Genomic DNA, 72,089 nt, shown 5'->3' with positions numbered 1-72,089 from the left:
ACAGACAATGTGATTTTCTGGATTTTTTTTTCTCAGTTTGTCTCCCATAGTTGAGGTCTACCTATGATGTAAATTACAGACGCCTCTCATCTTTTTAAGTGGTGGAACTTGCACTATTGCTGACTGACTAAATACTTTTTTGCCCCACTGTATATATATATATATATATATATATTTTTTCCCTTAAGCACTTCTTCTGAGGTCTTACAATTGTCTATTTCTAATTGCTATTTTCTCGCTATAATCCAGCTACATAAAGAGCACTTATAAGAGGTTTTTTTTTGTTTTTTTTACCACCTAATTTAGATTTTCCTCTTCTTTATGAGTGTTCCAAGCGCACACTAATATTATGAGTTATGTTACCTTATTTCTTTGACACCCTTGTGACAGGTGTCTTAGTGTTTGCTGCTGGAATTACACTCATATACAAGTGCCACTGAATCTCCATTTGTATTACATATAAAAAACTAATTGAAATGAAATGGTTTACTGTATGTAAACCATGTGTCATTTCATGTCAGGTTTTGTAATGATTTTACAGAAGCCGACAATTGATTTAGCGGCTATTATGCTATGTAGAACTCTATGAACTATAAATATATATATATATATGTGTGTGTGTCTCTCAATGACATGTATATATATATACAGTATATAAATATATATATACATATATATTCTATGTGTCTATATCTATTCTTTCCATTCTTTATTAAACATGTCAGTGGGATTTTACTGTATCGCAAAATGAATTGCTGACTTTTGTTAAAGGACACCGGTGCGTATTTCTCGCAAGTCACACGTCTGGTCCGTGTATAATCCGTATTTTTCTCGCCCCCATAGACTTGCATTGGCATATTTTTGGAGGAATGCGCTGACAATCGCAGCATGCTGCAATTTTCTCAGCCCGTAAAATACGGCCGAGAAATATACGGCTGATGGGAGCTGCCCCATAGAAAAACATTGGTCCGAGTGCAATGTGTTGTTTTTGCTCCTCTCACTCGGCCGTATTTCTCTCTAGTGTGACGCCGTCCTAAGAGAATCTTCCTGATTGACCCATCAAGGATGGATAACGACAGGAACAAGATGGCAGAGATGATATTACAACTCACCCTAGAGATCCTCTTCCGGCTTACTGGAGAGGTGAGAGATTCTGATGACGTCACATTACATCATTCTTATCTATGGGAATAACAGATGGACAGAACTGGAGAGGTGAGGACTCTGGAAATGTCTGTAGTGAGGTTTATTAATGTGTCTCCATAACCAGGATTACACAGTAGTGAAGAAGACCTCTAGTGAGCGCTGTCAGGACCCTGTGTCTGAGGGGTGGGGAAGACCCCTGACCCCAATCACAGGGACTCTGTCACTCCCCTGATACATGAGGACATCAATGACAAAAAGATCTTGGAAATCGTCTACAAGATGATTGAGCTGCTGACTGGAGAGGTGACACTGCTGGGAATGCTGGGACATTATACAGTAACGCTATAAAGGGATTGAGGGGATGATGGTATCATTGTATGTGTCAGGTTCCTATCCAATGTCAGGATGTCCCTGTCTATTTCTCCATGGAGGAGTGGGAGTATTTAGAAGGACACAAAGATCTGTACAAAGATGTGATGATGCAGGTTCCCCAGCCCCTCACATCACCAGGTAATAGGATCAATGTTGATTGACAGTCATTTTGTATTTCTTCCATTTTCTTACTATTGCACCAACAGTTATCTCCTCATATCACCAGGTAATAGGACTAAATACACACAGCCTACAATTGTCTGTATGTAAAAAATTAATTAAGTCCTAGTATGAGCTTCCTCCAGTTGTATGCAGTAAGAGGACAACACCAGAGAGATGTCCCCATCCTCTTCTTCAGTGGGACTGTAAAAAAGAATATCCCAATGTTCCTCTGGATCATCAGAAAGATTTTTTCTTAACATTTTGAATAGATTCTCTTTGATGTTTGATCTTCTTCCCATTCGGGTCCCTGCAATACCAGATCCTCTCAGTGGAGAGGATGAATGGGAGCTGAATGGGAGGAGACACAGATTAGATATTAGAAAAAACTTTTTGACAGTTAGAGTGATCAATGAGTGGAACAGGCTGCCACGAGAAGTGGTGAGTTCTCCTTCAATGGAAGTCTTCAAACAGAGGCTGGACAGACATCTAACAGGGATGATTTAGCGAATCCTGCTTTGAGCAGGGGGTTGGACCAGATGGCCCAGGAGGTCCCTTCCAACTCTACGATTCTATGATTCTATGATTCTACTACATTTTGAATGGACACCCTATTAACAAGATGAAGCGGTATTTTGTCTGTGACAATATTGTAGCACTATTGGCACCTTATTAGAGGCTCAATTTGTTTCATGAACATTTGAATTATACCTCCAGCACGGTGGCTCAGTGGTTAGCACTGCAGCACTGGAGTCCTGGGTTGGAATCCCACCAAGGACAACATCTGCAAGGAGTTTGTATGTTCTCCCCGTGTTTGCGTGGGTTTCCTCCAGGCACTCTGGTTTCCTCCCACATTCCAAAGACATACTGATAGGGAATTTAGATTGTGAGCCTCAGCGGGGACAGTGATGATAATGTGTGCAAACTGTAAAGCGCTGCGGAATATGTTAGTGCTATATAAAAATAAAGATTATTATTATTACCTCTGTAAACATAGGAGCTTTATATAGTATAAGCCATGTTTGAACTTCATACATGGTCACTTTACTTGTCTGTGACACTATTGGCACCTTATTAGAGACATGGACACTATCGCTTAGTGTCATGAATATTTGAATTATACCTCTGCAAATATTGAAGGAGCCTCTTATGTAGTATGAGCTATATTGTTGGTTCATACATTGTCACTTTATTTCCAGAAATGTCATCTGAGGACTTTTGCTAAAACCATGTCTGGCTTATTTTTTTCCTCCTGTGAGGGGTTCCAGTACCTATGATCACCAGGGCATAATCAGAGTAAGACGACAGTAAGTGGGAGTGCTACAAGTCGCACGCTTAACCCCTTAACGACCAGGGGTATTTTTGGTTTTACATTTTCATTTTTCCCTCCCCTTCTTTCCAGAGCCATAACTTTTTTATTCTTCCGTTTATATGGCCATGTGAGGGCTTATTTTTTGCGGGACGAGTTGTACTTTTAAATAACATCATTGGTTTTACCATATCGTGTACTCGAAAACGGGAAAAAAATTCCAAGTGCGGTGAAATTGCAAAAAAAGTGCAATCCCACACTTGTTTTTTGCTAGGTTCACTAGATGCTAAATCTGACCTGCCATTATGATTCTCCAGGTCATTATGAGTTCATAGACACCAAACATGTCTATGTCCTCTTTTCTCTAAGTGGTGAAAAAAAATTCCAAAGTTTGCTAAAAAAAAAAAAAAAAAATTTGCGCAACTTTCCGAGACCCGTAGCGTCTCCATTTTTCATGATCTGGGGTCGGGTGAGGGCTTATTTTTTCCGTGCGGGACTGACGTTTTTAATGATACCACTTTTGTGCAGATACGTTCTTTTGATCGCCCGTTATTGCATTTTAATGCAATGTCTTGGTGACCAAAAAAACGTAATTCTGGCGTTTTTAATTTTTTTCTCGCTACGCCGTTTAGCGATCGGGTTAATGTTTTATTTTCTATTGATAGATCGGGTGATTCTGAACGCGGCGATACCTAATATGTGTATGTGGGGTTTTTTTTTTTACTGTTTTATTTTGATTGGGGCGAAAGGGGGGTGATTTGAACTTTTCGTTTTTTTTTAATTTTTTTTATTTTTAAACATTTTTTTTTTTTTTACTTTTGGCATGCTTCAATAGCCTCCATAGGAGGCTAGAAGCTTGCGCAACCCGATTGGCTCTGCTACATATGGGCGATGAGCAGATCGCCCATATGTAGCAGATTTACTGCTGTGCTTTCAGTGCCGACCACCGGGTGGCGCTGAAAGCCATATGCCTGGAACAACCATAGAGGTCTCATAGAGACCTCTGGTTGTCCAGGCAACATGACGCCGACCCCCGATCACGTGTCGGGGGTCGGCGATGAGGTCATTTCCGGCCCGGCGGCCGGAAATGCTATTTAAATGCCCGCTGTCAGCTTTGACAGCGGCATTTAACTAGTTAATAGGCGCGGGCGGACGGCGATTCCGCTCGCGCCTATTGCGGGCACATGTCAGCGGTTCATAACAGCTGACATGTCCCGGCTTTGATGCGGGCTCAGCGCCGGAGCCCTCATCAAAGCAGGGGAAATGTCTGATGACGGACTGTGTCCGTCATTGGACATTAAGGGGTTGAAGAAGTTGTCCACTACTTGTACACTGATGTCCTGTGCTCCTTGTTGTGTCCACAGCGGGGCGCCACTCATCCGCCCCCTATTGAATTGAATAGGAGGTGGATGTGCAGTAATAAGCCCCAACCACTACAAAACCAGCAGGTCAAACTTACACACATGGTATATCGTATAATACATCTACCATAAGGAATGTGGATTGTAGCTGCCTATCACCAGCAACATATAAACCATACCAAAAAAATGGTGATTACAAGGCCAAAGGTTGTTCAGAATAAATGTATAATTTTATTTACAGAGAAAATCTGTAAAATCTAATCGACAGGTTGATTAGGGGAAAGTCATAGAAAAAACACACAGATATGGTGGTACACAAGCACATACAAAAGGGATGTACTCATCCAAGTTGATATAAAATTTTATGTGCTTGTGTACCACCATATCTGTGTGTTTTTTCTATGACTTTCCCCTAATCAACCTGTCAATTGGATTTTACAAATTTTCTCTGTAAATAAAATTATACATTTATTCTAAACAACCTTTGGCCTTGTAAACACCCTTTTTTTGGTATGGTCCCAACCACTACAAGTAGACGCCAGCTCAATAAGCAAGGACTCCTGGTCGCCGTCGCCACCAACGTTAACATCTGATCGGCAGGGTGCCAGACAACGGCCAATCAGACATTGATTCCCTAACTTAAGGATAGTGCATCAATGTAAAACTGAACAACCTCTTTAATTTAGAGTGCCAAGCTCCATGGCAAGGAAGGGTAAATACTAAGAAATATTTAATAGGGAAAAGATTGAGGCTCCATCTCCTCCTCCCCCTACCTGCCTTTAACCCTGATTTAATTTATATTGCCTAGGAATTTTATACATTTTTTTTTCATCTTTATAGTACCAATTTGCAAAATTCGTCTGATCGGGAACATATATAGTAGTTCCTTCTTAATAAGGTATAAATAAAGTATACATTTTAATGGATGAGATTTTTCTTCGTGAGACACATTTTCATACACACAGCTCTGCTACATATGCACATTTACATACACAGCTCTGCTACATACTCACACTGACATACACACATTTCTGCTACATACTCACACTTACATACACACAGCTCTGCTACACATAGCTCTGCTACTTATTCACATTTACATGCACACAGCTCTGCTACCTGTTCATATTTACATACGCAGCTCTATTACATACACAGCTCTACTACTACTATATATAGCTCTGGCAAAAACTAAGAGACCACCACCTCAAACCCCTGTCATGGGCAGCCCATTCTCCAGACCTAAACCCCATTGAAAACCTCTGGAATGTAATCAAGAGGATGATGGATAGTCACAAGCCAGCAAACAAAGAAGACCTGCTTACATTTTTGCACCAGAGACAGTGTGAAAGACTGGTGGAAAGCATGCCGAGACCCATGAAAGCTGTTTTTAAAAAAAAATCATGGTTATTCCATAAAATATTGATTTCTGAACTCTTCCTGAGTTAAAACATTAGTATTGTTGTATCTAAATGATTATGAACTTGTTTTCTTTGCATTATTTGAGGTCTGAAAACACTGTTTTCTTTTTAATTTTGACTATTTCTCCTTTTCAGAAAAAAATTATTGCTTTGAAATTCGGAGACATGTTGTCAGAAGTTTGTAGACTAAAAGAACAATTTACATTTTACGCAAAAATATACCTATAAAGAGAAAAAGCAGACGAAATGAACATTTGGAAATGGTCTCTTAATTTTTGTCAGAGCTGTGTGCACATTAGCTTACACAGTGTACACCGTATATACATTGCCTTATTTTGCAGGTCCTTTCAGCTCATGTGATTGATTACATGATCTAAAAGATCCTTGAGCTAGTCGGGTGCAAGGTTCTTCAGCTGCTCACTCAGGACATGCAGCATCTGTGCAGGTCCCGGTAAATTCCTCTCCTGCTCTGCACCAATCACTTAGATAAGTGTGGGGCTGGAGGAGAGAGAGCAGTTCTCTTGATGATCAGGAAGGACACTGCCTCATTGTTCTCTGACACAGGAAGCTGACTTGAAGAGTCTTGAGGAGATCATTTGCATATTCCCAGTGCCTTCTGGGATAAGTGAAGAGTCTCCGCGAGCTCAACGATCACTGGGTTTTGGCCGTTGCAGCTGAAAAGAGGAAATCGGAAAAAACGAAGGAATTTTGGCTTATCTTTCATCGTTTTTAAGAAATCTCAAGATGGAAGAGGCCAGGAGCCATTTGGTGAGCTGCATTTCTTGCTACATGTTCACAGACTTACCAGTGGAAAAGCCAAACTTCACATGCCACAAATGCAAGCTTGTGTCCCTGTTGGAGGAAAAGTTGCAAAATCTCGAAGAGAGGTTAGCTACGTTGAAGATCATTAAGGAAGGTGAAGAGTTCTTGGACAGAGCAGAATTATCTCTTCATGTTACAGAAAGAGAAGAAATTCGAAGTGCACCTGAAGAAACAGAGGAATGGAGACATGTGACCCAGAGAAGCAGGAGGACCAGGAGGCAGTCAGCACCCATACTTCTCAGAAACCAGTACCAGGCTCTCACGCAGGAGAACGATGAAGAAATACATCAGGATAAGACTTTGCCAACAAACAGCAACCTTGTACGCCTTCAGAGTCCTCCTGGATGGAGAAAGAAAAATGTTGTGAAGAAGAAACGGAGAGTGGTGGTCATGGGGGATTCCCTGTTGAGAGGAACAGAGGCCGCTATCTGCAGACCGGATATAACTTCAAGAGAAATGTGCTGTCTTCCAGGTGCAAAAATTAAAGATGTGTCTGACAGGATATCAGGACTCTTCAGACCTACAGATGACTACCCATTCCTGCTACTACATGTGGGGACAAATGACACCGCAAGAAACGACCTGGAAACCATCTGCAGAGACTTTGAAGACTTAGGCAAGAAAGTGAAAGAACTGGGAGCGCAGGTGGTCTTCTCTTCCATCCTCCCAGTGGATGGCCATGGAACAAGGAGGTGGAATAAGATTCTGCAGGTGAACAACTGGCTACGTCGATGGTGCCGTCAGCAACGATTTGGATTTCTGGATCATGGAGTGAACTACTTATACGATGGACTACTTGCTAGAGATGGGGTGCACCTTACGAAAACTGGAAAGCATGTATTTGGAAGTCGCCTTGCTACACTTGTAAGGAGAGCTTTAAACTAGAACAACATGGGAAGGGAAGCAAAAGACCAGAAAAAGCCATACACCTGACAAATGCTATTGAGAACTCTGCTATTAGAAGTGGAAAGGAAGAACAAAGACAAAAGAATCTAATTAATAAAAATATTGGAGAAAGAGAAACCAATCACAAACTAAAGTGTTTCTATACTAATGCACAAAGCATGGGCAACAAACAAGGAGAATTGGAACTACTAACACAGGAAAAGAAATATGATGTCATTGGAATCACTGAAACTTGGTGGGACAATACACATGATTGGAATACAAGACTAGAAGGATACAACTTATTTGCAAGAAACAGACTTGATAAACGAGGAGGGGGTGTCGCATTGTATGTTAGAAACGCGTATATCTGCACAGAGATTGAAGCTTCAGAGACTGGGAGTTCTGTGGAAACTGTTTGGGTAAGAATACAAGGACAGAACAATGGAAAGGACACCATTGTAGGCATTTACTACAGGCCGCCTGTGCAAGCTGAAGATATGGATGAACTCTTTATGCATCAAATGGCCAAGTTCTCCAAAAAATATGACATAGTTGTCATGGGAGATTTCAACTATCCAGACATTTGTTGGGAATCTCTCTCAGGCAAAACTTACAGGTCAAGGAAATTCTTATCCTCTCTTGCTGACAACTTTATCTTCCAAAAGGTAAGGGAGAAAACAAGGGGAACTGCTACCTTGGATCTAATCCTTATAAACAGGGAGGAAATGGTTGAGGAGGTAAAAGTGGCTGGGACCCTAGGAGGTAGCGACCATGCTATTTTAGAATTTTGGATAACTAGAGGCGGAAGACCTGTGAAGACTCAGACGTCAAGGTTAGATTTCAGAAAGGCAGATTTTAAGGGATTCAGAAAGAGAATTGGAGGGATCCAATGGCTGGATATCCTTAAAGACAAAAATGTCCAGGAAGGATGGGAAATCTTGAAAAATGAAATTCTCAAAGCACAGTTGTTAACAATTCCGAAAAGAGGGAAGAATAGGAAGCATTTAAGGAAACCAGGATGGATGAACACAGAACTTAAGCACATGCTAAAAAGGAAGAAAAAAATGTTTATAAAATGGAAAGAGGGAGGCATATCTAAAGAAGAATATAACGCTGTCTGCAGAACCTGCAGGGCACAAATCAGATTAGCTAAAGCTGAAAATGAATTGAGACTTGCAAGAGATGTCAAAAGAAATTATAAAGGATTTTGGGGATATGTCAAAAGTAAAAGAAAAGTCAAAGATGCTATAGGATTTTTACAGGATGAAAATGATGAAATGGTAAGACAGGATGTTGAGAAAGCTGAACTTTTAAATTCCTATTTTGCATCTGTTTTCTCTCAGAAAGGAAATGTAACATCAACTGTTCTTCACTGTCCTATTAAGGGAATAGAAGAATCCAGGATATCTATAAACAGAAAGATAGTGAGGAAACACTTAGCTAACCTAAATGAATTCAAGTCTCCAGGTCCAGATGAATTACACCCCAGAGTACTGAAGGAGATAGCAGAAGAAATTTTTGAACCCCTCTCCATAATCTTTGAAAATTCTTGGAGAACAGGAGAAGTGCCAGAAGACTGGAGAAGAGCAAATGTTGTTCCTATCTTCAAAAAGGGGAAGAAGGTGGACCCAGGCAACTATAGGCCGGTGAGTCTGACTTCTATACCAGGAAAGATCTTTGAACAAATTATTAAACAACATGTATGTCAATACCTGGATAAGAATGAAGTGATTAAACAGAGTCAGCATGGGTTTGTAACTAATAAGTCATGTCAGACTAACTTAATTTCCTTCTATGATGGTATCACTGATTGGGTGGATCAAGGAAATGCTGTAGATATAGTATATCTTGACTTCAGCAAAGCATTTGACAAAGTCTCTCATACAATCCTTATTGAAAAAATGACTAAGTATGGAATGGACAAGGCAACTGTTAGGTGGATTCATAACTGGCTTAGTGATCGGACCCAAAGAGTGGTCGTAAATGGCTGCACATCCAGTTGGAAGAATGTCTCAAGTGGGGTACCACAGGGCTCTGTCCTGGGCCCTGTATTGTTCAACATCTTTATCAACGATTTAGATGAAGGAATTGAGGGTAAACTGATTAAATTTGCTGATGACACAAAGCTAGGAGGGATAGCTAATACTAGAGAAGAGAGAGAGAATTCAAAAAGATTTAAATAAACTGGAGAAGTGGGCAGCAACTAACAGAATGGTTTTTAACAGGGAGAAATGCAAAGTACTACATCTGGGCAATAAAAATGAAAAAACCATATATAGAATGGGAGGAATAGGGCTAAGTGACAGCACATGTGAAAAAGACTTGGGTATACTAATAGATCACAGACTGAATATGAGTCAACAGTGTGATGCAGCAGCAAAAAAGGCAAATGCAATTCTAGGATGTATTAACAGAAGCATACAGTCTAGATCACGTGAAGTCATTATTTCCCTCTACTCCTCTTTGGTCAGACCTCATCTGGAATATTGTGTCCAGTTTTGGGCACCACATTTTAAAAAAGACATCAACAAACTGGAGCAAGTTCAGAAAAGAGCGACCAGAATGGTGACCGGTCTGCAAACCCTGTCTTATGAGGAAAGGTTGCAGGATTTGGGAATGTTTAGTTTGCAAAAGAGAAGACTGAGAGGAGACTTAATAGCTGTCTACAAATATCTAAAGGGCTGTCACATTGTAGAAGGATCATCTTTATTCTCATTTGCACAAGGAAAGACTAGAAGCAATGGGATGAAACTGAATGGGAGGAGACACAGATTAGATATTAGAAAAAACTTTTTGACAGTTAGAGTGATCAATGAGTGGAACAGGCTGCCACGAGAAGTGGTGAGTTCTCCTTCAATGGAAGTCTTCAAACAGAGGCTGGACAGACATCTGACTGGGATGATTTAGCGAATCCTGCTTTGAGCAGGGGGTTGGACCAGATGGCCCAGGAGGTCCTTTCCAACTCTACGATTCTATGATTCTATGACTCTAGTCTACAAGACACACTCACTTATTGACAAGATTTTTTCTTGCTAAAAGTGTCCTAGGTTAGTTTCACATTTGCATTTGGAGGCGCAGCGGATGCTTGCCGTGAAGCTACGCCCCCTGCCGCGACTCCTCCGGTTAGCTCCACCTATGGGTGCATGCGGCTTGCATACCCTATCTTTAGTATTGGGTACACAGGCCGTGCACAGGTATGCTTTTGCCACCGCATGCGTCTTTTTGACGGTGCGGAGACCTGCGCCAAACGCAACGTGTTGCATTTTGGTGTGGTCACCGCACCGTCAAAAGGACACATGCGGCGGCAAAAGAATATCTGCACATGGCCTGCGTACTCAATGCTAAAGATAGGGTATGCAGGCTGCATGCAGCGGCATGCGCCCATAGGTGGAGCTGACCGGAGGTGTGGCAGGGGGCGGAGCTTCACGGCGAGCATCCGCTGCACCTCCAAACTCAAATGTGAAACTAGCCTTATAGTAAAAATAATTCAGTTCTAAAGTAATTTCCCGTTTTCATTTAATTATGACTGTCTGTTCTATGCTTTTGCACAATTTGTCAAAAACATATATAGTTTCTTCCCGTTTGACTTATTTTTGATGGTCAACAAAATACGATTTTCCAGTAAATTATTTGTTACAATCTAGGTATGATTATGACTTCTCCCTGTGTGGGATTTTTTACATTTAACCCCTTGACCCTGAGGACTGTTTTCACCTTCCTGACCAGGCCAATTTTTACAATTTTGACCGCTGTTATTTTATAAGGTAATAACTCTGGAACGCTCGGATGGATCCCACTGATTCTGAGACTGTTTTTTTATGACATATTATACGTCATGACAGTGATAAAATTTATTTGGTATGACATACTGTATGTTTATTTGTGAAAAAAATCAGAAATTTGCAGAAAATTTTGCAATTTTCAAACTTGAAATTTGTATGCCCTTAGATCAGAGTTATGTCACACAAAATATTTAATAAATTACTTTTCCCACATGTCTACTTTACGTCAGCACAATTTTTGAAACATAAATATGATAGAAAATACCCAAAAGTGATACCATTCTAAAAACTGCACCCCTCAAGGTGCTCAAAAGAACATTAAAGAAGTGTAACCCTTCAGGTGGCTTCACAGGAATTTTTGAACCTGGAAGGAAAAAATAAACATTTAACTATTTTTCACAAAAAATTTCCTTTAGACCCAATGTTTTTTTACTTTCACAAGGGTAACAGAAGAAAATGGACCATACAATTTGTTGTGCAAATTCTCCTGAGCATGCCGTTATGCCATATGTGGGGGAAAACCATTGTTTGAGCACATGGCAGAGCTCAGAATTGAAGAAGCACCATTTGATTTTTTTTAATGCAAAATTTTCTGGCATAGTTAGCAGAGGCTATTTCACGTTTAGAGAGCCCCTGATGTGCCTAAACAGTGGAAACCCCCACAAATGACACCTTTTTGGAAGCTAGACCCCTCAGGGAACTTATTTAGATGTGTACTAGCTGAAGAGCCCGGCGCTGCCCGGGCATAGTAACTAGGTAACTGTGGTTAGTTATAACAAATTATACAGTTGTGGCCAAAAGTATTGACACCCCTGCAATTCTGTCAGATAATTCTCAGTTTCTTCCTGAAAATGATTGCAAACACAAATTCTTTGGTATTATTATCTTCATGTAATTTGTCTTAAATGAAAAAACACAAAAAGAATTGTCCTAAAGCCAAATTGGATATAATTCCACACCAAACATAAAAAAGAGGGTGGACAAAAGTATTGGCACTGTTCGAAAAATCATGTGATGCTTCTCTAATTTGTGTAATTAACAGCACCTGTAACTTACCTGTGGCACCTAACAGGTATTGGCAATAAGTAAATCACACTTGCAGCCAGATGACATGGATTAAAGTTGACTCAACCTCTGTCCTGTGTCCTTGTGTGTACCACATTGAGCATGGAGAAAAGAAAGAAGACCAAAGAACTGTCTGAGGACTTGAGAAACCAAATTGTGAGGAAGCATGAGCAATCTCAAGGCTACAAGTCCATCTCCAAAGACCAGAATGTTCCTGTGTCTACCGTGCGCAGTATCATCAAGAAGTTTAAAGCCCATGGCGCTGTGGCTAACCTCCCTAGATGTGGACGGTAAAGAAAAATTGACAAGAGATTTTAACGCAAGATTGTGCGGATGTTGGATAAAGAACCTCGACTAACATCCAAACAAGTTCAAGCTGCCCTGCAGTCCGAGAGTACAAGTGTCAACCCGTACTATCCGTCGGCGTCTGAATGAAAAGGGACTGTATGGTAGGAGACCCAGGAAAACCCCACTTCTTACCCAAAGACATAAAAAAGCCAGGCTGGAGTTTGCCAAAACTTACCTGAAAAAGCCTAAAATGTTTTGGAAGAATGTTGTCTGGTCAGATGAGACAAAAGTAGAGCTTTTTGGGCAAAGGCATCAACAGAGTTTACAGGAGAAAAAAAGAGGCAATCAAATAAAAGAACACGGTCCCTACAGTTAAACATGGCGGAGGTTCCCTGATGTTTTGGGGTTGCTTTGCTGCCTCTGGCACTGGACTGCTTGACTGTGTGCATGGCATTATGAAGTCTGAAGACTACCAACAAATTTTGCAGCATAATGTAGGGCCCAGTGTGAGAAAGCTGGGTCTCCCTCAGAGGTCATGGGTCTTCCAGCAGGACAATGACCCAAAACACACTTCAAAAAGCACTAGAAAATGGTTTGAGAGAAAGCACTGGAGACTTCTAAGGTGGCCAGCAATGAGTCCAGACCTGAATCTCATAGAACGCCTGTGGAGAGATCTAAAAATGGCAGTTTGAAGAAGGCACCCTTCTAATATCAGGGACCTGGAGAAGTTTGCCAAAGAAGAATGGTCTAAAATTCCAGCAGAGCATTGTAAGAAACTCATTGATGGTTACCGGAAGCGGTTGGTCGCAGTTATTTTGGCTAAAGGTTGTGCAAAGAAGTATTAGGCTGCGGATGCCAATACTTTTGTCTGGCCCATTTCTGGAGTTGTGTGAAATGATCAATGTTTTGCTTTTTGCTTCATTCTCTTTTGTGTTTTTTCATTTAAGACAAATTAAATGAAGATAATAATACCAAAGAATTTGTGTTTGCAATCATTTTCAGGAAGAAACTGAGTATTATCTGACAGAATTGCAGGGGTGTCAATACTTTTGGCCACAACTGTAATTATCCTCCATCCCATAGTCTCGTGCCCATATACCCATCATACATATCCTCCATCCCATAGTCGAGTGCCTATATACCAGTCATACATATCCTCCATCCCATAGTCCCGTGCCCATATACCCATCATACATATCCACCATCCCATAGTCCCGTGCCCATATACCCATCATACATATCCTCCATACCATAGCCCAGTGCCCATATACCCATCACACATCCTCCATCCCATAGTCCCGTGCCTATATACCCATCATACATATCCGCCATCCCATAGTCCCGTGCCCATATACCCGTCATACATATCCTCCATACCATAGTCCAGTGCCCATATACCCATCTCACATCCTCCATCCCATAGTCCCGTGCCCATATACCCATCATACATATCCACCATCCCATAGGCCCGTGCCCATATACCCATCATACATATCCTCCATCCCATAGTAGAGTGCCCATATACCCATCATACTGTACATATCCTCCATCCCATAGTTCCATGCCCATATACTCATCATACATATCCTCCATCCCATAGAGTGCCCATATACCCATCACACATCCTCCATCTCATAGTCCCGTGCCCATATACCCATCATACATATCCTCCATCCCATAGTCCAGTACCCATCACACATCCTCCATCCCATAGTCAACCATTATGACATCATAATGAGCGGCGGGGCTTGCAACCTATGATGAATCAGCGTCGCCATGGCAACCATTGTGACATCATAATGAAGGGCGGGGCTTGATGCACACACACTTTTTCCCCATTATGTAGATAGGGGCAAAATTGTTTGGTGAATTGGAATGTGCGGGGTTAAAATTTCGCCTCACAACATAGCTTAGGACACTCTCGGGGTCCAGACGTGTGACTGTGCCAAATTTTGTGGCTGTAGCTGCGACGGTGCGGATGCCAATCCCGGACATGCACACATACACTTGAGCTTTATATATTAGATGGAGCACTTTGAACCCCCAGGTGCTTCACAGAAGTTTATATCATTAAGCTGCGAGGAAGAAAAAACACATTTTTCACCCAAAAATGTTTTTTGCCCCAAATTTTTCATTTTCATAAGGTTAACAGGAGAAATTGCACCATACAATTTGTTGTGCAATTTCTCCTGAGTATACCATTACCCAATATCTAGAGGAAAACTACTTTTGAGGCACAGTTCAAAGCTCAGAAAGAAAGAAGCGCCATATTAGAGTTCAGATTTTGCTGGACTGGTTTGACTGTGACATATCAAAATAGAAGAGTCCCTGAGGTGCCAGACCAGCAGGACCCCCCATAACTGACCCCATTTTACAAACTACACCACTCAATGAAGTCATCTAGGGGTGCAGTGATCATATTGACACCACAGATGTATTACAAAATTTTATAACTGGGCAGTGAAGAAAAAATAATTACATTTTTCCCACCAAGATTGTGTGTTAACCCCAGATTTTACATTTTCATAATGGGAAATGGGTAAAAATGACACCAAAATGTATAAGACAATTTCTGCTCAATGTAAAAATACCCTATATATGGCTGTAAAGTACTGCTTAGCCACACGGCGAGACTCGGGAGGGATAGAGCGCTACTTACCTACTGAAGCACAGATTTTCTTAGAATAGTTTGCAGACTCCATATAAAGAGACCCTAAGTGCTAGGTACGCATAATCCCCCAGCAAATGACCCTGTTTTGGACTGTTTTGACTCCATGGATGTTTTCCAAAAACAAGCAGCAGTGGATATTGCGGAGTGAAAATTGTTAATCGGCTATTGTAGTGCCCATACATTGTAGTGCCTAGTATGTTGTAGTCACCAGTATGTAACGCTCGTGCTTCTGGAGATCTGGAGACATGCGTCTGTAAATTAGGCGGGCTCTCATCGCTACAGAAATGCCAAACATGTGGACGTTAAATGTGGTTTAAGCACACTGAGGTTCAGAAGAGAAAGGGAGGCATTTGGAATTTGGAAGTGCAGAATTCACTGGATCTCTTTTGGAGGGTGAGGTGCCACAGTGCTTTTCCATAGCCTTTATACTACCAGGAATGTGGAACCCCCTAATATTTCCATTAACAGATGACGGACCCGAGAGGGGACTTGCTTTTTTTTGTACATTGAGTTGAAGCTTTTATTGCGAACATTTTACATAACATGTAGGATCACATTTATGGGGCGCTCTACGCTGAGCAAATACTTTAGGGATTCCAACTACTGTAAGTCTCTGAGTGACGTGACAGATGAAACCCCAGGAGGGATCCATTCAATATATCGAGGCAGCAGTTACTCTGGAGTCTGTCTGGCCTTTGTTCAGCGGTGTCCTTCTTTTCAGAAGTGCACAAAACTGTGGCCGACCACGGTTTTCTGCTCACATAAAAAGATGGACACTGCCAGATCACAGAGCCACAATCTGCTTCATTATAGGGAATCTTCCGCCTGGGGTTCCGTCTAAGTCATGTATTTCAGAGATTTACATGTAAACCCCTGTGTAAGTGCTCATTGTAGAGTGCAGGAAAAATGTGCGCTGAGCCTTACTGTGATCTTTGGGAGGCAGAATGAACAAGGCAACAGCAGATGAAGAATTGGTTTTAATTATTTCTTACGCCATTCATGTGATTAGACAACTTTATTCTTGGGGTCAGTACGATTATAGAAATACCACATTTACATCATTTTTTATGTTTTGGACCTCTTACACAATAAAAAAAAAATTTGCATCACTTAATTCTAAGCAGCTTGCTTTTTGCGGGACAAGATTGTTTTCAGCGGTACCATTTTTATTTCCATTCATCTTTATAGCGTTTTATTGTACTTTTTGCTCGCCGGTATGATGATAAAGCATAGTTTTTGCCTTTTTTTATGGTGTTCACAGAAGGGGTTAACAAGTATAACAGTTTTATAGGTTGGGTCATTCCGACACGACAATACCAAATATCTGTACTTTATTTTTACATAAATGTATTTATTGGTTTAATATTTTTTCATTTTTTTGTTCATTTGGGTATTTTTAAAAAATGTTTATACAATTTTTAATAACATTTTTGATTTTTTTTTAAAACTTTTTTACATTGTTCCACTATGGTCCATCATCCTTACACTGACAGATCAGTGATCTGATATTTTGCAATGCTTCTGCAGTGCAGGGCATCAGAGTAGCGTCTGACAGGCAGGGAGGAGGCGTGTCAGCTCCTGCTCTTAGCAGGTGCTCATAGTCTACCTTCCTTGAAGGAAATTGCGGCCATCTTGCGGCCCAGGGTCACCATTGAGAACATCGGCACAACGCGATTGCATTGCGTTGTGCTGATGGGAGCAGACAGGGAGCTCACTCTCTCTGCGATGCTCCTCAGTGTCGCTGTCACTATATATGGCGCATGTTGGCAAGGGTTTCAAGGGGTTGGACAACCTCCTTATCATTCCTCATGTTTGGTCCTATAAAAATAACACCACTTAAATGAACCTCCCATGCAGGTGTCGTTCCAGTGATGTCTGCATTTGCATTTCCGGGACCTATGTGAGGTTGTTACATTATTTGAGCCCTGCTCCCAATCAGAGCTGGCGTCACCGTTCCCACTTTCAGGGAAACTGAACAATAAGAGGAAGTCACTGAGCAGCCGCAGACCTGGTTTCCTGTTGATGTTCAATACCGAAGGCGGAAACAGTGATTGTGAGCAGAGTTCATGCAATGTAACAACCTCACATGAGCAAGTAAGGGGAGTATAAGTGTTTTTATTTAAACAAAGCCAAACTTGAGGAACGGAAAAGGGTTGCCCTGGTAATGGACAGCCCCTTTAAGAAAATATAATCTATGGTAAAAACATTTCCAACATTCTGGACATGAAAAAGGCTTCTCCCCTGTATGAATTCTTTGATGTCTGATAAAATTTGACTTATGATTAACCCCTTTACCCCCAAGGGTGGTTTGCACGTTAACTCCTGGGCCAATTTTTACAATTCTGACCACTGTCCCTTTATGAGGTAATAACTCTGAAATGCTTCCATGGATCCCGGTGATTCTGACAGGATCCCGGTGATTCTGACATTGTTTTCTCGTGACATATTGCACTTCATGTTAGTGGTAAAATTTCATTCCCATAACTTGCGTTTATTTGTGAAAAAAATGGAAATTTGGCGAAAATGTCGCAATGTTCCAACTTTGGATTTTTATGCCCTTAAATCACAGAGATATGGCACACAAAAAAATTAATAAGTAACATTTCCCACATGTTTACTTTACATCAGCACAATATTGGAACCAAAATTTTTTTTTCGTTAGGAAGTTATAAGGGTTAAAAGTTGACCAGCGATTTCTCATTTTTGCAACACCATTTTATTTTTACGGACCACATCACATTTGAAGTCACTTTGAGGGGTCTATATGTTAGAAAATACCCAAAAGTGACACCATTCTAAAAACTGCACCCCTCAAGGTGCTCAAAACCACATTCAAGAAGTTTATTAACCCTTCAGGTGCTTCACAGGAATTTTTTTAATTTTTTAAAAAATGAACATTTAACTTTTTTTCACAAAAAAATTACGTCAGGTCCAATTTTTTTTATTTTACCAAGGGTAACAGGAGAAATTGGACTGCAAAAGTTATTGTGCAATTTGTACGGAGTACGCTGATACCCCATATGTGGGGGTAAACCACTATTTGGGCGCATGGCAGAGCTCGGAAGGGAAGCAGCGCCATTTGACTTTTATGGCTGGAATTGAGATCGGACGCCATGTCGTGTTTTGAAAGCCCCTGATGTGCCTAAACAGTGGAAACCCCCCACAAGTGACACCATTTTGGAAACTAGATCCCCCAAGGAACTTAACTAGATGTGTGGTGAGCACTTTGAACCCCCAAGGGCTTCACAGAAGTTTATAACGCCCGGGCGTGAAAATAAAAAAAATCATATTTTTTCCACAAACATGATCATTTAGTCCCCAATTTTTTTATTTTCCCAAGGATAAAAGGAGAAATTGGACCCCAAAAGTTGTTGTCCAATTTGTCCTGAGTACGCTGATACCCCATATGTGGGAGAAAACTACTGTATGGGCACACGTCGGGGCTCGGAAGGGAAGTAGTGACGTTTTGGAATGCAGACTTTGATGAAATGGTCTGCGGGTGTCATGTTGGCTTTGGATAGCCCCTGATGTACCTAAACAGTGGAAACCCCCCACAAGTGACCCCATTTTGGAAACTAGACCCCCTAAGGAACTTATCTAGATGTGTGGTGAGCACTTTGAACCCCCCAGTGCTTCACAGACGTTTATAAGGCCCGGGCGTGAAAATAAAAAAATCATATTTTATCCACAAACATGATCTTTTAGTCCCCAATTTTTTATTTTCCCAAGGGTAACAGGAGAAATTGGACCCCAAAAGTTGTTGTCCAATTTGTCCTGAGTTCGCTGATACCGCATATGTGGGAGAAAACTACTGTATGGGGACACATCGGGGCTCGGAAGGGAAGTAGTGACGTTTTGGAATGCAGACTTTGATGGAATGGTCTGCGGGTGTCATGTTGCCTTTGGAGAGCCCCTGATGTACCTAAACTGTGGAAACCCCCCACAAGTGACCCCATTTTGGAAACTAGACCCCGCACGGAACTTATCTAGATGTGTGGTGAGCACTTTGAACCCCAAAGTGCTTCACAGAAGTTTATAACGCCCGGGCGTGAAAATAAAAAAAATCATATTTTTCTTCCATAAAAATGATATTTTTGCCCCCAATTTTTTTATTTTCCTAAGGGTAACAGGAGAAATTGGGCCCCAAATGATGTTTTGCAATTTATCCTGAATAGGCTGATACCCCATATGTGGGGGTAAAACACTGTTTGGGCGCATGGCAGAGCTTGGAAGGGAAGGAGCACCATTTGAGTTTTTCAACCCAGAATTGGCTGGAATTGAGATCAGACGCCATTTTGCGTTTGGACAGCACCTGATATGCCCAAACAGTGGAAACCCCTCCAATTCTAACTCCAACCCTAACCCCAACACACCCCTAACCCTAATCTCAGCCCTAAGCGGAAAATGGAAATAAATACTTTTAGTTTTATTATTTTTCCCTAACTAAGGGGGTGATAACGGGGGGTTTGATTTACTATTTATGGCGGGTTTTTATGTTTGGCAGTTGTCATACGCTAAAAGACGCTTTTTATTGTAAAAATAGTTTTTGCATCACCACATTTTGAGAGCAATAAGTTTTCCATATTTTGACCCACCGAGTCATGTGAGGTCTTATTTTTTGCGGGACGAGTTGACGTTTTTATTGGTACCATTTTCGGGCACGTGACATTTTTTGATTGCTTTGTATTCAGATTTTTGGGATGCAGAATGAACAAAAACCAGCGTTTCATGGATTTCTTTTCGTGGGGCGTTTACACCGTTCCGCGTGCGGTAAAATTGATAAGGCAGTTTTATTCTTCAGGTCAGTACGATTACAGCAATACCTCATTTATGTAATTCTTTTATGTTTTGGCGCTTTTATGCAATCAAAACAATTTTATATAAAAAATAATTATTTTTGCATCGCTATATTCTGCGAGCTATAATTTTTTTATTTTTTCACTGATGATGCTGTGTGACAGCTCATTTTTTGCGGGACAAGATGACGTTTTCAGCGGTACCATGGATATTTATATGCGTCTTTTTGATCGCCCGTTATTGCACTTATTGTTCGGCGGTATGATAATAAAGCATTATTTTTTGCTTTGTTTTAAGGGGTTCGCTAAAGGGGTTAATGTGACACTTTTTAGAGCGGGTCGTTACGGACGCGGCGATACTAAATGTGTACTTTTACTGTTTTTTTTTTAGTTATTTCTAAAAAATTAATTAGGGAATATTTTTTTTTAAATTTATTTAGCGATTTTTTATAAATTATTTCTACACTTTTGCGCTGTGCAGGCAGTGAGGAAGCCAGCTCTCTGCAGGCCCCCGCCGCCATATTGGATCCGAGGACCTGCAGGGAAGGAGGCCCCCGCAGCAGCGCTGCACATCGCGCTGCTGCGGGGGTCGCAGGGAAGCACCGAGGGATCCCCCTACCTGCCGATGCTTCCCTAAACCCACGGTACACTGCAATAGTGTTTGATCGCAGTGTGCCAGGGGTTAACATCCCGGGTGTCAGCTGTGATAATCAGCTGACACCCGGCCGCGATCAGCCGCGGCCGCGATCACCCCATGAGCACCGCTGATCGCTATGACGTACTATCCCGTCCATGGGCATAGGGGCCCGGGTCCCATGGATGGGATAGTACATCACATGTCAGAAAGGGATAAAATATTTCCCACTTTCTGAACGTAAAAAGGCTTCTCCCCTGTGTGGGTTCTTTGGTGACTATCAAGATGCACTTTCTGAACATGAAAAAGGGTTCTTTTCTGTATGACTTCTCTGATGTTTATTAAGAGCTGAATTCTCTGTAAAATATTTCCCACATTCTAAACATGAAAATGGCTTCTCCCCTGTGTGGATTCTCTGGTGCTTCACCAAATCTGATTTCTGGATAAAACATTTCCCACATTCTGAGCATGAAAAAGGCTTCTCTCCTGTGTGAATTCTCTGGTGCCTAACAAAATCTTGTTTTAGGCTAAAACACTTCCCACATTCTGAACATGAAAAAGGTTTCTCCCCTGTGTGGGTTCTCTGGTGAATACCAATATCGCATTTACGGCTAAAACACTTCCCACATTCTGAACATGAAAAAGGTTTCTCCCCTGTGTGGGTTCTCTGGTGCATACTAATATCGGATTTACGGCTAAAACACTTCCCACATTCTGAACATGAAAAAGGTTTCTCCCCTGTGTGGGTTCTCTGATGTTTATTAAGAATTGATTTCCGTGTAAAACATTTCCCACATTCTGAACATGAAAAAGGTTTCTCCCCTGTGTGGGTTCTCTGGTGCATACCAATATCGGATTTACGGCTAAAACACTTCCCACATTCTGAACATGAAAAAGGTTTCTCCCCTGTGTGGGTTCTCTGATGTTTATCAAGAGTTGATTTCTGTGTAAAACATTTCCCACATTCTGAACATGAAAATGGCTTTTCCCCTGTATGGGTTCTTTGGTGTGTAACAACATCTGATTTCTGGGTAAAACGTTTCCCACATTCGGAACATGAGAATGGCTTCTCCCCTGTGTGAACTCTCTCATGCCTAACAAGATCTGATTTGTGGTTAAAACATTTCCCACACTTGGAACAAGAAAATCTATTCTTTGCTATGTGAATTTTTTGATGCTTAAGAAAAGTCTTTTCAAGGGGAAAACTAGTTCCATTTTCTGAACATGCAAATGGCTTCTTTGCTTTTGAAGCAGTTAGTTTTTTATTGCTTATTTTGTGACTTTGATTTTCCTTAGTAGTCGGTAATGAATCAGAAGAGAGGACCTGTTTCAAAGGATCGGATGATAGATCTTTGCTGTGAAGGGATGATGGTATATCTGGAGTAAAGGCATTCACTTCAATTGTATTCTGTGGGATCTCAAGATCATCCGATTTAAAAATTGAAGATGTCAGGTGTCCCTCTGATCTCCTGGTACAGTCATCTGCCAAGAATAAAACCAATTATTTTTTAATAAAATATCATTGAAGTTTATATTTTGGAACATTTACTACTTAAACTATGTAGAAATGGCAAATTATGTAAAAATATTGAATTATTGACAGTCTAATAGAAAACCTAATTAGATGAACCAGTAGAACATGGTGTTTCTTCATTCTGCCTTCCTAATAAGAAATAAAAAGCAACCAAATAATGTTATGTAGGAAATAATACCACTAAAAGCTTCTACTCATCTCACAAAAAACAAGTCGCAACTCAGGTCCATCATCTGTCAATGGAAAAACAGAGGTTTCCACATTATTAGTGGCTCAAAGGATCTTGAAAAGCAACATGGCTTCCATTAGCCAATCTAGCACAAGTCATTCTGACAAATTCAAAGCTCCCCCTCACTCCTGAGCCTTGCAGTGTGACCAAACCATATTTAGAATCCATGTATTTGATATTACTAGTGTGAAGAACCCACTTAGTTTACAGTATGTGTGTGACTCCTGGAGCACAATCTGGGTACTATGTGTTGGGTAATAAAATTAGCTAATGTGCAGTCTCTACTCTCCTACTTCCACTGCATGCCAAGTGTCTGTGTAGTCAAAATAGTCACTCCTCCTATAGATTAATTCACTGAGGGTTGCAATTTCCAAAATGGAGTCACTTTATGAGTATTTCTAGTGCTCTGGTTTTCTGCCATTTTGTTATATTGGGGCTTCTGCAAATGATGTGTCCCATCTACTCTGAGATCAGCTCCTGAGACGTCTGCCTCTATCACCAGGAGCCACCTTATTGATTTTGCAGGCGGCACTGGTAATCGAGGAAACGTGGTAACCAAAAGCTCAAGCCACTAAGATTAGGGTGCCTGAGACCTGTAGAACCATCCGGTCTGGCAGTGTGTGTGCGTGCTGTCCAGCTAGAGTAATCTGCTCCCTGCTTCAGCCAATTGGAAAGCAACACACCCTACTAAATTGCGAAGCATATTTCTGGAAGCTGCCAGATACAGCCTTGTTCTCCTCTGGTTCAGTCTTCTGTGCTCCGTTCCCGGCTGGTGCATTTGCTTCCTGTTGTAACTCCGTCCTGTTTACTGACTACTCTTGTGTGTTCTGATTTTGTTTTTTTTCTGCCATCCTGGTTCTGACTCTACTACCTAATTATTATTCATCCCATCTTACACCACTGAACAGCAGGTAACACCTTGGCCCAAGCCTAGGGGTCTTTGTGTAAATCCAGATCCATGTAGAGGGATTAAAGGGTGATGAGCAAGATAATATCTAGGATCTGGAAAACGAAGAAGTCTGTTCATGGTGGCCATACTGTAAGGTGCCAGCTGACCCTGAACATTGCCCCTATACATTGTGTCTGCAAACTGTTCCAGCAAGATCGTAATTTAAATAGCTCAATAGCAATCGTTATATTCTTAATCTTGCCATGTGCTCAGACTGTAGTGTACAACCATATACAGGATATTGTCCAATTCCAGAGAAGTTGGAAAATAATTTGTAAGGTACACTTGTTTCCTTATCCTTTGTGAAGAATTCCAAAGTTGTCACCACATGAAAGACGTCACATTTGAAAAATGGGCCCTGATTAGGAACACAAAACTGGCTGCAGGAAGTGGTTAAATCAGAGGAATTTGGGCACTAACTACAGTAGTCAAACTGAGCATAGACAATAATACATCTACTGAAATTATCAAACTCAACAGTCTTCATGGTAAAAAAAAATAAATAAGTAAGTAGTGGTGAAACTTCTCTGGAGTCATTAAAGTATGGGGCTTGGTGGTTCTTCGCAATCTAAACTATCATAAAGGCCAATATTTTTTTGTCAGTTGAGTTTCAAGAAGAAAAATTAGACATTAAAAATAACTTTTTAGAACACTGCAGATGGATATTTTTTTTAAAGACTACCAGTGAGATACAGAGCCACATAAGTGAGGCGGGCCGATCCCACCACAATTAAACTATCATACAGAAATAACTTGTAAAGTAAGACATAGAATAAAAAAATACGTGACATCCCCAACAATATCGTATGTCTTGGGGGAGAACTCCAACATTAAGCTGGAGTTGTATAAATTTATGGTGGACCACTGGAGCTATTATGAGTCCTGACCAGAAGAGTAGAGAAAGTATTAGTGCTCCCCATTTCAGGAGAGATTGTGCAGTAATCAGAATTCGTTATGATTGAAAACATAATAGAATTTATGATGTGGAGTGAATCCATGAAACCAAGGCTCGAAGCCAAGCCACACATCTCCTGCAGGCGTGAATAAATGTATATTACAGCCATCAGCCATGCACAGCTTAGACATATATCATGGCACAGGTGTAATGTTTTTCATGTAGTTTATCACAATCCTGTTTGAAGTTAGTTGGTTTTAAATAAATTGAAAAGTCAGGATAAAGGGAAACTCTGATGTTATTGTACAGAAATTCACACTTGGCCTCACTGCACATTTAATGTTGTCGATCATAAGTGAAGTTTGGCCAGAAAGACTGGACCTGGTCTTGTAGGGACCATATGGGCACATTCAGCAGCACAGAAGGGAGAGCAGGTAGATTCATCCAATAAGGTATCAGGGTTCTAGGAAGTCAACAGCATCATAACCCTCCGCTTTCTCTTACATCATAATCTTTTTCGTGAAGTAATTTTCTAACTTGTCAGCCCATTCTACGTATGCTGTCATTTGGCTTTGTGGTTCACAGATCTACACAGGTAACGGTCAGCGTCTTCTAATCCCAGGGGGTAGGTGGATTCTCCAGGTTGTAATTTACATAGAAAAGGGCTTTTAACCCCTTCCTGACATCCGACGTACTATCCCGTCCACGGTACCCGGGCCCGTATGACCGTGGACGGGATAGTACGTCTACCGCGATCAGCGGCGCCCACGTGGTGAGCGCCGCTGATTGCGGCCGGGTGTCAGCTGATTATCACAGCTGACACCCGGCACTATGTGTCAGGGGCGGTCACGGACCGCCCCCGACACGTTAACCCCTTGCACACCGCGATCAAACATGATCGCGGTGTACCGGGAGTTAAAGGGAAGCATCGGCAGGGAGGGGGCTCCCTCCGTGCTTCCCTGAGCCCCCCACGGCAGCGCAATGTGCAGCGCTGCTGCGGGGGGCTCCTATCCTCCAGGCCCCCGAATCCAAGATGGCGACGGGGGCCTTCGGGGACCTGAGGAAGCTGGCTTCCTCAGTGCCTGCAAAGCGCAGGCAAGAGGAAGTCTGCTTCAATGCCTGTGACAGATTGCTGATCTGTCACAGTGATCTGTGATGTGACAGATCAGCGATCTGTCACAGGACAGTGATGTCCCACCTGGGACTATGTAATAAAGTAAAAAAAAAATTAAAAAAAAATGTAAAAATAAATTAAAAATAATCGCCAAATAAATTAGTAAAAAAAAAAAAAAATATTCCCCAATAAATTCATTTTTTGAAAATAATAAAAAAAAAACCAATAAAAGTACACATATTAGGTATTGCCGCGTCCGTAATGACCCGCCCTATAAAACTGTCCCATTAGTTAACCCTTTTAGCGAACCCCTTAAAAAATAAAAATAAAAAACGAAGCAAAAAATAATGATTTATTATCATACCGCCAAACAAAAAGTGTAATAACGCGCGATCAAAAAGACGCATATAAATATCCATGGTACCGCTGAAAACGTCATCTTGTCCCGCAAAAAACGAGCCACCACACAGCATCATCAGCGAAAAAATAAAAAAGTTATAGCTCACAGAATAAAGCGATGCAAAAATAATTATTTTTTATATAAAATAGTTTTCATTGCATAAAACCGACAAAAACATAAAAAAACTACCTAAATGAGGTATCGCTGTAACCGTACTGACCCGAAGAATAAAACCGCCTTATCAATTTTACCGCACGCGGAACGGTGTAAACGCACCCCCCCAAAAGAATTTCATGAAACGCTGGTTTTTGTTCATTCTGCGTCCCAAAAATAGGAATAAAAAGCGATCAAAAAATGTCACGTGCCCGAAAATTGTACCAATAAAAACGTCAACTCGTCCCGCAAAAAATAAGACCTCACATGACTCAGTGGGTCAAAATACGGAAAAATTATAGCTCTCAAAATGTGGTGATGCAAAAACTATTTTTACAATAAAAAGCGTCTTTTAGCGTGTGACAGCCGCCAAAAATAAAAACCGCCATAAATAGTAAATCAACCCCCCGTTATCACCCCCTTAGTTAGGGAAAAATAATAAAACTAAAAAAAAGTATTTATCTCCATTTTCCCGTTAGGGTAAGGCTGTGTGCACACGCTGCGGATTAGGTGCGGATTCATCCGCGCGGATTTTGTAAAATCCGCAGGTGAAACCGCAGGTCAAAAGACCTGCGGTTTTACCTGCAGATTGCTCTGCGGTTTTGTCCTGCGGTTTTTCATCTCCTCAATAGAGGAGATGGCAAACCGCAGGAGAATCCGCAGAAAGAATTGACATGTCAATTCTTTCTGCGGATTGAAAACCGCAGATAATCCGCGCGGAAAATTCCGCACCGTCTGCACTGCGGTTTTTGATTCCCATAGGGAATCATGGTACTGGGGTCCGCAGCAGCCAAAACCGCTGCGGAACCGCAGCAAAATCCGCAGCGTGTGCACACAGCCTTAGGGTTAGGGCTAGGGTTAGGGTTAGGGCTAGGGTTAGGGCTAGGGTTAGGGTTAGGGCTAGGGTTAGGGTTAGGGCTAGGGTTAGGGCTAGGGTTAGGGCTAGAGCTAGGGTTAGGGCTCAGATTAGGGTTAGGGGTGTGTTGGGGTTAGGGTTGGAGTTATAATTGGGGGTTTCCACTGTTTGGGCACATCAGGGGCTCTCCAAATGCAACATGGCGTCTGATCTCAATTCCAGCCAATTCTGAGTTGAAAAAGTCAAATGGTGCTCCTTCCCTTCCAAGCTCTGCCATGCGCCCAAACAGTGTTTTACCCCCACATGTAGGGTATCAGCCTACTCAGGACAAATTGCAAAACAATTTTTGGGGTCCAATTTCTCCTGTTACCCTTAGGAAAATAAAAAATTGGGGGCAAAAATATCATTTTTGTGGAAAAAAATTATTTTTTTATTTTCACGTCCGAGTGTTATAAACTTCTGTGAAGCACTTGGGGGTTCAAAGTGCTCACCACACATCTAGATAAGTTCCGTGGGGGGGTCTAGTGTCCAAAATGGGGTCACTTGTGGGGAGTTTCAATAGTTTAGGTACATCAGGGGCTCTCCAAACGCACATGACACCCGCAGACCATTCCATCAAAGTCTGCATTCCAAAACGTCACTGCTTCCCTTCCGAGCCCCGACGTGTGTCCATACAGTAGTTTTCTCCCACATATGGGGTGTCAGCGTACTCAGGCCAAATTGGACAACAACTTTTGGGGTCCAATTTCTCCTGTTACCCTTGGGAAAATGAAAAAATTGCGGACTAATTGATCATGTTTCTGGAAAAAATACGATTTTTTTATTTTCATGCCCTGGCATTATAAACTTCTGTGAAGACCTTGGGGGTTCAAAGTGCTCACCTCACATCTAGATAAGTTCCTTAGTGGGTCTAGTTTTCAAAATGGGGTCATTTGTGGGGGGTTTCCACTGTTTAGGTACATTAGGGGCTCTCCAAAGGCAACATGACACCCGCAGACCATTCCATCAAAGTCTGCATACCAAAACGTTACTACTTCCCTTCCGAGCCCCGACGTGTGCCCATACAGTAGTTTTCACCCACATATGGGGTATCAGCATACTCAGGACAAATTGGACAACAACTTTTGGGGTTCAATTTCTCCTGGTACCCTTGGGAAAATAAAAAAATGGTGACTAAAAGATCATGTTTGTGGAAAAAATACGAATTTTTTATTTTCACGCCCGAGCGTTATAAACTTCTGTGAAGCACTGGGGGGGTCAAAGTGCTCACCACACATCTAGATAAGTTCCTTGGGGGGTCTAGTTTACAAAATGGTGTCATTTGTGGGGGGTTTCCACTGTTTAGGTACATTAGGGGCTCTCCAAAGGCAACATGACACCCGCAGACCATTCCATCAAAGTCTGCATTCCAAAACGTCACTACTTCCCTTCCGAGCCCCGACGTGTGCCCATACAGTAGTTTTCTCCCACATATGGGGTATCAGCATACTCAGGACAAATTGGACAACAACTTTTGGGGTCCAATTTCTCCTGGTACCCTTGGGAAAATAAAAAAATGGTGACTAAAAGATCATGTTTGTGGAAAAAATACGAATTATTTATTTTCACGCCCGGGCATTATAAACTTCTGTGAAGCACTGGGGGGGTCAAAGTGCTCACCACACATCTAGATAAGTTCCTTAGGGGGTCTAGTTTCCAAAATGGTGTCATTTGTGGGGGATTTCCACTGTTTTGGTACATCAGGGGTTTTCCAAATGCGACATGGTGTCCGATCTCAATTCCAGCCAAAAACGTCAAATGGCGCTGCTTCCCTTCCGAGCTCTGCCATGCGCCCAAATAGTGGTTTACCCCCACATGTGGGGTATCAGCGTACTCAGGACAAATTGCACAATAACTTTTAGGATCCTGTTACCCTTGGAAAAATAAGAATTGAGGGTGAAAAGATCATTTTTGTGGAAAAAATATGATTTTTTTAATTGTATGGCTGTATGTTATAAACTTCTGTGAAGCCCATGGGGGTTCAAAGTTCTCACCACACATCTAGATAAGTTCCTTAGGGGGTCTAGTTTCCAAAATGGTGTCATTTGTGGGGGGTTTCCACTGTTTTGGTACATCAGGGGTTTTCCAAACGCGACATGGTGTCCGATCTCAATTCCAGCCAAAAACGTCAAATGGCATTGCTTCCCTTCCGAGCTCTGCCATGCGCCCAAATAGTGGTTTACCCCCACATGTGGGGTATCAGCCTACTCAGGACAAATTGCACAATAACTTTTAGGGTCCTGTTACCCTTGGGAAAATAAAAATTGGGGTGAAAAGATCATTTTTGTGGAAAAAATATGATTTTTTAATTGTACCGCTGTACGTTATAAACTTCTGTAAAGCCCTTGTGGGTTCAAAGTTCTCACCACATATCTAGATAAGTTCCTTGGGGGGTCTAGTTTCCAAAATGGGGTCACTTGTAGGGGGTTTCCACTGTTTAGGTACATCAGGGACTCTCCAAACGTGACATGGCGTCCGATCTGAATTCCAGCCAATTTTGCATTGAAAAAGTCAAACGGCGCTCCTTCCATTCTGAGCTCTGCCATGCGCCGAAACAGTCGTTCCCCCCCACAAATCAGGTATCAGCGTACTCAGGACAAATTGCACAATAACTTTTGCAGTCTAATTTCTCCTGTTACCCTTGGTAAAATAAAAAAAATTGAACCTGAAGTATTTTTTTTGTGAAAAAAAGTTAGATGTTCATTTCTTTTTAAATATTCAAAAAAATTCCTGTGACGCACCTAATGGGTTAATAAACTTCTTGAATGTGGTTTTGAGCACCTTAAGGGGTTCAGTTTTTAGAATGGTGTCACTTTTGGGTATTTTCTATCATATAGACCCCTCAAAGTGGCTTCAAATGTGATGTGGTCCTAAAAATAAAATGGTGTTGTAAAAATGAGAAATCGCTGGTCAACTTTTAACCCTTATAACTTCCTAACAAAAAAAAATTTTGGTTCCAAAATTGTGCTGATGTAAAGTAAACATGTGGGAAATGTTACTTATCAAGTTTTTTGTGTGCCGTATCTCTGTGATTTAAGGGCATAAAAATTCAAAGTTGGAAAATTGCGAAGTTTTCAAAATTTTTGCCAAATTTCCATTTTTTTCACAAATAAACGCAAGTTATTTGAATGAAATTTTACCACTAACATGAAGTACAATATGTCACGAGAAAACAATGTCAGAATCACTGGGATCAATGGAAGTGTTCCAGAGTTATGACCTCATAAAGGTACAGTGGTCAGAATTGTAAAAATTGGCCCGGTCATGAACGTGCAAACCACCCTTGGGGGTGAAGGGGTTAATGACCAAAGTCATTTGAATAGAGTATGGTGGTGGAGTATGCTGTGGTCTAGAGGCAAAATGGTGATCACACTATTGTGATACAGCCGGACTATACCACTCATAATACCGTCACAGCAGGTGACTGAGAAGAATCTGTGACGTCTCTGCATTTAGTGGTTACTACTCACCTGGGTAGTCATATGCAGGAATCTCCTCTTTACACCATTCATCACCCCTCACATATGTCTCTGTAGTATTAATATGGGTCAGATCTTCACCCTGAAACAAATATTGTAAAAGTCACAGACAGATGGAGAAGTCACATCTATGATCAGCTTTAATCCTGCCATCTCCGCCGTTCTCATTACACAAGTATAAAACACACAGTCATGACAGAAAGTGTTGACACTTTTTAAATTGTTGCAGAAAATGAAGTACAGTATTTTTCAGATTATAAGACGCTCCGGATTATAACGCACCCCAAATTTTGAGGAGAAAAACAAGGAAAAAAAATTTTTTTTTAATAAAATGGTGGTGTTTCTTATAATCCATGTGTCTTATTGCTTACCGGGGGTGGTGGCTGCGGTGAAGCAGAGTCCCAGGGTCACTGCTGGAGGAGGCAGGAGTGGGGTGATGCTGCAGTGGGATGAGGGGGGCCTGATGGGCGGTGCTGCTGGGGTGCCGAGCACTGCTGCCCGCTGTGTCTGCCGCCGCTGTCTGGGTGTCTGCCACTGTGGGGGGGGGGCTCTGTCGACATTTCATTAAAGGCCAGAGCCCCCCGCAGTTCCGTGGTTTCCTCCTGTGCGGTGGACTCTGGGAAAATGGCTGCCGGGGGGCGGCGCATGGGCAGAGATATCGGCATCAAGATCTTGGGAGATGAGATTTCAGCTCCACCGCACAGGAAACCATGGAACTGTGGGGGGCTCTGGCTTTTCACGAAATGTCGGCAGAGCCCCCCGCAGCGGCTGACACCCCGGGCAGCGGCAGCAGACAACCCGGGCAGCGACGGGCACCCCCTCATCCCAGCCTGCAGCAACGGTACTGGTATATACGGATTATAAGACGCACCTCCATTCCCCCCCCCCCCCAAACTTGGGGGAAGAAAAGTACGTCTTATAATGCGTAAAATGCAGTATTTGTTCCAGAAAATTATTGCAATTACACATATTTTGTTATACACATTGCTCATTTACTTTGTGTGTTTTTGGAACACAAAAAAAGAAAGAAAATGGCAAAATTTCACACAAAACCCCCAAAATGGGCAGGATAAAATTGCTGACACCGTTCCAAAATTGTGGGTAAATAACTTTATTTCAAGCTTGTGATGTTCATTTAAACTTACCTGTGACAAGTAACAGGTGTGGGCAATATGAATACATGAAACCAGATAAAAAGGGGAGAAGTTGACTTATTCTTTGCATTAAGTGTCTTTGCGTGCTACACTAAGCATGGAGAACCGAAGAAGAGAACTGTGTGAGGACTTGAGAATCTAAATTGTTGAAAAATATCTACAAGCTAAAAGTTACAAGTCCATTTGCAGAGATTTTGATGTTCCTTTGTCCATAGTGTGCAACATAATCAAGATGTTAACATCCCATGGAGCTGTAGCCAATCTGCTTGGACGTGGTCGGCAGAGAAAATTTGATGAAAGGTTGCAACGCACGATAGTCCGGATGGCGGATAAGCAGCCCCAATCAAGTTCCAAAGAAGTTCAAGCTGTTCTGCAGGCTCAAGGTGCATCAACGCAAAGTATCCTTCAACATTTTAATGATGTTAAACATTATGGCACGAGACACAGGAGGACCCCACTGCTGACACAGAGACATAAAAAAGCTACTGTAGTTTGTCAAAATGTATGCGAGTAAGCCAAAATACTTCTGTGAAAGAGTGTTGTGAACAGATGAGATCAAGGTAGAGCTTTTTGGCAAAGTACATAATTCTACTGTTTATCAAAAATGAATGAAGCCTACAAAGAAAAGAACATAGTACCTACAGTCAAATATGATGGAGGTTCCAAGATGTTTTGGGGTCTCTGGCACTGGATTTTTTGACTGTGAGCAAGCCATCATGAAATGTGAAGATTACCAAATGATTTTGGATTGCAATGTAGAGCCCAGTGTCAGAAAGCTGGGTTTGCATCCTAGGTCATAGGTTTTCCAGCATGACAATGACCCCAAACATACTTCACGAAGTCTAAAGAAATAGATGAAAACAAGACCCTGGACAGGTCTGAAGTATCCAGCAATGAGCCCGGATCTAAATGGCATTGAACAGAGTGCAGAGATTTTAAAATTGCTCTTCAAATATGAGAGACTTGTAGCAGGTTGCAACAGAGAAGTGATCCAAAACTCCAGATGAGAGTTGTAAGAAGCTTGTTGATGGTTATAGGAAGTGATTGATTGCAGTTAAGGGTGTACAAGCAAATACTAAGTTCACAATGCAAATAATTTTGCCCAGCCCATTTTGTGGGAGTTTTGTGAGAAATTATGTAAAATTTGCCATTTTTTCACAGTTTTTTTGTGCTGCTGCAATACACACAAAGGAAATAAAAGTGTATATTAAATCATGTGTAATTGCAATAATTTTCTGGGAGAAATAATTCACTTTCTGGAAATATTTCAACGATGCCAACAGTTTTGGCCATGACTTTAAAATATTGATGGCTAAAACAAGGCTGAACACAAGACCTTCACAGTCGTTTAAATATCATAGGAGACATCTCATGACACCTTGTCTCAATCTACCTGATGATCATGAGGAACACTAGGACCTTCTTGTTTACAGTCCTGTGGAAGAAGAGGATGGGGACATCTCTCTGGTATTGTCCTCTTACTGGATAGATCTGGAGGAAACACATACAGGGACTGAATTCATTCTTTACATACAGATAATTATAGACCGTGTATATTTAGTCCTGTCTATTACCTGGTGATGTGAGGGGCTGGGGAACCTCCATCATGATGTCTTTGTACACATCTTTGTGTCCTTCTAAACACTCCCACTCCTCCATGGAGAAATAGACAGCGACATCCTGACACCTTATAGGAACCTGACGCATACAAGGATACCGTCATCCCCCGATCCCTTCATAGCATTTCTCTATAATGCCCCAGCATTCCCAGCAGTGTCACCTCTCCAGTCAGCAGCTCAATCATCTTATAGGCAAGTTCTAGGATCTTCTGGTCATCAATATTCTCACGTATCAAGAGATGAGGTGGACGTCCCTTGAGTGAAAGATGGGAAAGACCACTAAACCCAGACACAGCATCCTGACAGCGCTTACTAGAGGTCTTCTTCACTACTGTGTAATCCTAGTTATGGAGAGAGACATTAATAAATCTTACTACAGACATTTCCAGAGTCCTCACCTCTCCAGTTCAGTCCATCTGTTATTCCCATAGATAAGAATGATGTAATGTGACGTCATCAGAATCTCTCACCTCTCCAGTAATCCGGAAGAGGATCTCTAGGGTGAGGTGTAATATCCTCTGCACCATCTTGTCTCCGTCCATATCCATCTTTGATGAGTAAATTAGGACAATTCTCTAATATAGAAGGTCTTCACTGAGAGGATCTGATATTGTAGAGACCTGAAAAAGAAGATGATGAGTCGATGTATCATCATTAAAATCCTGTGTAATAATACAATTACTGGAGATAATAAGGGAAACATAAGAGGAGATTTATTATTTTACAGCATTTACCGTATTTTTCGGACCATAAGACGCACTTTTTTCCCCAAAAATTTTTTGGGAAAGTGGGGGGGTGCGTCTTATGGTCGCAATATACTAACCTCCGCGATCATGGCTGGAGGCTGGTGCGGGTGCCGCGGGGCTCTGTAGTGCGGTGGTGGCAGCGGGCTGTGCTCCGGTGCAGGGGTAGCGGCTCTCTGTGCTCCGGTGCAGGGGCGGCGGCTCCGCCGGCATTTCCTCCAAGCCCGGAGGCCTCCGCACATCCCTTGCTGGCCGCCGCCATATTGCGGTGGCCTCCGGGAACATGAACGCCGGGAAGATGGCCGCCGGTCCAGGGACGGCGCATGTGCAGGTTCAGACCTCGTCCCGAGATCTCGGGGGACGAGATTCAAATCTCGGCAAAGAGATCTCGTCCCCCGAGATCTCGGGACGAGATCTGAACCTGCGCATGCGCCGTCCCCGGACCGGCGGCCATCTTCCCGGCGTCCATCTTCCCGGCGTCCATGTTCCCGGAGGCCACCGCAACATGGCGGCGGCCAGCAAGGGATGTGCGGGGGGCCTCCGGGCTTGGAGGAAATGCCGGCGGAGCCGCCGCCCCTGCATCGGAGCACAGAGAGCCGCCACCCTCACCCCACAGAGCCCACCTGCCCCAGCACAGCTGCTCCAGCCCCAGCACAGCTGCCCCAGTCCCAGCACAGCTGCCCCAGCCCCAGCACAGCTGCCCCAGCCCAGCACAGCTGCCCCAGCCCCAGCACAGCTGCCCAGCAGCCCCAGCACAGCTGCCCCAGCAGCCCCAGCACAGCTGCCCCAGCAGCCCCAGCACAGCTGCCCCAGCACAGCTGCCCCAGCCCCAGCACAGCTGCCACAGCCCAGCTGCCCCAGCACAGCCCAGCTGCCCCAGCACAGCCCACCTGCCCCAGCACAGCCCAGCTGCTCCAGCACAACCAACCTGCCCCAGCACAGAGCCGCCACCGCACGAGCCTGGACCACTGAATGACCCCTGTGACCACTCCTCCACCAGTGCCAGATCCCTTCCCAGGTAAGCTGAATTCGGACTGTAAGATGGACCCCCATTTGACACATTATTATTTTTTTCCCTATTTTCCTTCTGAAAATTGGGGTGCGTCTTATGGTCCGGTGTGTCTTATAGTCCGAAAAATACGGTAGTTTTCTATTTTACATCTGGTAATAAATCCTATACATTTTAGACCACACACAACAAGCAGTTTCTTCCTCGGAGCCGGCAGCTGAATACGTTTCTCATAGACTCATCTTCCATAACGCTAATTATCATCTCATTTACCGACACTGGAATCGGCATTACCAATATTGCAGGAGATATTCATTACACGTGACATGAGAAATAACTACTTCATGATGAGGACGACATCTTCATCTTCTACTATGGCTCTAGAACCATATTTGGCCAGAGTCCGACTCCATCACCACCGGCCGTCTATATGTTTCCCGTCTTCCCCGCACTGTAATCTTCTATCACCTTAGATCTCAGGTCTGATTCACACACAGAAGTCTGACTCTTTTATAAAAGCTTTTTTGCTTCCACAAACACCGTGGACAGAAATGATCTGATCGCAAAGTCTCCAGGTACAGTGATTTATGGGTTATATTTCTGGCCTTAGGCTTTCCTATATTTCAAGAAAAACACCAGGAAATAGGCAGATATTAAAATGTGTCAAAAGAAAATTGGCCTCAACATTTCTTGTAAAAAGAAAAAAAAAACTAAAAAATAGCAGAAGACACATTTTGTTATTTTTTTTAAAACGTTAAACATTTTAAAAAGATTAACTCTTTAGAGCAGCAGAACATGGAGGTACACTGCAGGGATGGCACAGGTGCGGCTGCAACAAAAAAAATGGCAGTTTAACCATTTGCTTCTCTGAAAAGCAAACATGGCATCTAAGAAGGTGTGACAGAGTTTGGCTGAATGCCCCCTGCCCACAAGTACTCAATAGTATGGGGTGGCCCAGTTACTATGCTACTTACATGCCTAATAATGGTGTCTGGGCCTGCGATGTATGAAGGTCTGTTAGGCCGAGCCAGAGGCAGCCTCTAATAAGTTACCTTTAACCCCCCATACACATTAGACTAAAGTTGCATGAAAGCACTGATTTCAGGGGGTTTGGGCAAATATACTGTATTTGGGGTTCTCCCGACAGATTACGTCAGGGCAGAAAAGGATCTCGCATCCTGAATTTCAGAGGTTAATCCACTTTTCTTCATGAAGATAATCCTCCGCTAGAGGAGTCTGGAGGCGACTCTCTTGTACAGACCACAGGAAAGCTGGAATATTTGTGTGTATGGGGGAGTCAGGAGAGATAGTCATCTGCCAAATGACCGATCAGCCAACACTTATCTCATGTGTATGGGGTCGTTAGTATTACACTGACAGGCAGTGATGATACACAGCACTACAGTAGTACAGTGCATCACCGGAGCCATCAGAGGCTTGTATGTTTATGATCGCACTGATGATAGGTTTTTAAGAAATAGAATATAATAATAATTTTATTTGTATAGCGCCAATATATTCTGCAGCACTTTACATTATAGAGAGGACTTGTAAAGACAATAGACGTTACAGCATAACAAACACAAATCAAAACAGAGACCAAGAGGAATGAGGGCCCTGCTCGCAAGTTTACAATCTATGAGGAAAAAATGGGAGACACAAAAGGTGAATGGTAACAATTGCTTTCGTTGTTTGGACCAGCCATAGTGTAAGAATCGGGTGTTCATGTAACGCTGCATGAACCGGTTATCGGCCTAAGTATGTAGCAGTACTGACACTGAGGGCTAATAAATGCATAAAGCATGTGAGAACATGATGCGAGGAGTCTGGTTATGGTAAAAATTTTCAATGGGTTACACAGGGTTAGTTAGGTTAATGCGTTGAGGCGGTAGGCCAATCTGAACATATGTTCAGGGCACGCTTAAAACTGTGAGGATTGGGGATTAATCGTATTAACCTGCATAGTGCATTCCAAAGAACTGGCACAGCACGTGAAAAATCATGGAGACGGGAGTGGGAGGTTCTGATTATTGAGGATGTTAACCTCAGGTCATTAGCAGAATGGAGGGCATGGGTAGGGTGGTAGACTGAGACAAGGGAGTAGATGCAGAATCAAGACATGAGAGGGAGGAGATAGGGTCTAATGATGACTGCAAGTTCGTTCTTTATAAGTTTCTGGGTGTTAAAGGCCTGTATGTTTCTATAAGTGTGGAAAGTGGGGGTGACCTGAGCGGGATGGCAGTTCTTGACAGAGAATGAATGAGGGTTGTGGTCAGAGAGCGGGAGAGGGGAGTTTGTGAAAACATCCACTGAGCAGAGCCGGGAGAAGACCAAGTCGAGGGAGTTTCCGTCTTCATGCATAGGAGAGTTAGTAAGCTGCGAAAGGCTGAATAATAAATTTTATTTCTTTACCGCCGACATATTCTGCAGCACTTTACATTTCGGAGGGGATTTGTACAGACAATAGACATTACAGCATAACAATAGAATGAGGGCCCTGCTCGCAAGCTTACAATCTATGAGGAAAAAAAGGGAGACATGAAAGGTGGGTGGTAACAGTTGCCCTGATTGTATGGACCAGCCATAATGTTAAGTGTGTATCAGAACAGCCACAGAGGGCTAATGGATGCATAAAGCATGTGGGAACATGATGCGGGGAACCTGGTTATGGTAAAACTTTTGACCTGGGAAGTGCATTCCAAAGAATTGGAGCAGCACGTGTAAAGTCTTGGAGGCGGGAGTGGGAGGTTCTGATTATTGAGGATGCTAACCTCAGGTCATCAGCAGAACGAAGGGCGCGGGTAGGGTGGTATACTGAAACAAGGGAGGAGATCTAGGGTGGTGCTGAGCCATGGAGGGCTTTGTGGGTGAGGGTAATAAGTTTATACTGAATTCTGGAGTGGATAGGTAGCCAGTGTAATGACTGGTACAAGGTAGAGGCATCGGTGTAACGATTGGTGAGGAGGGGAGGTTAGAGATAAAAGGTGAGTAGCAGATGGGGAGAGCGGAAAAGCCATGGGGATGTTGAAATCACCCAACCCATGATGAGGGTGGGGATGTCAGAGGAGAGAAAATGTGGAAGTCAGGTGGCAAAGTGATCCAGGAACTGATGGGAGGGGCCCATAGGACAACACACCAGAGACAGTTGCATTGAGAAGGGGATGTAGAGTCTGACAGCATGGACCTCAAAAGAAGGGAAGACAAATGAAGGTACCTGAGGGTTAACCTGAAAGGTACATTTGGGTGATAGGAGCAGAACAATGTCTCCACCTGCTCTGTTGCCCGATCTAGGGGTATGAGAGAAGTGGTCTCTGACTGCTGGATCCAGGTTTCAGCAAGGGTCAGAAGGTTAAGAGTATCAGAAATTAAGAAGTCATGGATGAAGGGAAGTTTATTACACACTGAGCGAGAATTCCAAAGGGCACAATTAAAAGAGACAGAAGGCATGCAGGGAATATTAATAAGATTAGAGGGGTTTCTCAGTGTAGCAGTTGGGGGGTTTGACTTGCTATAACATGGGGGGCCGGGGTTGGGAGAGATATCTCCTGCGACTAGGAGAAGGAGGATAGAAAGAGTGAGCAGATGGTTAAGCGATTTGTGAGAGTCTCGTGTGTTGGATGGTGCAACTGAATTGATCTGTGCCGTTTAGCAATGTGAAAAGAGCCTGAGTGCTATACATAGGAGAGCAAAGGACAGAGGGGCTGATATGGATGGAGTATAAAGAGTTAATTTAAGGGCAGTGGATGAGAGTGAATGCAGCAGCCATGATATAAATTATACAAATGCATATGGTGAAAATTTGTTGTAATCCATGTATACTGGGAATAAATTTATTTAATTGTCTTACGTGTCTCCTGCCCTGTCTAAATGCCATGGTATAACTGCCAGTACTTTGATCAAATGTACATAAATGCATCCCTCCATGAATATATAGGAGGCTAGTTCTAAGAGCTCTCCCTTTTTTTTTCTCGCTAGCAATCAAACAAAGTTGAGACAGCAGGACACAATAATGTAGTGAACAGATAAACAAGTGTCCAGGCCTACATAGATCATAAACCACTTTGAAAAAGTTACTTGACCTCACAGCATAAGGGGACAAGCAGAGTAAGTTGAAATAACTATATACTATTTCATATGCTTGCTAAGATGAATAGCTATGGCTGACACATGCAAGATTCAGTGCAGGACATTGAATGAATTAAATACTTGTATGAAGAAAATAGAGATGAGTGTTAGATTGTCCCATGGTATAACTGCCAGTACTTTGATCAAATGTACTTTGATTAAATGTACATAAATGCACCCCTGCAAGTTTTCTCCCTTTTATTTTATCACAGTTTTTGCATATTTGTAGGTCACTTATTTCCATATTTTTTATATCTTTTTATTGTAAGCACTGTACCTTTTCTTTTAAAGCTTAAAATTTTAATAAGTTTGAACCCTGTATGCTCTAAAGAATCCATAGTCTTACAGTGTATGATCCTGGTGATTGGCAGACAGTAGTAGTAATATTTCCGGGACTCATCGCCCGTTTATTCGGGGAGTGGTGGCAGCGTGTATGAAATGGAGTGCGTGGTCTGTGTTGGGGTGTGATTTATGCTCCCATTGCAGCATAGGACAGAGGTTGAATGCTGGACTGAGTGAGAGGAGATAGATTAACCCTTACAGGCGCAACCCCAAATCACGTGCTGAGAAGTGGGTATGTGAAAAATTGGTGGCAGTGGTGGGATATACGAATATATCCCCCATGCAAAGGTTTAAAGTGGGGAAAAAAAATCACAATTTTAGCAACAAGAAATATCTGTCACTATAGGGAAGATAGAGTCACTGCACAATGTTAGTTAAGTCACATCCATAACAACATTATTATACTCTTATCCTATACACAGTGGTGCAGATAGAATGCACAAGCCCAACAGCAATAGCTGTAATTGGGCCCCCAACATCAAAAGGAAAAAAAAAATATATAATTTTGTCGTAGTCATATCTCTTGACGACCACATGCTGTTGTTGTCCTTGGCAGGCTCAGACCAGATGGTATGGAGATGAACGAGGGAGGCCAAAGTCCAAAAAAATACTTTTCTTAAGAACTTGATGAGAATTATACACATCATATAGCAGGCATAGCACTTTATGAATGTTTCCTCTGCATTTTGCAGAGTCAGGAACTTTCCAGTTACATGTGGCAGTACACTATTTTTGTTACAAGCCACAAAAGTCCAGCAAACCATTATGGGAATTCCCATTATCCCTGTGTGGGACCATACGAGCTGAGATGTGTTGCTACGGCCCATCAGAGCTACTCCCAGCTGATTTGTGAGGACCTCACTGGCTGAGGTGCAGCGGTATGACTCAATAGTACTCTCAAAGTCCATTCGATGAGGGACACACACTCCTTGCTTTGGCACTGAATCTTTAGCTCTCCATAGGAGAATTCATGTGCCAGTTTGACGACACTGCCATTTCCTCTCTAATATAGACAATTGTTTGCTTAAATCCTGGTCTAAGATAAGGAATCCTACCTTAACTTAATCCACTTTAATTAGACCTACTGGCCGGAGAAAAGGACCATAACCTGCTCTTTGTCTCCGCTATGCTCTCTGCCTGTAATCCGGATTCCCACTGCAATTATATTATCTGATGTCTCCCTCCTGGCGAACAACACCATAACAGTTCTGGACTGCAAATCAGATAGACCACAGGTTTGTATTTCTCACTTAAAGGTACTGTCACACTTAGCGATGCACTAGTGATCCCGACCAGCGATATGACGCGGTCAGGATCGCTGGTACATCGCTAAGTGGTCGCTAGTGAGCTGCCACACAGGCAGATCTCACCAGCGACATCACAGGGGTCGGGGGTTGCTACTTACCTGTCAGACGAGGCGATCCTGACTTCCTCCCACCCGCGTCCACGCGTCGCTCGTCGTCACAGCAGGAAGCCCAGCAGGAAGCTGACGATGAGAAACGGTCCCGGACGTTCTCGCGCGATCAGCGATAACCAGCGGGGGGAGCGGTCGGAGGTAAGTATTAGACATAGCGATATCGCTAGCGATATCGCTATAACGTCACAAAAACCAGTGATGTTATAGCGATATTGCTAGCGATATCGCTTAGTGTGACAGGCCCTTAAGGCCCCTTTACATTTAGCGATGCACCAGCGATCCCGACAACGAAACGACCCGGTCAGGATCGCTGGTGCATCGCTAAATGGTCGCTAGTGAGCTGCCACACAGGCAGATCTCACAGCGATGTAGCGACGCAGCAGCGGTCGTTACTTACCTTTCAAACGCGGCGATTCTGACGTCCTCCCGCCCGCGCCCACACGTCGCTCGTCGGCGCCAGCAGGAAGCGCCCGACGAGAAATGAAGCTGCACGATCTCGCGCGATCAGCGACAGACAGCGGGGTAGCCGGTCGGAGGTAAGTATCACACATAGCGATATCGCTAGCAATATCGCTGCTGCGTCAAAAACTCGGTGACGCTTTAGCGATATCGCTATGTGTAAAGGCCCCTTTACTTATTGCTATCTGACTCAACACCAGGAAATTGTTCTCCTGTGTGCCCATGAACCTCAGAATGAGGGCTGCCACACAGTATGATGGCCCCCATAATTCCTGATATTCCAAATAAAAAAACTAGAAAAAACCCGCACCCACTGCTCACCCATCCCCGTTACCGAGGTGCGCCGCTCCAGTCTGTGCAGTTTGAGTACTGAGGCTCCATACTATAGGTGTGATGTAGTGACGTCATTGTACCTGCAGTGCACGGAGTCTCAGACTCACAGGCGAAGGCTGATTGGTGGATCAGGAGCTTTCAACTCCCTAAATCACTATTCTATTCAATGGTTTCATCGTCACAGGAATGTGGATATTGCTGAAATTGTGATTGTGGGGAAAGTGAGGGTGCCCGGTGCCAAATCGCACAAGCCCACTCATTGCCGCTATGAACGATACATCCCTGCTTATCAAGCTATTGTGTGATAAATATCTCATAGGTGCTTAGTTCATTATTATCTGCAACAAGAATGGAGTTATGGCTGGTTTCACACTAGCGTTTTTTAGCGCTGCGCTTCGTGCGCGTCCATCCGCATGCGTCCTGCGCCCCTATCTTTAACATTCGTGCGCATGCGTTTTTTTGTAGTGTGCACATAGCATGCTGTTTTTTGTAGTGTGTGCCTAGGCGCGACGGACACAACCTGTTGCATTTTTGGTCCGTCCGACCTGTCTAAAAAAAACACATGCCCACGCTTGCGCACGGAATGCGCAAAAAAAATCACATTACAGTCTATGGGAACGCAGGCGTGCGCATGGACATGCGCACGCCTGCGTTTAAAATCGCAGGCATTTTAAGAGTTAACATGGCTAGAAACTGGTTAAAACGCATGCACCTAAAAAAAGCAAACGCATACAAAACACATGATGAGTTTTTTGCAAGCGATTCTATTGCGCACGAAGCGCATTGTTAAAAAACGCTAGTGTGAAACTAGCCTAAGTGAGTATTTATTAAGTGGCCGTGGGGAAGTCAGTGGGGTGGAAGGTACCATATTGTATGTGTAGGGGGCAGTACCCTCCCCCTCAAATTAAAATGTTAAAACTTTATTAAACATATGCATTAAAAACTCAACTAACTACATAGATATACTTAAAACTAGCATGTAAAGGACACCGCACTGACCTGACTTACCAAGTCAGTGCGCGTGTCCTGAGTTGAGCGGATGGTGCCCAGAGATTCCAGAGGAACCAGACAGACTCAGTGGAGAAGCGTGCTTCAGGTAAAGAGGACCTGAAGCACGTGACCGCTAAGGGAGTGTCAGGGGCGGAGACAAGCCCCAGACTCCAGGGACTGTAGCTCGGGCTAGAGAAGTCCAGGGGGATGCCAGACAGACGCGGGTCATCCAGGGAGACAACCACAGTACAGATGGAAACAGACAGAGACATGATCAATAACAATCCAGGGTCAGAAAGCCGGATATAGCTGCAAGGAAGATCAGGGACAAGCAGAGGTCAAAACTAAGAGACTAAGAAAGTACAGAATCCAGTAGCAAACTCAGAAACAGGAACGGACTGGGTCATACACAAACATTCACACACAGGCAGACAGTATCCTCAAATACACGGGGATCAGGAACTCAGCCGAGGTCAAAAGTATCACCGACAATGGAAAGAACCCAAAAGAGGCTATTTTAAGCCATCCCACAGCCAGAGAGAGGCCAAGAGCATTACTCTCTGAAGCACTAGACAACAATTTCCATACAGACCATGACATAGCAAAATTACAAGCTGAATGGCTTGTTGTGGATGTATATAAACAGATGTAAACAATGATGCTGCTAAATAACATACAGTCACTACCTTACCCTATCCCATATCTAAACAAAGCTGATACTGCCCAGCCGCGGAGGTTGGCACCATAGGGAATGAAAATGGCGCCCCTGCTTACCAGTGGGTGTACCTCAGAAGCCCTGGTTAGCCCTGATTATGTATATATATATATATATATATATATATATATACATACACACATAGATACATATACATACAGCTCTGGCGAAAATTAAGAGACCACCACATCAAAACACTGCCATGGGCAGCCCATTCTCTAAGACCTGAACCCCATAGAAAAGTTTTGGAATGTAATCAGGAGGATGATGGATAGTCACAAGCCATCAAAGAAGAACTGCTTAATTTTTTGTACCAGAAGCAGTGTGAAAGAATGGTGGAATAATTTAATTTAATAATTTACATTTTACTCAAATATATACCTATAAAGAGAAAAAGCAGACAAAATGAACATTTGGAAGTGGTCTCTTAATTTTTGCCAGAGCTGGCTGTAATATAATGATTCAATAATCTACCTTGAAGCGTTTCCCCAACAGCTTCATCACAAGGCTTGATACAAGGATGTTAATTCATGTTAATTCATGATATTCAGCATAGTATGCCTAATAGCGAGGTATCCGTGTTTAAATATCCCACTTCATCCAAAACCAATCAGCAGACTAGGAGACCCATTCCCATTCCTAGAGGTGAATTGTCATAGGACATATAGAATGGAGTCTGTCTACAATAATGTACTGCTCCTGCATCCAGTCCGATATAGTCCATCCCCTAGTGTGCATGTCCAGAAGTGATGTGCTTTAACCCCTTCACCCCCAAGGGTGGTTTGCACGTTCATGACCGGGCCAATTTTTACAATTCTGACCACTGTACCTTTATGAGGTCATAACTCTGGAACGCTTCCATGGATCCCGGTGATTCTGACATTGTTTTCTCGTGACATATTGTACTTCATGTTAGTGGTAAAATTTCATTCAAATAACTTGCGTTTATTTGTGAGAAAAACGGAAATTTGGCGAAAATTTTGAAAATTTCGCAATTTTCCAACTTTGAATTTTTATGCCCTTAAATCACAGAGATACGGCACACAAAAAACTTGATAACTAACATTTCCCACATGTTTACTTTACATCAGCACAATTTTGGAACCAAAATTTTTTTTTGTTAGGAAGTTATAAGGGTTAAAAGTTGACCAGCGATTTCTCATTTTTACAACACCATTTTATTTTTAGGACCACATCACATTTGAAGCCACTTTGAGGGGTCTATATGATAGAAAATACCCAAAAGTGACACCATTCTAAAAACTGCACCCCTTAAAGTGCTCAAAACCACATTCAAGAAGTTTATTAACCCTTTAGGTGCGTCACAGGAATTTTTTTGAATATTTAAAAAAAAATGAACATCTAACTTTTTTTCATAAAAAAAAAATACTTCAGGTTCAATTTTTTTTATTTTACCAAGGGTAACAGGAGAAATTGGACTGCAAAAGTTATTGTGCAAATTGTCCTGAGTACGCTGATACCTGATATGTGGGGGGAACCACTGTTTCGGTGCATGGCAGAGCTCAGAATGGAAGGAGCGCCGTTTGACTTTTTCAATGCAAAATTGGCTGGAATTCAGATTGGACGCCATGTCACGTTTGGAGAGTCCCTGATGTCCCTAAACAGTGGAAACCCCCTACAAGTGACCCCATTTTGGAAACTAGACCCCCCAAGGAACTTATCTAGATATGTGGTGAGAACTTTGAACCCACAAGGGCTTTACAGAAGTTTATAACGTACAGCGGTACAATTAAAAAATCATATTTTTTCCACAAAAATGATTTTTTCTCCCCAATTTTTATTTTCTCAAGGGTAACATGACCCTAAAAGTTATTGTGCAATTTGTCCTGAGTACGCTGATACCCCACATGTGGGGGTAAACCACTATTTGGGCGCATGGCAGAGCTCGGAAGGGAAGCAGCGCCATTTGACGTTTTTGGCTGGAATTGAGATCGGACACCATGTCGCGTTTGGAAAACCCCTGATGTACCAAAACAGTGGAAACCCCCCACAAATGACACCATTTTGGAAACTAGACCCCCTAAGGAACTTATCTAGATGTGTGGTGAGAACTTTGAACCCCCATGGGCTTCACAGAAGTTTATAACATAAAGCCATACAATTAAAAAATCATATTTTTTCCACAAAAATGATCTTTTCACCCTCAATTCTTATTTTTCCAAGGGTAACAGGACCCTAAAAGTTATTGTGCAATTTGTCCTGAGTACGCTGATACCCCACATGTGGGGGTAAACCACTATTTGGGCGCATGGCAGAGCTCGGAAGGGAAGCAGCGCCATTTGACGTTTTTGGCTGGAATTGAGATCGGAAACCATGTCGCGTTTGGAAAACCCCTGATGTACCAAAACAGTGGAAACCCCCCACAAATGACACCATTTTGGAAACTAGACCCCCTAAGGAACTTATCTAGATGTGTGGTGAGCACTTTGACCCCCCCAGTGCTTCACAGAAGTTTATAATGCCCGGGCGTGAAAATAAAAAATTCGTATTTTTTTCCACAAACATGATATTTTAGTCACCATTTTTTTATTTTCCCAAGGGTACCAGGAGAAATTGGACCCCAAAAGTTGTTGTCCAATTTGTCCTGAGTATGCTGATACCCCATATGTGGGAGAAAACTACTGTATGGGCAAACGTCGGGGCTCGGAAGGGAAGTAGTGACGTTTTGGAATGCAGACTTTGATGGAATGGTCTGCGGGTGTCATGTTGCCTTTGGAGAGCCCCTAATGTACCTAAACAGTGGAAACCCCCCACAAATGACACCATTTTGTAAACTAGACCCACCAAGGAACTTATCTAGATGTGTGGTGAGCACTTTGAACCCCCCAGTGCTTCACAGAAGTTTATAACGCCCGGGCGTGAAAATAAAAAATTCATATTTTTTCCACAAACATGATCTTTTAGTCACCATTTTTTTATTTTCCCAAGGGTACCAGGAGAAATTGGACCCCAATAGTTGTTGTCCAATTTGTCCTGAGTATGCTGATACCCCATATGTGGGAGAAAACTACTGTATGGGCACACGTCGGGGCTCGGAAGGGAAGTAGTGACGTTTTGGAATGCAGACTTTGATGGAATGGTCTGCGGGTGTCATGTTGCCTTTGGAGAGCCCCTAATGTACCTAAACAGTGGAAACCCCCCACAAATGACACCATTTTGTAAACTAGACCCCCCAAGGAACTTATCTAGATGTGTGGTGAGCACTTTGAACCCCCCAGTGCTTCACAGAAGTTTATAACGCCCGGGCGTGAAAATAAAAAATTCGTATTTTTTCCACAAACATGATCTTTTAGTCACCATTTTTTTATTTTCCCAAGGGTACCAGGAGAAATTGGACCCCAAAAGTTGTTGTCCAATTTGTCCTGAGTATGCTGATACCCCACATGTGGGAGAAAACTACTGTATGGGCACACGTCGGGGCTCGGAAGGGAAGTAGTGACGTTTTGGAATGCAGACTTTGATGGAATGGTCTGCGGGTGTCATGTTGCCTTTGGAGAGCCCCTAATGTACCTAAACAGTGGAAACCCCCCACAAATGACCCCATTTTGGAAACTAGACCCACTAAGGAACTTATCTAGATGTGAGGTGAGCACTTTGAACCCCCAAGGGCTTCACAGAAGTTTATAATGCCAGGGCATGAAAATAAAAAAATCGTATTTTTTCCAGAAACATGATCAATTAGTCCCCAATTTTTTCATTTTCCCAAGGGTAACAGGAGAAATTGGACCCCCAAAAGTTGTTGTCCAATTTGGCCTGAGTACGCTGACACCCCATATGTGGGAGAAAACTACTGTATGGACACACGTCGGGGCTCGGAAGGGAAGCAGTGACGTTTTGGAATGCAGACTTTGATGGAATGGTCTGCGGGTGTCATGTGCGTTTGGAGAGCCCCTGATGTACCTAAACTATTGAAACTCCCCACAAGTGACCCCATTTTGGACACTAGACCCCCCACGGAACTTATCTAGATGTGTGGTGAGCACTTTGAACCCCCAAGTGCTTCACAGTAGTTTATAACACTCGGACGTGAAAATAAAAAAATCATTTTTTTCCACAAAAATGATATTTTTGCCCCCAATTTTTTATTTTCCTAAGGGTAACAGGAGAAATTGGACCCCAAAAATTGTTTTGCAATTTGTCCTGAGTAGGCTGATACCCTACATGTGGGGGTAAAACACTGTTTGGGCGCATGGCAGAGCTTGGAAGGGAAGGAGCACCATTTGACTTTTTCAACTCAGATTTGGCTGGAATTGAGATCAGACGCCATGTTGCATTTGGAGAGCCCCTGATGTGCCCAAACAGTGGAAACCCCCCAATTATAACTCCAACCCTAACCCCAACACACCCCTAACCCTAATCTGAGCCCTAACCCTAGCCCTAACCCTAGCCCTAACGGGAAAATGGAGATAAATACTTTTTTTTTATTTTATTATTTTTCCCTAACTAAGGGGGTGATAACGGGGGGTTTGATTTACTATTTACGGCGGTTTTTACGTTTGGCAGCTGTCGCACGCTAAAAGACGCTTTTTATTGTAAAAATAGTTTATGCATCACCACATATTGAGAGCTATAATTTTTCCGTATTTTGACCCACCGAGTCATGTGAGGTCTTATTTTTTGCGGGACGAGTTGACGTTTTTATTGGTACCATTTTCAGGCACGTGACATTTTTTGATTGCTTTTTATTCCTATTTTTGGGACGCAGAATGAACAAAAACCAGCGTTTCATGAATTTCTTTTGGGGGGGTGCGTTTACACCGTTCCGCGTGCGGTAAAATTGATAAAGCGGTTTTATTCTTCGGGTCAGTACGGTTACAGCGATACCTCATTTAGGTCGTTTTTTTATGTTTTTGTCGGTTTTATGCAATGAAAACTATTTTATATAAAAAAATAATTATTTTTGCATCGCTTTATTCTGCGAGCTATAACTTTTTTATTTTTTCGCTGATGATGCTGTGTGGCGGCTCTTTTTTTGCGGGACAAGATGACGTTTTCAGCGGTACCATGGATATTTATATGCGTCTTTTTGATCGCGCGTTATTACACTTTTTGTTTGGCGGTATAATAAATCATTATTTTTTGCTTCGTTTTTTATTTTTATTTTTTAAGGGGTTCGCTAAAGGGGTTAACTAATGGGACAGTTTTATAGGGCGGGTCATTACGGACGCGGCGATACCTAGTATGTGTACTTTTATTGTTTTTTTTTTTATTATTTCCAAAAAATGGATTTATTGGGGGAATATTTTTTTTTTTTTTTCTAATTTATTTGGCGATTTTTTTTAAATTATTTTAACACTTTTTTTTTTTTTTACTTTATTAAATAGTCCCAGGTGGGACATCACTGTCCTGTGACAGATCGCTGATCTGTCACATCACAGATCACTGTGACAGATCAGCGATCTGACACAGGCACTGCAGAAGGCTTCCTCATGCCTGCGCTTTGCAGGCACTGAGGAAGCCAGCTTCCTCAGGCCCCCGAAGGCCCCCGTCGCCATCTTGAATTCGGGGGCCTGGAGGAAAGGAGCCCCCCGCAGCAGCGCTGCACATTGCGCTGCCGTGGGGGGCTCAGGGAAGCACGGAGGGATCATGTTTGATCGCGGTGTGCAAGGGGTTAACGTGTCGGGGGCGGTCCGTGACCGCCCCTGACACATTGTGCCGGGTGTCAGCTGTGATAATCAGCTGACACCCGGCCGCGATCAGCGGCGCTCACCACGTGGGCGCCGCTGATCGCGCCAACGTACTATCCCGTCCATGGGCATAGGGGCCCAGGTCCCATGGACGGGATAGTACGTCGGATGGCAGAAAGGGGTTAAACTGAAAAGTAAAATAATCTGATTGCCACTGCGCCACTTGTACCAGTGGTTGCGCATGCTCTACTTATGCGTTGCACTCCAGAGCACGTATAGGATCATTGTCTGTGATTGTGCATGACTGGATGTGTGCATTCCAAACCAGAGCACATCACGGTCTCGTATCTGTGACTGTGCATGTCCAGAAGCATGCTTTCCACGCCGGAACAAAAAAAATGGATTTGCATTGCATTCCACCAATATAGCAAAGTCCTATTTCTGAGATCAGCGTCATGGGAGACTAAAATCATGTATCGTCCATCCTCCCATCATGAAATAGGCATGTATATCTACTTTATTACGACATAAAATAGGGGTATGATGGCCCAAAGTTTATTGCTAAATAGTAAAATGTGACTCCTATTGCATAATTAGAGATATAGAAGATTCACCACACTTGTTAGCTACTAAATAGAATATGTCGGATATAACTGGTAAGAAATAATTCTGATATAGAAGCTCAGACATCTCGATGAAGTACAACAATATGTGAGCCCCATTCACAGGGAGCGATGGGTAGAGGATAAAATTCAAAAATGTAATCCAGAAAGGGGCTGCAGATTTACAAAACAGGCATAGGAAATTTGCTCATTGAGTCCCTTAGGAACTAGTGAATCCAGTCTAAAAATCCTCTCACTTTCCATTTTGAGGACACATCTATTGTGATCACCTCCTTTAACGTTGGGTTTAACCACCTCAACGATACAAAAGTAGATGTCTCCGGTTTCACACTGTTCATGTGTCTCACTAATGGGGTGTCCCGACCATGGTGAATATGACCCAAATGCTCCCCCACTCTCCTCCTAAACTCCCTCTTTGTCTTTAATAAATAATCTAAGGGCTGGTGCATGTGGTCATATATACAAGTCCTGAGGTTTTACAGTTGGGATAATCTCTCTGTAAAAAGGTTTTACCCATGGAGGAACTTGAGAAAGATTTACATGGTCTCATCCAATTACATGTACTTGTTACTCGTGTTAACCCAAATTTTTCTTGGTCTCTTGGTCAGGCTTGGAAGAATGTGTCTCTCCCGGTTTTTCACAAATGATCGTGCATAATCATCTGTGACAGTAGAACATTTACTTGTCAACCGTATAAATAGGGCCTTCGGTATTCCTTTTTTTTTTTTTTTTTTTTTTTGGAGAATTTGGTGGTTGCTATCCCACATCAATAGCTTATTAGTGCTTGTATGTTTATGGTAGATAAGTGTCCCTAGGGTCCCATCCTGTTTTTTCTTGATTAGTACATCCAGGAAAGGCAACTGGTAATAATTAAGCTCCGATGTAAATCTCAGGCCCACTCTATTGTTGTTGATTTCCTTGACAAATTCAAGATGTTGTTCACTCGTCCCTGACCAGATAATAAAAATGTTGTCAATATATTTATACCATACTCCAATATATAGATGCCACCACTTATGCCACCTGAATATTGTGGTTTCCTCCCACTAGCCCTGGAATAGTTAGCATAAGAGGGGGCACAGGGGCTCCCCATCTCAGTAACCCTGAGCTGATGGAAGTTCTTTCAAAAAGAATGAAGTTATGAGTAAGGGTCCCATTTCACATAGCGATGCACCAGCGATCCCGACAACGATACGACCTGGTAAGGACGCTGGTGCGTTGTCACACAGCAGCTATTCTGAACGATTCCAGCCTGAGTCCCTGAGTTCTGCATCGCCAACGAGGTCCCTCGTCGCCATCAAACACAGCGATGCATGCTGGCCAACGGGACGCCGACGATGAAAAAATGGCCCAGGACATTCGAGCACGATCAGCGATGTCCAGCAGGGGGGGGCGGTCGCCGCTATATGTCACATATAGTGAGATCGCAGGCGAGATCGCTGTTGCGTCACAAAATCGGTTACGCATTAGCGATCTCGCTAGCGATCTCGCTATGTGAGACGGGGCCTTAAGAGTGAATTTTAGAAGATCCTCCATAAAGTCATTTTACCTACTACACTCTATTGATCTCAATTTCAAGAAATGTCTTACCTCTCTAATACCACTCTCATGCAGTATATTACTGTACAAAGCCTCGATATCTAGTAAGGCCTGCTCCCCTATATGCATATATACATGCTCGAGGATATATAAGTAGCAAGCAGGCAATGTTAAAACCATTTTCTAGAAATATTATTCCAATTGAAAAACTTCAGGACTTATTCTAATTGCAGGACCTCAGGCGGTACTGTGGGAGCATTATACTGTGTATGGGGGATGACAGTACTGTTGGATCATTATACTATGTGTGTGGGGGTGGCGGTACTGTGGGAACATTATACTGTGTGTGGGTGAATGGAAGTACTGTGGTAACATACTGTGTAGGGGGATGAAGGTACTATGGGAACATTATACAGTGTGGGGTGATGGAGATACTGTGGGAATATTATAATGTTAGGGGGATAGAGGTACTGTGGCAAAATTATACTATGTATTATTATTATTTATTATTATAGCACCATTTATTCCATGGTGCTTTACATGTGAGGAGGGGTATACATAATAAAAACAAGTACCATAATCTTAAATGATACAAGTCAACAACTGGTACAGGGGAGAGAGTACTCGGCCCACAAGGGCTCACAATCTACAAGGTTTGGGTGAGGATACAGTAGGCGAGGGTAGAGCTGGTCGTGCAGCGGTTTGGTCGATCGGTGGTTATTGCAGGTTGTAGGTTTGTCAGAAGAGGTAGGTCTTCAGGTTCTTTTTGAAAGTTTCCATGGTAGGCAAGAGTCTGATATGTTGGGGTAGAGAGTTCCATATTAGGGGTGATGCGTGGGAGAAATCTTGTATACAATTGTGGGAAGAGGAGATAACAAGGGAGTAGAGAAGGAGATCTTATGAGGATCGGAGGTTGCATGCAGGTTAGTACTGGGAGACAAAGTTACAGATGTGTATGGAGGACACAGGTAGTGGATGGCTTTGTATGTCATGGTTAGGGTTTTGAACTGGAGTCTTTGGGTAATGAGGAGCCAGTGCAGGGATTGACAGAGGGGAGAGGCTGGGGAATAGTGGGGCAGCAGAGTTTAGAATAGATTGGAGGGGTACGAGAGTGTTAGACGGGAGGCCACAGAGCAGGAGGTTGCAGTAGTCAAAGCGGGAGATGATGAGAGCTTGGACTAGGGTTTCTGCAGATTCTTGGTTTAGGAATGTACTGATCCTGGAAATATTTTTGAGTTGAAGTTGGCAGGAAGTGGAATGGGCTTGGATATGTGGTTTGAAGGAGAGATCAGTGTCAAGAATTACCCCGAGGCAGTAAGCTTGTGAGAGTGGGGAGAGTGAGCAGCCATTAACTTTAATGGATAGGTCTGTTGGGGGAGTCGAGTGAGATGGGGGAAAGATGATTAATTCTGTTTTGTCCATATTAAGTTTTAGAAATTTAGCGGAGAAGAAGGATGAAATAGCAGACAGACATTGTGAGATTCTGGTTAGTAGGGAGGTGATATCTGGTCCAGAGGTGTAGAGCTGTGTGTCATCAGCATAGAGGTGATACTGAAAGCCGTGAGACTCTATGAGCTGTCCGAGGCCGAAGATGTAGATAGAGAAGAGCAGAGGCCCTAGGACTGAACCTTGCCGGATTCCAACAGATAGGGGGCGAGGTGAGGAGATGGTGTGCGAGTGGGAGATGCTGAATGTCCAGTCTGTTATGTATGATGAGATCCAAGATAGGGCCAAGTCAGTGATGCCAAGGGATGAGAGGGTCTGTAATAATACAGAATGGTCCACTTTGTCAACGGCAGAGGACAGGTCTAGGAGGAGGTGGACAGAGTAGTGTCGCTTGGCTTTGGCTGTTAGTAGGTCATTGGTGACTTTAGATAGGGCAGTTTCAGTGGAGTGATGCGGCCAGAAGCCAGATTTTAAGCGGTCAAAGAGGGAGCAAGAAGAGAGGTGGGAGGCCAGTTCAAGATGGACGTGTTGTTCCAGTAGTTTTTTTCAGGCATAGGGGAGAAATGACATGGGACAATAGCTAGATGCAAAGGATCAATCAAGAGAAGGCTTTGTGAGGATAGGTGTGATTGAGAAATGTTTAAAGCTTGAGGGGAAAACACCAGTTGTTAGTGATAGGTTGAAGAGATGGGTGAGGTTTGGGATGAAGCGGGATGGGATCAAGTCAAGTGCACAGGTGGTGAGATGTGATCTTGAGAGTACAGTGGAAAGTTGATCTTCGGAATGATGGAGAAGTTGGGTTTGGAGGAGGAAGGCCGAGCAGTTAGGAGAAAGGGCTCTGGGGGTTGTCAACCAAAACTGTCTCTGATGTTATCAATCTTCTGCTTGAAAAATGAGGCAAAGTCTTCGGCTGAGATGAGTGGAGAGGGAGAGGATACTGGGGGATGGTGGAGAGAAATGAAAGTGTTGAATAACTGTTTAGGGCTGTGAGACAGGGAGGATATGAGAGATGGGAAGTAGGTTTGTTTTAATGCAGCAAATATGGTCTTGAAAGTAGTGAGGGACTGTTTAAATGTGGTGTCGTGCTCGTTGGAGAGGGATCTTTTCTATCTATGGGGGGATGTATGGGGGATGGCAGTACTGTGGGAACATTATACTGTGCTTGGGGGGATGGCGGTACTGTGGGAACATTATACTGTGTGGGGGGAGATGGTGGCACTCTGGGAACATTATATCTTGTGTGGGAAAATGGATGTACTGTGGGAACATTATACTGTGTGAGGGGAGGGATGACGTGCTGTGCGAACATAATACTCTGTGTTGAGGGATGACGGTACTGTGGGGACATTACACTGTGGATGGTGGAAGGCAGAACTGTGGTGTGAGGATCTGATGTTGTGGGTTATAAAAATCACCTAGTGTTAAAGAAGGGGTTAATTTCTGTTCTGAATATAATACTAGAAAATAGTATTGTGCAAGAATGACCTTTTATCCAGTTATCATCAGTCTACGTGCAGATTTTTTATGGCCTGATAGTTCTGCATATATTCCAAGAAATTGGTCCAGAACATATTGTTGCTTCCAAAATTCTGTAAGTCAGTCTAAATTCTCTTGATAACGTCAACTCTTGAACCAGGTCACACTGACATATGAAAAGTACTGGAATGTTCCCCCAACATTTTATTGTGTAATCTATCTCGTGTCTCAGGATATATTGACGACCAATTGTATAACTCATATTTCTGCCAGATTATTATGTAACCTCCTTTTTATTTTACCAATTGTTACATAATCTTATTTTCTGCGATCTTGTTCTATAAAAGATCAAGCTGTCAATAAACTACACAGACTATTTGGAAAGACAACGAGCCGTCTGTCTCTCTGATTAAGCCTCATCACATGGGTACCCATAAGGTATAGTTATACCCGAGAGACATAGAAATCCCTTCTCCCACAACTTCGAGGCCTTCAGCGGGATATAATATTCCCCTTCGACTTTCATCTCAGACTGAACAATTGACTGCCTCTATCCTGAACAGAAAACCAGATCCCGGGTAAGTGAGTAGATTTGTTACTCGCAGTTTTCTCTCCGGGAAAAGAGGCTATCTGGAGTCAGTCTGTGGGGATTTCTAACGGGAAAAGCCCTCGAGTAAAAAAGATATATATATTATTTTTTTATCTCTTGATTGTCTGTTTGTTTAAGTGCTGTTAACAAGTGTTTTGTTTCAGGATGAAATGCGATGATATTCCATTTGTTTTGTCTGTATCTATAACGTGTTCCTGTCTCTGTTTGTAATGATGTCAGTGTTTGTTAATACTGAAAATATTGCAATCAACATTGTCTTGATCCTGCTTTGCTATACTTGGTTTATGTTTGTTCTTTTATTCTTCTTTTGTTTGTTGATGCCTTGTCAGATGTTAATTGATAAGTAGTACTGATAATGCTGTGCTGAACTGTTCTGATTATAATGCAGTCCTGATATTGCTATATCTGTGTTGTGGGGCACTAAGCAGTGCTGTTGATGTATGGAGACTAAATGACGTGTGCTCAGTGTATAAATAGCCTTTTCATTACTCAAAGCAGTGAGTAAGATAAAACTCTCCGGTTAGTTGCTACTTGGGAAAAACTTATAGGAAGGTCCCGGGTGGGAGTTTGTAGTGAAGAGGGAAAATCACGTGAAGAAAATCTATGTGAATATAAATGTAAATGTTTTTTGTATGCAACCCGGTACTCAGATAGGACGCTAATTAGAGGATATAGTGAACCGAGCAAGAGTTTCTACAAATAGATGTGATTTATGTTTTTGTCCATTGGCACTAGAGCATTTTTGATAAGATGCAAGGAGCGAGAGAGTACAGAAGTACTGCGTGTATGGATGTGATTGAAATGTCAGATAAATGCTTACCATGTGTGTACCATATGCTGTGTGAAAAGGGTCTGTGTTCAGTTCACCATTATAGGCGCAGAAGTATATTCGTGTCATATGCATTGTTTAAAAGCTGGGTAGATATATTGGACTCTAGAGGGTATATGCCAGTTAATCCTGAATGCTATATATGTGTTTTCAACTATGCAAGCTTATATCTGGTATCCAGCTCTTTCAATCTCTGCTCTGAATCAACCTGTGTTTCTCCACTCCATTAATTGTCAGCAAGCAGTTAATCCTGAATGCTATATATGTGTTTTCAACTATGCAAGCTTATATCTGGTATATAGTTTTTTTTCAACTTACTCTGCTTGTCCCCTTATGTTGTGAGGTCAAGAAACTTTTCAAAGTGCTTTATGATCCATGTAGTGCTGGACATCTGTTTATTTGACCAAAACATTTTATTGAGTCCTGCTGTTTCAATTTAGTTTGATTGATTAACGAGAAGAGAGAGGCCAAAAAAAAAAAAATCTAAGCAAAGTACTGGCAGTTATAACATGGCAGTTAGACAGGGCAGGAGACAGGTAAGACACTTATATACATCTACTCCCTGTATATTTGGAGTACAACAAATACAGTGGGGAAAAAAAGTATTTAGTCAGTCAGCAATAGTGCAAGTTCCACCACTTAAAAAGATGAGAGGCGTCTGTAATTTACATCATAGGTAGACCTCAACTATGGGAGACAAACGGAGAAAAAAAAATCCAGAAAATCACATTGTCTGTTTTTTTTTCATTTTATTTGCATATTATGGTGGAAAATAAGTATTTGGTCAGAAACAAAATTTCATCTCAATACTTTGTGATATATCCTTTGTTGGCAATGACCCTCCTGGCTCTTACTGAAACCTGGATCCAGCAGTCAGTCCCTCTTTCATACGGGGGACTACATTTCTCTCATACCACAAGATCAGACAATAGAGCAGGTGGAGGCATTGGTCTGCTCCTATCACCAAAATGTACCTTTCAGGTTATCCCTCAACTACCCTCACTAGTCTTCCCTTCTTTTGAGGTCCATGCCGTCAGACTCTACACCCCCTTCTCCATGCGAGTGGCGATGGTGTATCGTCCTCCCGGCCCCTCCCATCAGTTCCTGGATCATTTTGCCACTTGGCTTCTACATTTTCTCTCCTGTGACATCCCTACCCTCATCATGGGAGATTTCAACATCCCCATTGCTCTTCCCCTCTCCCCATCTGCTACTCACCTTTTCTCTCTAACCTCCTCGTTTGGCCTTTCGCAGCTTACTAATTCTCCAACGCTTGAAGACGGAAACTCCCTCGACTTGGTCTTCTCTCGGTTTTGTACAGTGGATGATTTTGCAAACTCCCCTCTCCCGCTCTCTGACCACAATCTTCTTTCATTCTCTATCAAGAACTGCCAGGTTGCTCAGGTCACCCCCACTGTCCATATTTATAGAAACATACAGGCCATTAACACCCAGAAACTTATGAAGAACTTGCAGTCTTCATTGGCCGCTATCTCCTCCCTCTCATGTCCTGATTCTGCTTTGAAGCATTACAACCAAACACTTCAAAGTGCCCTGGATGAATTTGCACGCCCTATACATAGAACACCACAACACAGATGGCGACAACCCTGGCTCACCCTGCAAACATGTTTCCTGCAGCTGTGCTCCAGGTGCGCAGAACGTCTGTGGAGAAAATTCAATCTACACGAAGATTTCATCCATTATAAGTTTATGCTTAGAACATACAACACTTCCCTTCACCTCTCCAAACAAACCTATTTCAACACCCTCATCACCTCACTGTCCAATAACCTGAAATGTCTCTTTGACACTTTTCATTCTCTACTCAACCCAAGAGTACAGGCCCCAACCACGGAGCTCCGAGCTGACGATCTGGCCAATTACTTCAAAGAAAAAATTGACCAGATTCGACAGGAAATTATCTCCCAGTCACCTCATACCATGCACTGTCCTCCCTCCCCCACTGCATCTAGCTCACTCTCTGATTTTGAACCAGTCACAGAAGAAGTAAACAGGCTCCTTGCATCTTCTCGCCCAACCACTTGCACCAGTGACCCAATTCCGTCACATCTCCTCCTGTCTCTTTCCCCTGCTGTCACCCCTCACCTAACTAAAATATTTAACCTCTCTCTCTCTTCTGGTATCTTTCCCTCCTCATTTAAGCATACCATCATACATCCACTACTTAAAAAACCATCTCTCGACCAAAACTGTGCTGCTAACTATAGACCTGTCTCTAATCTTCCCTTCATCTCTAAATTCCTGGAACGCCTGGTCCACTCCCGTCTGATCCGCTATCTCCTTGATAACTCTCTTCTCTTTCTGCTCTTTGCACTCTACTGAAACTGCCCTCACTAAAGTCTCTAATGATCTACTAACAGCAAAATCAAATGGTCATTACTCCATGCTAATTCTCTTGGATCTCTCTGCAGCATTTGACACTGTGGATCATCAGCTCCTCCTCACTATGCTCCATTCCATTGGCCTCAAGGACACCGTTCTCTCCTGGTTCTCCTCCTATCTCTCTGACCGCTCCTTTATTGTATCTTTTGCCGGTTCACCCTCCTCTCACCTTCCCCTTACTGTTGGGGTTCCTCAAAGATCGGTTCTAGGCCCCTCCTCTTCTCCTTGTACACTGACCCTATTGGTCAAACAATCAGTAGATTTGGTTTCCAGTACCATCTCTATGCTGATGACACCCAATTATACGCTTCTTCTCCTGACATCACGCCAGCCTTTCTAGAAAACACTGGCGATTGTCTAAACTCTGTGTCTAACATCATGTCCTCACTATATCTGAAATTGAACCTGTCAAAGACTGAACTCCTTGTGTTTCCTCCCTCTACAAATGTACCTATATCCGACATTGCCATTTCTGTGTGTGGTTCCACTATTACTCCCCAGCAACATGCCCGCTGTCTTGGGGTCATACTTGACTCCGAGCTTTCTTTTGCCCCCCACATTCGATCACTGGCTTGCTCTAGTCATCTGCACCTCAAAAACATTTCTAGAATTTGACTTTTTCTTACTTTTGACTCTGCAAAAACTTACTGTTTCTCTTATTCATTCTCGTCTCGACTATTGTAACTCTCTTCTAATTGGTCTCCCTCTTACCAAACTCTCCCCTCTCCAATCTGTCTTGAATGCTGCAGCCAGGATCATATTCCTCACCAATCGTTACACCGATGCCTCTACCTTGTGCCAGTCATTACACTGGCTACCCATCCACTCCAGAATTCAGTATAAACTTATTACCCTCACCCACAAAGCCCTCCATGGCTCAGCACCACCCTACATCTCCTCCCTTGTTTCAGTATACCACCCTACCCGCGCCCTCCGTTCTGCTGATGACCTGAGGTTAGCATCCTCAATAATCAGAACCTCCCACTCCCGTATCCAAGACTTTACACATGCTGTGCCAATTCTTTGGAATGCACTTCCCAGGTCAATACGATTAGTCCCCAATCCCCACAATTTTAAGTGTGCCCTGAAAACGCATTTATTCAGACTGGCCTATCGCCTCAACACATTAACCTAATCTATCCCTGTGTGGCACAGCCAAAAGTTTTACCATAACCAGGTTCCCTGCATCATGTTCCCACATGCTTTATGCATCCATTAGCCCTCTGTGTCTGTACTGTTACACACTTGACATTATGGCTGGTCCATACAATCAGGGCAACCGTTACCACCCACCTTTCGTGTCTACCTCTTTCCTCATAGACTGTAAGCTTGCGAGCAGGGCCCTCATTCCTCTTGGTATTTGTTACAATCTATGTGATTATTGTTTTGCTGTAATGTCTATTGTCTGTACAAATCCCCTCTGAAATGTAAAGTGCTGCGGAATATGTCAGCGCTATAGAAATAAAATTTATTATTAAGGTGGCAAGATAATATCAAGCACGAGTATTATCTTATGGAACCCGGAGTGGATTCAGGAATAGACCTTGCATATTCAGAGTCTAGTGTGGGCTCACATTCAGATGTAGGAGGAGTATATAGCGCTTGTGTTTGGAACTGTGTTTATGGTAATCTGTCTGATTGTTTGGGAGAGTATGTATCAGCATCAGGATAGAGCAGAGAGTTGCGGTTCAGGTTATTGCTTTGGTAGCAGGAATGCTGGCTATTATAGTAGACCAGTGGGATCCCGCTATTACATAACAGGTCTGAAGATAGGGGTCGCTAGCTTTGACAGCTGTTATTGGTGCCAGGCACACCAGGTCAGGATAGACTACGAATCTGAGATATAAGATAAAGGACCTGGTGCGCCTTGGGCAGGATTATGAAGCAGTTAACAATACCGCTGACAATTCTTGAAAAGGCAGGAATGCCAAGGAATGGATGTTTGGATGCTGAGAGATAAGATAGGTGTTTAAGTAAGGAGCATGCTGTATGGATTGAAAAATATGACTATGGTGTGCAAGTTGCAGTGTGGATCAGAACCTCTGAATGGTATGGTCTGTTTTAATGCTAAGAATGATGAAGTTATTACTAAGAAGTTATGATGAATGATGAAGTTAATATTAAGTGTGATGAAGTTAGAATGAGAGAATGTATGTAAGGCAATCTGCAGCGTCTCCACACACAGGCTGCTCCCCATTCACAAGATCAGTCTGTGTTTCCACAGCTCCCTCCACCCCTGTAGTAGCGGGGGATGAGACTAGCCCCCCTGTTTGAAAGCAGCCCAAAGAAAAGTGAAGCTGCATGCTGACTTGAGATTTCTTCTGTGTCTGCAGCTTTAACATCTGAATAATACTATACTTGTGGATCGCCCTCGCATCGCCCTCGCACCCAGGGCGGCGGGGTACTCGGTACCAGGCCCGTTGGTTTCAATGAGACATGTCACGGTAGCTGTGACCCGGTCCGTGGCCCTGGGTCCATTGTAAAAGGGGAATGTTGAGCGTGTGGATGATAATGATTAAAGTTTATTAGTGAATGATTCGTGACGCCACCTGTGGTGTTCGGCAATGAAGATGTTAAGCCGACGCTGCAGACAGATCCTCTGGGACAGATGGTGTGGTGCAGCAATGATGGTGTGGCCCTCCACAGGTAGGGCTGTAGTCCCAGGGCAGTGAGGATAGGTGTTGAGGAAGAGGGTGTAGTGTCTGGCACAGAGATGTAGCAGTGCTGAGTACGTTGGCGCAGGAATAAGCGGAGGACACCAGGGCATGTAGTTCCAAAGCTTTACTCACAGTCTGTTGAGCATACAGGTGCCCGCATCCGTGCCGTGTCCTCCAGGTCAGGGACTCAACCAACCTCCAGGCAAGATGAAGTACTCCGTTCCAACACTCCGCCAACATATGTGCCTTTTCTGAACGTCTCTCTTTTGCGCCTATAGTGAAGTACTCTAAGTACTGAGTTACACTGGAGTTCCTCCTGCCAGATGTTCTTAGAACTCTACTTGTACGGCAGACAGCTGTAGCCTGCTTTGGGGACTCCTTGCTACTAAGTTTCGGCTCTCTCACGTTGCTGTTGTGCCCCCAAGTCTTGTGTGGGAATAAAGTGGTGACAACTTCTATTCCTCCGGTGTCTGTCGCAGGACAATTAGTATCCATACAACCTCGGGGACCGGACCCCAGCCCTGCGCTGTGAACTTGGGAAGGGTTCTGCTCTAACCCTAATCCTTAGTCCTCCTCTCCTTACGTTCCGTACTAATCCTTCTTTCTTATAGAGAGAGTCAGGCTTTCTATCAATGTTCCTTTCCTGTGCCAGCGGACCCAGGTCACTGAGGTCGGCTGCAGCACTTCCCTCCATCCATCCCTCTCAGGGGATCTTCACTCCTCCTCTGACTCTGTCAGACTGACTAAATCCTAAACTCTTCCCGCTCTTTTGATGCTAACTAAACTCCACCCGCCTCCCAGCACGCTTTGTGTTCCAAGCAGGGAGCCACCAAAGGGTGCTTTGCTACACTACTGAGTTGTGTGGGATGCAGGTATCTCCACCTTACCTGAATGGTGGGATCCCACACCTCAGGAGGAGGTGCAGTACCTCTGTGGCGACTGAACCCTCAGGGGCACCACACTTGCCTGTCACATATAGTCACATCTCTACCCCATCTCTGGTAGACCCTGGTGATACACCATCAGCCAGGGGTCCCATAGGTGCCAATCATGGGGAGAGGACTGATCCCCATGTCTCCACAGATGCAAACTAGCTGACTTGTATATGATGCTTCTCCTCTATACTTATTACCCTTGGGTTGCCACAGGGATTCACAGACAGTTTCTCCACTCCAGTAAGGAACAGCCCCAAGCAGTTCCTACGGAGGGGAGAAATGAGGAAACATTTTACATTTCACTTGCAGACAACCCTTACACCTCATAACTATGATTAGAAAAACCCCAGAGAAGCCAGATTTGTAAAAATATGTTACTGACAGGATTGAAGGAAGATCTGAGAACAGAAGTGATGAGAGTACGGCCAGAATGTATATACAATCCTTCCCATGTTTAGGAGGATAGAGGACCAGATTAATAATAGGAATGTAAGAGGCAGAAGAAGCCAACTCCTGTTATGGTGAATATACCTCCGGATGCATTTAATAATGCTGTGAAAACTGTGGTGCAGGCGGCAGGTATACTTCACAGGGTAACAGTAGAGAGAGAAGAAAAAGGAAAGTTGGGATAACAGACCCAGAAAAGTGTAAACAAAGATAGCGGTTCCCCCACAGGATGGTCCAATCACTAATCACATAATTAAAATTTCCTCATGGTAAACAATTAAAATGCCTGATTGATACGGGGGTGAGCCGTACTATTATATGAGAAAAGGATATGCCACAACGATTCAGGACAGGAGGAACAGTCTATTGCATGAAACAGAACCCATGAATGTGTGAGTAGCACGTACCACATACTTGTGTGCCCAATTGCTAGTCTTAGATACATGTCCTCTAAGCTTGACAGGTGCTGATATCCTGAGTGCTATGAATGCAGTTCTTAATTACCGTATTTTTCGCTTTATAAGACGCTCCGGATTATAAGACGCACCACAATTTTTGAGGAGAAAAATAAGAAAAAAATATTTTTTAATAAAATGGTGGTGCCTCTTATAATCCTTGCATCTTATTGCTTACCGGGGTTGGTGGCTGCGGTGTAGAGGGGTCCCAGGCTCGCTGCTGGAGGAGGCAGGCGTGGAGTGATGCTGCAGGCCGCATTCAGGGATGAGGGGGGGTCTCCGATGTGTGCTGTTGCTGCTGCAGAGTCTTGTGCTGGTGTCAGGTTTCTCCACTTGTCCGGCGGTTGGAGGCCGGTGCGGCGTTGTGTGCCCATCGATGCCCGGGGCTCTGCCGACATTGTTCGACAGACCAGAGCCCCAGCATTTCCTCGGTTCCCTGTATATGTGCGCTGAAGTGCCGGTAAAAAAAAAAAATGGCCGCCGGCGCGTGCACAGATGGGATCTCGGGACCAGTTCTCGAGAGCTGAGATCTGAAATCTCATCTCTCGAGAGGTGGGTCCCGAGATCCCATCTGCGCACGCGCGGCGGCCATTTTTTTGCAGGCACCACCGCGCGCACACAGGGAACCCAGGGAAAATGGCCGCCGGCGCGTGCGCAGATGGGATCTCGGGACCCACCTCTCGAGAGATGAGATTTCAAATCTCATCTCTCGAGAACTGGGTCCCGAGATCCCATCTGCGCACGCGCCGGCGGCGATCTTTTTACCGGCACACAGGGAACTGAGGAAATGCCGGGGCTCTGGCCTGTCGCACAATGTTGGCAGAGCCCCGGGCATCGACGGGCACACAACGCGGCACCGGACACACCCGCAGCAGCGGCCAGCAACCGCCGGACGCCCCCGATCACAGCCTAGGTAAGGCATGTCTGCTTTGTAAGACGCACCCCTGTTTTCCCCCCAAATTTTGGGGAAAAAAAGTGCGTCTTACAAAGCGGAAAATACGGTAAGTTTGGAAGAAAGGCATTACTGTTACAGGCCCGTTGTCTGAAGCAATCCTTTCCATTATGATGTTGCTAATTTAGCTAGATGACGAGAAAAACTGCAACTGACCAAGATGAGGACATTTGGTAACTGTTCAAGCAGATACCAACTGCAGTATGGGTAAAGGATAAGACAGACGTTGGTTTAGGATAATACCAGTATCCATCAGATTGAAACCAGGAACTGTACCGGTGCGTATTAGACGATATCCCCTGAGCAGAGAGATCAAACAGGTACTGTATGTCTAATGGAAACGGCTTCCTTGTTAATATTTTTGTACCATGAAGTATGTAAGGTGTCAAGAGGTAACTGCCATTAGCAAAGGAAAAGGTTGTTTTCTTAGGTCATACCAACTGACCCCGGAAGCCAAAGAGGGGTTCAGAGATCTAAAGGAAGCCATTGTTTCAACCCCAGCCCTTGGAATTCCAAACTATGACCTTCCTTTCCGTTTGTACTGTCATGAATCGGGGGGGGGGGGACATGCTAAAGGGGTGCTTACACAACAACATGGAGAAAGGCATCGCCCTCTAGGATACTATTCAGCCAAACTTGACACAGTGGCACAAGGAGCACCAACATGCATCAGAGCAGTTGCTGCTTGTGCAATCCTGAAGGAAAAAAGTTGCAGACTTGGTGCTGGATAATCCTTTGGAAATTCTAGTGCCACACTCTGTGCAGGAGCTGTTGCTCCAGGCAAGGACAAAGCATTTGTCCATGAACAGGTTGATAAAGTACGAAGTGGCTTTACTTACACCTCTAAATGTGACTATAGATCCAGAGTTTTATGTAGATGTGTCACAGGTTTACCAAAATGAAGTACCTTATACAGGTTATTTATTCAATAGTTGATCAACATAAGGTGGTACAAAGTAAAGCTTTGCCTTCTAGGATGTCTACTCGAGAAGCTGAATTGAAAGCACTCGCTGAGATGTGTGTAATCGCTGAACATTTGACAGAAAATACTTTTACAGATAGCCGCTATGCATTTGGCATCTGCCATGATTATGGTCCCATATGGAAGAGAAGAAAGTTTGTTGGTTCCTCTGGTAAATCCATTAAAAATGCAGAATTGGTGGCCCAGCTTCTCAGAGCACTGGAGCTGCCTAAAAAAAGTTGCTATAGTAAAAGTGCAAATTCACACTAAAGAGCGCACTAAGGAAGCCGAAGGTAATAACCGAGCTGATATTGCAACCAAGGTTGCTGCTTTGTTCCCTCTTCCCGCAGGTACATTCACTGTACAAGTGTCGGGGGAGGGGGATCTTCAATTACTCCAGAGCCTGCAAAACCAGGCCTCTACACCAGAAAAGGAAGAATGGCAAAGGCACGCAGGTGCGAAGGAAGAAGATGGATTGTGGAGAGCGGACGGTAAGTATTGCTTGCCTAGGGCCTTGTTCCCTATGGTATGCTCCCTCTCCCACGGATTAACACATCAATCCAAGGATGCAATGGTAAGCCAGGTAAAAGCAAGTTGGGTTGCACCAGGGTTCCATTATGCTGCTGCAAAATTCGTACAGGGATGTGTAATCTGCGCATGCCGTAATGTAGGAAAAATGGTGAAGGTGCCACCAAAGTGCGCCCCCAGGCCATTGTACCCTTTTCAGCGACTGCAGATTGATTTCATTCAGCTTCCAAGAGTAGGCAACTATGAATATGCGCTGGTATGTGTGGATCTTTTCTCCAATTGGCCAGAGGCATGGCCTTGTGCTCATGCAAATGCTCGTACTGTGGTTAAAAAGCTGTCGTCATAACTAGTTTGCAGATTTGGAGTACCAGAGGTAATTGAAAGTGACCGAGGTAGTCATTTCACTTCACAGGTGTGCCAAGGAATCACCCGAGCCTTAGGGATGGAACAATCATTTCACACTCCTTATCATCCTCAGAGCAGTGGCAGGGTGGAAGGGTTAAACGGTACACTAAAATTGAAAATTCAAAAAGCAATGGCAGAAACAGGTAAACCATGGACTGAATGTCTTCCCATTGCATTGTTCACAGTTAGGGTAACTCCCAACAGAAAGACAAGTTTAAGTTCATATGAAGTATAGTTTGGGAGCCCTCCCAAGACAGGATTGTACTTCCCTCAGCAGATGCAGGCCTCTCATTCAAATATGACGGCCTATGTGGGGGCATTACAACAGGTATTGCAGCAAATTCATACATGTGTTTTCAGTTCCCGTCCAGATCCGTCCTCCCTATCGGGCTCGCATGACCTTAAGCCTGGAGACTGGGTGGTAACACGAAAGCACCTAAGGAAAAGTCTGGATCCTCGCTTTGAAGGACCCTACCAAGTCCAGCTGACCACGCCTACCTCTGTTAAGCTGGAAGGAAAGTCTACCTGGATTCACACATCTCACTGCAAGAAATTTCACAAGAACTAAAGAAGAATGGAATTTGGGAAGTACTATCCATTCTTGCTTCTCACTGTGATTGTATCTATTCAATGTAAAAAAGATAATGATATCTTTGAGCCATGGGATAGTGCCGTGTCAAAACAGTGAGCTAATAAATTTATCCAGTACCATAACTATGTTGCCCAGGCCAGAAATCTATCCAATTGCTGGATTTGTTCACATGCCCCAATTGCTGCAAAAATTATGCCGTATTTTGTAACTCCATTGGCAGAGGAAGAGCTGTTCAGCGGTAGATGCTGGAAAATGTGAGCCCTGGATCTGGCTGAATAGCAGAGTCAAACTTCTGCAGCCTTACCTATTACCGGTTGGACAAAGCAGCCATGGTTCCAAATAAATCTTACTAGAAAGCAAGAACCTGTAAATAAACGGCCAATTAATTTGTTTGAATTTAAGGAATATGATGGAAAACTGGGGAAATAAGGCAACTGATAAAAATTATATAGGGAAAGTGCCAGATCAGGAGCTAAAACTTAGTTTTGCAGTGAAGACCCCTTTTTCTCTAGGAGGTAAGCTGATCTGCAGTGACCAGGTATGAACGATTTCTACATGATACTAATTGGTCCAGGAATCATTTATGGTAATACAGCACAGTGCACAGGGAGAGAGGCAGTTCACGTAGATGAAGAGACCAGAGAAGGTCAGTATGGAGATGGAGCAGCTGAGATGTCCATAAGTATAAATACTGAACCGGAATGTCAGACATTGCAATATTATAGGGCAGTCACTACAGATTTGGAAGACTCTTGGTGTCTTTACACTGACACTACCCGGTTGGTTTCAATAGCAATAGCTGTTCTTAATGAATTTCAGTTTATAAACATAGTCTGTGGAAGTAATGCATATAGGTGGATTCCTAAAGGAGCTGAAGGTGCATGTACACTGGCTAGGTTAGAGCCAGCCACCTGGGTATGGAATGAAAGTGACTTTCCTTATAAAAATGTCCCTAGTCACATGATAGCAAAGCGTAGTGCACCCTCTCCATAGTCACCCAAGCATTTAATGCACACTCCATGGTATCTTAAAACTGGGATGGTTCTCACTGGTCCATTGGGAGTTATGTTCGGAACCATAAGAAATGCTCAGATGATAGAATTGGGTGATATCTTTGATAATGTGACTGAGTATTTATTTGATGCCATTAATGTAGAATCTGCTTACATGAGACAGCTCATTGTTATAACTAACCAGCACTCTATGGTGCTCAACTATCTCACAGCATCTCAAGGGGGATTCTGTCAGGTAGTGGGACCCGCATGCTGTCACTATATAGATCCGTCCGGACTGATGAGAGTCACTCATGACATAGAACAAGTTAGGCTGATAAAGGAAGGAATACGGAAAATTAATTCACTTGATGACCTGCCCCTCCCTGAATGGCGCGCATGGTTAAATCCTTTGAATTTGTTTAAAGGAATAGGTGGATGAATATCAGGTGTAATTCATTTCCTAATTCAAGCAGTTTTTGTGATATTGATCATTGCAGTGATGATAAAGTTATTTGTTATGTTTATAAAGTTCTCAGCTCTAATTGTAAATATTTTCCAGGCAAACATAAAGCTAGAATCAATACTGACTCTTATATAAAGCAAACCCAAGTGATGAGTACCCTGATAACTGGACTTTACTGTGAATGTATACTCTGCAACAAGCAAACTTCAGTGGACCTAGCTGATTGTACGCATTGTGGAAAACCACTGGTCTGAACAAAGACAAAGGCTCTGCAAAGAACTACAACAATGAAGATTTACTTTTATTATGGACTTTAAATGATTAATACTAACAAATAAAATATAATATATATATATATATATATATATATATTCTAACATATTAATATATAGGTTACAATAAGTCCCAAAGGAGGTCTGGTTCACAAGTTTAATCTGAATGGATACGCAGCAGAGCTGGTATCCCATGATATACATAGGACAAGCCGTGTATTTTGTGAAGTAGGTTTATCTTGCAGGCCTCAGCAATAGGCAGGGGTAAGACAGGATGAGGCGTAGACTAGATGATAAAACGAGAGGAGTTGTTAAAGAAAGGGTTAATCTCTGTTCTGAATATATTACTAGAAAATAGTATTGTGCAAGAATGACCTTTTCAGAAGTTATCATCAGTCTACGTGCAGATTTTTTATGGCCTGATAGTTCTGCATATATTCCAAGAAATTGGTCCAGAACATATTGTTGCTTCCAAAATTCTGTAAGTCAGTCTAAATTCTCTTGATAACGTCAACTCTTGAACCAGGTCACACTGACATATGAAAAGTGCTGGAATGTTCCCCCAACATTTTATTGTGTAATCTATCTCGTGTCTCAGGATATATTGACGACCAATTGTATAACTCATATTTCTGCCAGATTATTATGTAACCTTCTTTTTATTTTACCAATTGTTACATAATCTTATTTTCTGCGATCTTGTTCTATAAAAGATCAAGCTGTCAATAAACTACACAGACTATTTGGAAAGACAACGAGCCGCCTGTCTCTCTGATTAAGCCTCATCACATGGGTACCCATAAGGTATAGTTATACCCGAGGAGACATAGAAATCCCTTCTCCCACACTAGGCAGGTTAACGATGCAACTATTTTTATTCCATACATTGATGGTTGAACAACAAATCCATGGAGATGGCCAAAATACAATGTCCTCAGTCCACAAGTTCTCAATCTGACACTGGTAATTCAATTGGCCCCATTCCAGGCGACACCTACTGTCTCCCAACTTTTGGTTGGCCCACAGCTTTTGTTATCCCCAGCCGGTATAGTGAGCAGTCACAGCTTATGCTCCTCCAGATGATGGATATCACGACCGTAGCTCATGAATACCCCTCCAGCTGGCATCCGATCTCCAAAACTCCATAGACCATCCATCCCAGCTTGGATCGTCTCACTTCGAAGTCCCCCCAACAACTGCCTGATTCAACCCCGTGCCTTTTTCTCCCTCTTCCTTAAACATTTTCCTTTAGCTCACAGAACAAAGCATATTCCATCAGTTGGGACTGGATGTGAGACCTCCCGTGGTGACGGCTCCCCTGGGTCTACTATCCCCAACCACTAGGTTTGGGAGCACAGTGGGAGTGAGACCTTGACACAGATGAGATTGATAGAGTCTGGCCTTAAGGGTACCGTTACACCTAGTGATGCACCAGCGATCCCGACCAGCGATATGACGTGGTTAGGATCGCTGGTGCATCGCTAGGTGGTCGCTAGTGAGCTGCCACTCAGGCAGATCTCACCAGCGACTTCGCTGGGGACGGGGGTCGCTACTTACCTGTCAGACGTAGCGATCCTGTGTCCTCCCGCCCGCGTCCACGCGCTGCTCGTCGTCACAGCAGGAAGCGCCGCAGGAAGTGACCGACGAGGAATGGTCCAGCAGCTTCTCGCGTGATCAGCGATAACCAGCGGGGAAGCCGGTCGTAGGTATCACATGCAGCAATATCGCTAGTAATATCGCTGCAACGTCACAAAATCGGTGACTTTACAGCGATATTGCTAGCGATATCGCAGTGTGTAACGGGGGCTTAAGGCCCCGTCACACTAAGCGACTTACCAGCGATCCCGACACCGATATCAAGGTGTCAGGATCGCTAGTAAGTCGCTATGTGATCGCTGGTGAGCTGTCACACAGACAGCTTCACCAGCGATCAGCACAGCGATGCCGAGCGCCCGGCATCGCTGGCCATCCCTGTAAAAAATAGAATCAAAATAAAAAATATAGTTATTCTCACCTTCCGACGTCCCGTTCAGCCATCCTGCCTCTCTCCACGCTCCGGCCCCAGTGATCCTTTGCACGAATGACCGCGAGACTTTGTTATCCCTCGAGACCGTGACATCTCGTGGTCATTCTCGCAAAGGATCACTGGGACCGGAGCGTGGAGAGAGGCAGGATAGCTGAACGGGACGTCGGAAGGTGAGAATAACTATATTTTTTATTTTTTTTAACACCTGATCTCTGGTCTCCCGCTGTCACACACAGCGATGCGTGCTGGCCAGCGGGAGACCAGCGACCAAAGAAATGTCCAGAGGTTTCTTCCAGCGATCGGCGATACCAGCAGGGGGGCCGCTCGCTGATCGCTGTCACACACAGCGATCTCGCTGGTGAGATCGCTGTTACGTCACAAAAGTTGTGACTCAGCAGCGATCTCGCTACCGAGATCGCTTAGTGAGACGGGGCCTTTAGGTTTACATAAGATCTAGTCTGCTCGTCTTCATCTGCTGGCTGTCACTGAATAGAAATATTGATACCTGAGGATAAACTGACGAGCAAGCAAATAAATAATAAAACACATCAAGCAAATTAACTATTAAATTACAATAATATTGATGTAACCGGTGCTCCATGCTGGAAAAATCCTCTATGTCTTAGGCTGCGTTAAAGCTATAGCATAATGCGATATGCTATACCGCTAGAGCAATGATTCATCTTCGCTAGCGGTGACGGAACCTCAGACGCTGCAGCCCGCATCAGAGGCTCCATCACTGAATGACGGCACATCGCGAACGCGTACCGCTTTACGCCATGCGTCACGATGCGCCCGACAATGGGGCTGAATGGCAGAGTTAACGGACTGCGTTACACTGCTATAATGTAATGTGTACCCAGCTTTAGCGCTGTGGACTCCGCTCTACGTTCACTCATCCTATAGTCTTTAGTAAGTGGCAATATCCTCACATGGGGACATTATACTGTGTGTGGGGGGATGGTGGCACTGTGGGAACATTATACTCTGTAGGGGGACATCATACATACTTCATAAGGAGCATAATGGGGGATTAACACTGTGTGGGGGCCAAGAAAGGGGCCTTGTACTATGAGAACAATCCATTTCCTCACTTCCTGTCTTCCATAGTTGGGTTTTATGTATCTATTACAGGAAACAGATTCTTATAAAGTGGCAACGCTAACACCAAAAGAGTCTCAGCACTGAAGGAGTTAATGTGGCCTGCACCCAGTAATGGGGAATCTCCAGCACCTACCTCCACCTGCAGGGGGCGCTATCTCCGGGAATGGAGGGGTTACTGCCCCCTGCACCCAGTAATGGGGAATCTCCAGCACCTACCTCCACCTGCAGAGCCGCACACCACATATATGGCTGCTCTGTGCGCACAGGACCTGGGATGAGGTCACAGGAGGGGAGGAGTCAGGGGTCACATGATCAGGGGTCACATGATCAGGGTCCTCAGTGTATGCAGGACTCTGCTGTGCTGGTTGTCATGGTGCTGGATGAGGGGAAGTTTCTGTGTGGGGTCAGGAGGGGTTTACAGGGTGGATGTAGCAGAGCCGTGTGTGTAAGAGGTGTACGGAGCAGAGCCGTGTGTACAAGGTGTACGGAGCAGACCCTTGTGTGTACGAGGTGTACGGAGCAGAGCCGTGTGTGTACGAGGTGTACGGAGCAGACCCTTGTGTGTACGAGGTGTACGGAGCGGAGCCGTGTGTGTACGAGGTGTACGGAGCAGACCCTTGTGTGTACGAGGTGTACGGAGCGGAGCCTCATGTGTACGAGGTGTATGGAGCGGAGCCGTGTTTGTACGAGGTGTACGGAGCAGACCCTTGTGTGTACGAGGTGTACGGAGCGGAGCCGAGTGTGTACGAGGTGTACGGAGCGGAGCCGAGTGTGTACGAGGTGTACGGAGCGGAGCCGCATGTGAACGAGGTGTACGGAGCAGACCCTTGTGTGTACGAGGTGTACGGTGCGGATTCGCATGTGTATGAGGTCGACAGAGTAGTGCCATGTGTATGAGGTATACGGAGTGGAGCTGTGTGTACGAGCTGTATAGAGCAGAGCCGTATGTGTACTAGGTGTATGGAGCGGAGCCCTGTGTGTACGAGGTGTACGGAGCAGACCCTTGTGTGTACGAGGTGTACGGAGCGGAGCCGTGTGTGTACGAGGTGTACGGAGCAGACCCTTGTGTGTACGAGGTGTACGGAGCGGAGCCGTGTGTGTACGAGGTGTACGGAGCAGAGCCGAGTGTGTACGAGGTGTACGGAGCGGAGCCGCATGTGAACGAGGTGTACGGAGCAGACCCTTGTGTGTACGAGGTGTACGGTGCGGATTCGCATGTGTATGAGGTCGACAGAGTAGTGCCATGTGTATGAGGTATACGGAGTGGAGCTGTGTGTACGAGGTGTACGGAGCGGAGCCGTGTGTGTACGAGGTGTACGGAGCAGAGCCGAGTGTGTACGAGGTGTACGGAGCGGAGCCGCATGTGAACGAGGTGTACGGAGCAGACCCTTGTGTGTACGAGGTGTACGGTGCGGATTCGCATGTGTATGAGGTCGACAGAGTAGTGCCATG

The 72,089-nt window shown here is 43.6% G+C and overlaps 1 protein-coding gene across 2 annotated transcripts; it reads right to left on the bottom strand.

The window, feature by feature from the left end:
• Positions 1–20,379: 20,379 nt before the first annotated feature.
• On the bottom strand, positions 20,380–70,945 carry LOC141051059 (uncharacterized). 2 transcript variants are annotated; one of them, XM_073547891.1, is made up of 7 exons: positions 70,854–70,945; positions 33,606–33,755; positions 33,297–33,476; positions 33,091–33,214; positions 32,910–33,007; positions 30,354–30,444; positions 20,380–22,196 (listed from the first exon to the last, which is right to left on the bottom strand). In XM_073547891.1, the coding sequence occupies exons 2-7, from the start codon at positions 33,681–33,683 to the stop codon at positions 20,995–20,997; spliced, it is 1,773 nt and encodes a 590-aa protein (XP_073403992.1). In that variant the 5' UTR covers positions 33,684–33,755; positions 70,854–70,945; the 3' UTR covers positions 20,380–20,994. The 2 variants fall into 2 exon arrangements, with proteins under 2 accessions (XP_073403992.1, XP_073403991.1); XM_073547890.1 differs by lacking the exon at positions 70,854–70,945 and adding an exon at positions 70,771–70,846.
• Between the last annotated feature and the right edge of the window lie 1,144 nt (positions 70,946–72,089).

This window comes from Dendrobates tinctorius, unplaced genomic scaffold (genome assembly GCF_039654945.1).
Source record: "Dendrobates tinctorius isolate UK_male_01 unplaced genomic scaffold, ASM3965494v1 ptg000155l, whole genome shotgun sequence".
Classification (NCBI taxonomy): Eukaryota; Metazoa; Chordata; class Amphibia; order Anura; family Dendrobatidae; genus Dendrobates; species Dendrobates tinctorius.
This window is presented reverse-complemented; position numbering and strand designations above follow the sequence as displayed.

Bases quoted from the DNA above. Each gene is read 5' to 3' on its own strand.
- LOC141051059 (XM_073547891.1), bottom strand. From the start codon at position 33,683: ATGGATATGGACGGAGACAAGATGGTGCAGAGGATATTACACCTCACC. The intron at 33,477-33,605 runs GTGAGAGATTCT...CTCCATAACTAG, and splicing joins TCTTCCGGATTACTGGAGAG to GATTACACAGTAGTGAAGAA. The intron at 33,008-33,090 runs GTAATAGACAGG...TGTTTCCTCCAG, and splicing joins CCAGCCCCTCACATCACCAG to ATCTATCCAGTAAGAGGACA.